Below are 72,089 nucleotides of genomic sequence, written 5' to 3'. Positions count from 1 at the left end.
AGATGTTGGACTGAGTCGTGGCCATAGCCGGCAAGCAGTCGGCTGTGACCCCCGATCCCAAGGAGCATGATGCTCAAGGATCTTTCCAGCCGGCCAAGGAGACAAAGAAGATACCTCTTGACCCCGAGAACCCAGAGAGGTTTGCCGTCATCGGGGCAAGCCTGAACAGCAAATAGGAAGGCGAGCTCGCCGATTTCCTCCGTGAGAATCGGGACGTCTTTGCATGGTCCCCCAAGGACATGCCGGGAGTTCCGAGGAAATTTGCCGAGCACAAACTGCACGTTCGAGAAGACGCAAAGCCAGTCAAACAACCCCTTCGCCAACTGTCGGAGGAGAAACGCAGGATTGTGGGAGAGGAGATAGCCCGGCTCCTGGCAGCCGGCTTCATTATGGAAGTTTTCTTTCCAGAGTGGCTCGCCAACCCGGTCCTCGTGCTAAAGAAGAACAACAAGTGGCGCATGTGTATAGACTACACAAGCCTCAACAAGCCTTGCCCCAAAGATCCCTTTGCCCTGCCAAGGATTGATCAAGTGATAGACTCCACGGCCGGATGCGAGCTGTTGAGTTTCTTGGATGCTTACTCAGAATATCACCAGATAAAGCTAGATCCGGACGACCGCCTGAAGACCGCCTTCATCACGCCATTTGGATCCTTCTGCTACCTGACTATGACATTTGGCTTAAGAAATGCCGGTGCCACTTTTTAGCGTTGCATGCAGAAGTGCCTCTTCAAGCAACTCGGCGGAAACGCTCACGTCTACATAGAAGACATTGTGGTGAAGACGGAGAAGCACGGCACCTTGCTGGAAGACCTCAAAGAAACATTTGAGAACCTACGCCGGTTCCAAATCAAGCTCAACCCCGAGAAATGCGTGTTCGGAGTGCCAGCCGGCCAGCTCCTAGGCTTCCTGGTCTCCGAACGCGGCATCAAATGCAACCCGGTGAAGATCAAGGCCATCGAGAGAATGGCGATCCCCACCAAGCTTCGAGACATCCAAAAGTTCACCGGATGCTTGGCCTCCTTGAACCGCTTCATTAGCCGGCTTGGAGAGAAAGCTCTCCCCCTCTACCGCCTCATGAAGAAGAGCACTCACTTCGAGTGGAACGACCAGGCCGATCAAGCTTTTCACGAGCTGAAGAAGATGCTGCTCACGCCGCCCATCCTAGCGGCACCGACTGAGAAAGAGCCCATGCTCCTTTACATTGCCGCAACCAGCCGAGTGGTCAGCACGGTCATCGTAGTCCAACGCCCAGAAGAAGGCCGAGCCCAGCCGGTCCTGAGGCCGGTGTATTACTTGAGCGAGGTGCTGTCCGCTTCAAACCAGAACTACCCGCACTACCAGAAGATGTGTTACGGCGTGCACTTCACCGCCAAGAAGCTGAAGCCCTACTTTCAAGAGCATCCCGTCACGGTCGTATGCACCGCCCCGCTGGCCGAGATCATAGGCAGCCAGGACGCATCCGGCCGGGTGGCGAAATGGGCCATCGAGCTGGCCCCTTACACAATCTTCTACTAGCCCCGCACCACCATCAAGTCCCAAGCACTGGCCGACTTCCTCGTCGACTGGGCCGAGACCCAGTACCTGCCGCCGGCTCCCGACTCCACCCATTAGCGCATGCACTTCGACGGGTCCAAGATGTGCACCGGCTTGGGAGCCAGCGTCGTCCTTACCTCTCCCAAAGGCGACAAGCTCAGATACATGCTACAGATTCACTTTGCCGCCTCCAACAACGTGGCCGAGTACGAGGCGCTCATACACGGGCTCCGGCTTGCCAAAGAACTCGGCATTCGCCGGATCCTATGTTATGGCGACTCGGACTTTGTGGTCCAACAATCATCCGGCGACTGGGACGCCAAGGACGCAAATATGGCGAGCTACCGCTTCCTGGTTCAACAACTCAGCGGATACTTTGAAGGATGCGAGTTCCTCCACGTACTGCGAGCCAACAACGAGCCAGCCGATGCCCTCGCTCGAATAGGCTCCACTCGACAAGCAATACCAACCGGCGTCGCTCTACAACGCCTTCTCAAGCCGTCCATCAAGCCGTCTCTAGAGTCCGATTCCATCTTCGTGCCGCCTGACCCCGACGCGGCCGGGTCCGGCTCGAAGAACCAAGCAGGCAACTCCGGGGCTTCAGTAGTCGGCCCGGGGACTTCGACAACCGGCGCGGGGACTGCCACACACGGCTCGGGGACTGCCGTAGCCGGCCCAGGGACTACACCAGCACAACAGCCAGCGGCCGACTCCAGCATTTCACCACCCAACCCGCCCACCCTGGTGGCAGTAGCCACATTGGCAGTAGGAGAAGTCGCGGCTCCGTCATGGGCTCAGTCCATCCTCAACTTCCTAGTAAACCAAGATCTGCCGGCTGACGAAGCAGAGGCAAGACAAGTCCAGCGTCGAGCCGGAGCATACACAATCGTCAACAGAGAACTCGTCAAGTGTAGTGTCACTGGAGTCCTCCAACGGTGCGTCGAGCAAAAGAAGGGCATTGCAATCCTCAGAGACATTCACCAAGGAGAATGCGGCCACCATGCGGCTTCAAGATCACTCGTCGCCAAAGCTTTCCACCATGGTTTCTTCTGGCCGACTGCTTTGGATGACGCCAAAGAATTAGTTAAATATTGCAAGGGGTGCCAACTCTTCAGCTCCAAGCAACACATGCCGGCTTCGGCACTCAAGACCATTCCCCTCACCTGGCCCTTCGCCGTTTGGGGACTGGACATGGTGGGCCCATTCAAGACGGCGCGCGGCGGCATGACGCATCTGCTTGTCGCCGTGGACAAATTCACCAAATGGCTTGAAGCAAAGCCGATCAAGAAGCTGAATGGGCCAACTGCTGTGACATTCATCACAGACATAACAACTCGGTACGGCGTGCCACACAGCATCATCACCGACAATGGCATGAATTTTGCCAAAGGAGCCTTGGAATGTTTCTGCGCAGCCCAAGGTATCCGGCTGGACCTAGCGTCTGTCGCCCACCCGCAGTCAAACGGCCAGGTCGAGCGAGCCAACGGCCTCATCTTCTCTGGCATCAAGCCCCGACTGGTCGTACCACTGGAGCGTTCAGCCGGCTGTTGGCTCGACGAGCTGATGGCTGTCCTCTGGAGCCTGCGCACTACACCAAACAAGTCAACTGGCTTCACCCCTTTCTTCCTCGTGTATGGTGCTAAGGCGGTCATCCCAACTGACATCGAGTTCGACTTGCCTCGAGTAACCATGTACACGGAAGCACAGGCCAAGGAAGCACGAGAAGACGACGTCGACTTGCTGAAGAAAGCCGGCTATTAGCCCTCAGCCGGTCTGCCATCTACCAGCAGGGCCTACGCCGCTACCACAGCCGGAAGGTCCAGCCAAGATCCTTCCAAGAGGGCGATCTTGTGCTCCGACTGATCCAGCGAACAGCCGGCCAACACAAGCTCTCGGCCCCTTGGGAGGGCCCCTTTGTCATCAGCAGAGCCTTAGGCAACGACTCCTACTACCTGATCGACGCACAGAAGCTGAAGGCACGAAAGAGAGACGACTCCGGCAAGGAGTCGGAACAACCATGGAACGCCAACCTCCTTCGAAGATTTTACAGTTGAAATGCAGTATGTATCACGCTAACTTTTGTATTAAGTACGAGATAAAAGGCCCCCCGAGGAGGGCTCGGGGACTGCCATCCTTTATCTATGAATTAAAAGTATCATGCTTATGACCTTGTCATTTCATTTACTTGTTCCGTCTGGCACCGGGTTCGACTAGTCGGCCCAGGGACTAGCCGACTGGAGTTATATTAGAAGTCCTACCCGCGGTCAGACAAGTAGTGTGCCGACACCCAGGCTTGGCTCTTGCCAAAGTCGCAGTTTGAAGAACCGGCTGTCCGGCTGGCAAGAGTCCAAAGCAGGAAAGGATGCTGGCTGAAGGAGCGGCCGGCTGGCGAACCTCGGCTTGATCACTGCCTCCCGCAGAGGGCGCGCTTCCACGCGCCTCGTTGCTGGAGGCACGGTCGGCCTGAGGTCGGCCGGTTGTTCCACCAGCCGGCTCGACGTCTTCACCGTCCTCCTCTTCGTCATCCTCGCCCTCGTCGCTGGAGGCGATCTCCTACGCCGAGTCCTCGCCCACCGCCGGGTTTAGCCCAAACCACTCCTCCGGCTGGGCAACACCGTCATCGTCGATTTCAGGTGCGAAAACGCTGATGTCGGTGCACTCGGTGATCGTCGAAGCACGCTAGGCGATAGCCGGCCTCACCTCCTCCAGCTCTGCGTCGGCCTCCATCCGCCAAGTGCGCAGCTGGTCCAGGCTCAGCCCTGGGTACCAAGCCCGAACGAACTCCAACGCCCGCCCGGCTTCGAGGCGGGCCGCCGACGCCTTCCAAGCCTCAAAGCGACCGACTGCAACCTCCAGCCAGTCGGCAGTCCGGCTTGGGGTGCGGGGGATCGTCTCTCCGGGCCAGAGGGCGGCCAACACCTGTGCCCCGGCATGTTGGAGCCGGCGAAGCATCCGATGAGCCGGCTGCAACCGCGCCTGGACAGCCAAGAGCTGCTCCTCAAGTGTCCGGTTCGCGTCCGGCGCGACGTTGGCCCCCGCTTGACGGCGCGCCTCGCGATGGGCCTCGATGCTTTGGGCGGTGTAGGCGGAGTAGCCAGGAAAGTAGTCTGCACAAGAAAGTAGGCAGCAGCACAAGTTAGGCCAAAAACCAGGCGCCAAGGGGCAGGAGAGGAGCGAGGAAGGCGGCTTACCGTCGATCAAGTCTTCGATGCGGCCGAAGCCTTCATCCAATGCTCGCCTAGTCTCAGCCCAGCTCGCCGCCTCGGTCTCAAACTCTGCCTTCAGGGCGGCCTCGCTATCCTGCGCTTTCTGTAGGGCCGCCTTGTGGCTCTTCTCTTGGTTAGCCAGCTTCTGGGCCAGGCGGTCACGCTCCTGGACCAAGGCTGTGTACTCAGCATCCTTGGTATGAAGGGCGGCCCGTGCTTCGCGGAGCTCCTTCCTCATGTCGGCGTTGGCCCCTGAAGGCAAAGAAGAAGAAAAACCAATAAGGAAAAGGTCGTCTAGGAAGATCCGACCCGACTGCTCAGCAGTCGGCCTGAATCTCGGGGAATACACCCAGTGGGTGCGCTGACGCGCCCCCACGGGAAGACAGACAAAGATCAAACACGTACTTCGGCTGTCGGCCAGGTCGTCGGTCCTCCGACTCAGCTCCCGAGCCTGGGAGTTGAAGGCGGCAGCACGGGAGTTGTGATACTCCTGGAAGTTCAGACAGGAAGCAAAAATAAGACAGTCGTCAAGAAAGATCCGACCCGACTGCGCAATAGTCGGCCTGAATCTCGGGGACTACACCTAGTGGGTGCGCTGACGCGCCCCCACGGAAGAAATCAAGAGATCAAAGCGGCCAAGAATGAAGGACTTACCCGGATAGCGGCTCGCGTCGACAGGAACTCCTTGGTGAACTGCTGCAGCAGGGGGGCTTGAGCTTGAAGCCGGCTCCGGACCCCTTGAGCCGCCACATTCAGCTCGCCAGTCCCCCCGCTGGGAGTCCACTCGGACGTGGCAGTGCTAGCCGCCTCCAGATCCTCCACCGACTAGCCTGCGCCCGCGACTCGACGCGACTCCGGCGGAGCGGCGCCTCCCCCTGCGCGTCGACGCGTCACCGGCTCCACCTCGAGGCCGGCTCCGCCCTCCGGCTCACCCCCGGCCGTCTCCTCTGGCTCCGCCGACGATTGGCCGCCTTGGCCGGCCCCGGTTGGCGCTGCCGGCGGCGCTCTCCCCACGAAGAACACGGGGTCCTCCCTCCTCTCCGTCAGCGGCGGGTCTTGGACGATCTCCTCCGCCAAGGGCAGTGGGGTGTCAGGGGCCACGAGTCGGAGGGGAATGGCAAGCAGCGGAGGCTGGTCGCGCGAGCCCTCCACCTCCGTCCCCGTGGTCGCCGCCTCCGCCTGGGCCTTGGCCACCGCGTCGGCTTGCTCCCTCACTGCCTGGGCGGCCGCTTTTTCCGCCGCCTCACGCTCCTCGCGCGCCTCGCGGGCGTTCCGCTCCGTGGCCTCCCTGAGGTCGGTGCGGGGGTCCACGCGGCGGGAGCTCGAAGACCCTCCAGCCGGCCCCACTACGGAGCCGCCCGGACCCCGCTCAAGGGAAAGCGGCGCCCTGTCTAGCAAGCGGGAAAGGTTTAAGAAGAATTTTCGAACAAGAGAGAACGATGCAAAGCATGCGACAAAGCAATCAACGACTTACGCTGAGACCGCCTGAGGCTGCTTCACCGCCTTGCGGAAGCGGGCCGCTTTCGTAGCCACCTCATCTCGCTTGGTCGCCGCGGTGGAGGCTTTGGACTTCTTCGGCCGACTGCCAAAGAGGCCTGAAGCGGCCCGGCGCTTCTGTGCACCGCCGCCTGCAGCCGGCGCGATGGACGAGCCCGCGCCCTGATGGTCGGCTGCCGGCTGGCGACGCGGGGCGACTTCGGCTTCAGCATCATTCAGCCAGTCCTCGAAGCTGGCAGTAAGCCTTGAGCCCATGGGCTCGGCGGCGTCTTCCATGGCGGCCGCCCCCAAATCCGGGTCGTCGACGTCGTCCTCTGTGCGGTCGGGGGCGTACTGGCGTTCTATCCCCGCTGCCTCGGTCATCGACGGGAAAAGGGGGTTCTGCTAAGAAGAACCGGCCGATCAAAAGCCGGCCATCATAAAGCCGGCTACCAACAGAAAGAAGAAAGAGAGGAAGGCTTACCACGGGCGGAGGGTTGGCGCGGGAATACGGCGCCTTGCCATATCGCCAGTCTTCGGCGAGCTTGCAATTGGAGATGTAATTTACCATGTACGATACCTCCACATGAGGCATCTCCCTGGTGCTCAGCCGGCTTGGGTCGAAGCGGCCGCTCATCTGACACATCATGTGGGGCCGGCTTTGGAGAGGAGATATCCGGCGCTCCACGAAGGCGGCCACCAAGTCGGCCCCGCTCAGGCCTTCCGACTGAATCATCACCCGAAGACGGGAGACGGCAGCATTCCCAGCCTGAGACAGCGACCGGGACCGGAAACTCCATGAGGGCTGCCTCCCAGCTGGCGGGCCGGCTACGTAAGCCGGCAGGTTGATGTAGTCTCCTTTCTTGGCAACGTTCTTCATGTAGAAGTATGGCTTCTGCCAGATCTTCACCGACTGGATCAGGGGGATGGGCGGGAACGGGTTGTTCTCGCCCGCCCTCCTCATGGCAATGAAGGCCCCGTAGGGGCGGGCACGCCTGCAACGACGGTGCCGAGTTTGCTCTGGAAGAACTCCCCCCAGAGCTCCAGCGTGGGGAGCAGCCCCAAGAAACCTTCGCAGAGGGAGACGAAGGCCGACAGCAGCATCACCGCATTGGGCGTGAGGTGATGCGGCTGAAGGTTGTAGAACTCGAGGAAGGAGCGCAGAAATCCGCTCGCCGGAAGGCTGAAGCCGTGCAGGAAGTGCGAGCGGAAGACGACCCGCTCGCCTTCCTCTGGTGCCGGCGAGATCTCCATCTCTAGCGCCAGGCGGACCCGCACGAGGTTGGCGTCGGGCAGGCGCCGAGTCTGGAGGAGGAACTCAACATGGTCCTCGTGGACGTTGGAGCCGTCCCACGAGCTCGACGGCGCCATGGGAGCAAGACGATGTGGCGGCGCGGCGGCGCTGAGACGGGAGGCTGCGGCGGCAATGAGAGGAAGAAAGTAGGACGAGAAGGGGCGGAGCGAGGGAGAGCGTGCGAACCTCTGTCGCTCCCCCTCCTCCCCCAACTTATAGGCTCGCGTGGCGGAGCTGAGGAGGCGCGGCGTGGGGAAACGTGGGGATCGATCATGCCCACTCCCCCACGTCCCGCGTTTATTACGCCCTAACGGCAAAATAAAACCGCCGCGGGAAGGCGAGCGGTCCATGTGGGCCACGGAGGCCTGTGAGTGGCGGGCCCGGGCCTACGGCGACGTCCCGTCGCGCGCGTGCGTTGGCAGGATTTCCTCGCCACGTGGCCCGCGTTCCCGCCTACGTGAACCGGAGCTCTCTGAAGTCGGCACGCACAAGCAAAGTCGGCCCCGCAGGATAGGAAGCTGACCAAGCTTCTTGTCCCCTTATCAGCCTTGAAGCTCACTCAGCTTCGGGGACTACTGTCGGAGTAAATAGCCATGGGTAGCCTAGCCGGCATCCCCTGGCCGTTCGGCTCTCAAGAATCCAAGACATGGGGCCGCCTTCCCCTCGCTGCCTGTCATCCAGGCCGGCTTTCGGAAGGCAGCCCGACTTTAGCCCTCATAAAGAAGGCCATGGGAGGCCGACTCCAAGAAGCCGGCCGCGAGGAGGCCGACTCCAAGAAGCCGGCCGCGAGGAGGCTGACTCCAAGAAGCCGGCTCCCATAAAGCGGTCGAGACCGTACCCTCAAAGTTTGCATCCACCTAACGGAGATGTGACGGGGCGTGGCTACACTGGAGCCTGCCACCCCTGAATTTCGGAGCGCTCCTGGCACAGTGCGCCATACGGGAGGCTATGACCCGTCCGGCGCAGCACTGTTGCCACACTGACCCTGACGTCATCCACGACGGATTACCAGTACGGCCCAGGGGCGGTGGGCCCCTTCAGGCAGAGAGACACCTGAAGGCGGCCTGGCCTCCCCCAGTCGGCCCGAGACGGAGCTGGCTCTCTCCAGCCGGCTTGCCACCCCCTCGAAGGAGACGCCCCATTAAGGAGACAAGACGCGGTGAGGCTACAGTGGCCACCCGCCGGACGGCAGCACTGTAGCCACGCCTACCATGATGAAGCCCACGTCACCAAGATAGAGCAACAATGATCAGCCGCCAACCAGGTCCTGGACAATGGGGCCTGCCTGTCGACCAAGGGGCCGGCAGCCAGCGGGACCCACCAGTCGGAGGGCCCCAGCAGCCGGCGCAGAAGCTGGCGAGCGCAGTCACAGACGGCTGGGCTCCGCGCCTAGTCGGATTACCATTGTACCCCCGGGGGGTAGGCCTATATAAACTCCCCGGGACACCCATGCAAAGGGTTCGACCCCCAGCTAGTCTTAGACACCATACGAGGAGAAGAAGCATGTTAGCCGTACCCTTCTTCCTCCTCCCACCGAACAGCTCAAGGAGCATTGTGTAGCTACTTGTCCATCTAGTGATCATGCGGAGACCCTGCAGAGCAGCAGTAGGGGTGTTATCTCCATGGAGAGCCCCGAAGCTGGGTAAGATTCGCTGGCGTGCATGTCTTCGCCTCATCCCGTTTCCAGGCACCGGCGACGTCTTACTAGCTCCCACAATGATAAGCCGCCCGTTGGCATATGTCGCACCTACCACCCGACACCAGGCCATTGTGGCTGGTGATATGGAGGGTTGAGAGAGATGGAGAACAAAAGTTCCTGGTTCCACAGGAAGCTTCTGCGCAGCACACTTCAATAGGTGATCAGCTGTGCTATTTTCCGCACGGGGTATGTGCTCTGTTTGCAACCCATCAAAGTGCTCCTCCAATCTCCTTACTTCATCGACGTATGCTTCCATCAATGGACTTTGATAATCTTTGTTGACTTGTCTCACCACAAGCTGCGAATCTCCTCGAATGATCAGCTTCTTTATTCCTAATTCTGCTGTAATCCTTCGCCCGGCAAGGAGCCCTTCATACTATGTTGTATTGTTGGTGGCTTCTTCTCGGACAAAGTGCATCTGGACGACGTACTTCAAGTGCTCCCCGGAGGGGCCAACAAGAAGCACGCCAGCCCCTGCACCTTGTAGGGAAAAGCACCATCAAAATACATAATCCATTCTTGGGGGATTCCTTGCCGGGGAGAGCTGTCTCTGTCCTTTCCTCATCAGGGGTTGGCGTCCATTCTGCAATAAACTCTGCCAATACCCGGGTCTGAATCGTTGAAGTGCTCTCAAACTTCAAACCAAAGCTGGATAACTCCAAAGTCCATTCTACAATTCTGCCAGTTGCCTCAGGGGTTCGGAGAATCCTTTGCAACGGGAAATGAGTGACAACCATGATCTCATGGGCTTGGAAGTAATGGCGCAGTTTCCTTGAAGCCATGATGAGGCTAAAAATTAACTTTTGCATGCCAGAATACCTTGATCTAGCCCCTTGTAACAAGGAGTTGAGGAAGTAAATCGGGCACTACACCACTTTCTTCCTTACTATTCCTTGGGGTTGCTCTCATTGTCGTGCTCACTGTTGTCCTGATCCTTTTCTGACATTGCCGTGATCTGGCCATTTTCTGCCTCATCCACCTCCCGCTATGCTACCAAAGCTCCACTAACCACTTGGTTGGTTGCCGCTAAGTATAGCAACAATGGTTCTTGGGGTTATGGTGCAACCAAGGTAGGCACAAATGATAGGCAGGCCTTCAATTCTTGTAGAGATGCATCTACTCCATGGGTCCCGCCGTCTTCAAAACCTTGAAGAACGTCATGGCGTGTTCGGCAAACATGGGGATGAATATGCTCAGAGCTGCAAAGCATCCCGTCAAGCGCCTTACATACTTGACTATCCTTGGCGCTTGGATCTGCTCAATGGCTTTGATCTTGTCGGGGTTGGCTTCGATCCCTCGATGGGACACGAAGAACCCAAGTAGCTTGCCGGAGGTAACACCAATCACACACTTCTTCGGGTTAAGCTTCAGATTGATCTTGCGTAGATTGGCAAATGTTTCTTCCAAATCATGGATAAGGGTGGCCTTATCTTTGGTCTTGACCACAATATCATCCATATAGGCTTCTATATTTCTGTGCAACTGCGGCTCAAAACCAATCTGGACTATCCTTGCAAATGTGGACCTGACACTCTTTAATCCGAACGACATACGAACAAAATAGTATGTACCACATGGAGTGATGAATGATGTCTTCTCTTCATCTTCCTTAGACATGAAGATCTAATGATATCCTGAGTATGCATCTAGAAAGGAGAGCAAATCACTTCCCGAAGTTGAACCCATGATCTGTTCGATGCGCGGAAAGGGAAATGGGTCCTTCGGGTAAGCTTTATTGAGGTCTGTGAAGTCAATGCAGAGCCTCCACTTCCCATTAGATTTCTGGACCACTACTGGATTTGCCAACCATGTAGTACTCCTCTGACCAAACCAGCTGCTTCCAACTTCTTGATCTCTTCGGCAATGAGCTGCTGCCGCTCCAAGGCCTGCTTACGTACTTTCTGCTTGACAGGTCGGGCATGTGGGCAGACAGCAAGGTGGTGCTCGATTACCTAGCTGGGAACGCCGGGGATATCAGATGGTTGCCAAGAAAACACATTGATATTCGCCCACAGGAAGGCAACAAGCGTGCTTTCCTATTTGTCATCGAGGGTGGCACCGATAGTGAAAGTACCATCAACGCCAGCCATCCCTACCGGGACCTTCTTCACTTAGGGTGCAGCTACATTGTATCTCTTGTTGTTGGAACACTCCAGCACGTCGTCAACGGGTGTCGTGCACTCGGAGGGGGCATGCTTCCCGGGCTCATTGCCGGAGGTCCTACAGTCCCTCTTCTTTCCTTTGCTTTCCTTGGAGGGAATTGCTGCCGCCACAGCCTCTACTGCGACTGCATCCCGATACATCTTGTGCACATAGATAATTGCATCCTTCTCGTCTGATGGGATAGTGAGGACTCCAAATGGCCCAGGCATTTTCAGGGTGTCATAAGCATAGTAGGATGCTACCATGAATTTGGCCAGGGCTGGTCGTCCAAGAATCCCATTGTACGGCAGGGGGAGATCAACCACATCAAACACTATCTTCTCAGTCCGAAAGTTCAGCTCTCCCCCAAACATCACCGACAACGTGATCTTCCCCTTAGGATGACTCCTGCCGGGGTTAACTCCTTGAAATGTGCCGGTAGCGTCTAGATCCTCTTCTCCTACCTGAAGCTTGTTGATAACTACTGGGGAAATCATATTCAATCCGGCCCCGCCATCCACTAACATCTTTGTGACCTTGAGGTTGCGAATTGTTGGGGAGACCAGCAATGGCAAACACCCTACCGCTGTTGTGTGGCTAGGGTGGTCCTCCTCATCAAAGATGATGGGCATGCGGGACCACTTGAGCGGCTTCCGGGCCTCTGGCGCTGGTTCCACGACATTGACCTCCCGTGCCCATCGCTTGAGTTGGCGATGAGAGATGTGCAAGGATGCATGTCACAACCTAGCTAGTTCAAGCATTAGAGTGTGCATCATGTTTAAATTTCTCTTAAATTTGAAATGGGGAAAGCAGAAACCCCCAACACCCCCTTGGAAACAACTAGGGTTTACAAAAATTATTTTTAATGAACCTGAAATGCCCTTCTAAAAAGTTCACCCTCCTTGTCTTGGGTTAAAACCTCTGCCAAAATTGGTGCACAATTTTCTAGGTCAACAGAAGGTCATTGAATTAAATCATAAGTATTTGAATTTGGGCATTTAAATGCTATAAAATAATTTAAATGCTCAAATAATCCTGGAAATAAATGTTTGCTGTTGGAAATAATCTAAACAGAGCCCACAATTATTTTCAGGATTTTTGGAAACGTTTTAGTATTTTATTTAAAGCCCAACAGTTGCAGTTAATTAGAAAAACAGAAACAAATAAAAAGAGAGAGAGAGAGAGAGAGGGAAGCCCACCCGGGCCTTACCTGTGCTGGCCCAGCCACCTGGCTCGGCCCAGCCTACTGGCTCTGCCAGTCGTCGTCCTCCTCGCGCCAGAAGGACGCGGAGCGCGTGGCCGGCGCCCGCGGCCACACGCCGGCCACCTCCTGCTTCCGCCGACGCCTGGAGACGCCTAGGGGTGCCACGCGACCCCCACGTCCCCCTCTCATCCTCGCTCACTCTCCCCTCGTCTCCCTCACCCTCTCCCGCACCATGGCCGACGAGCTTGTCGCCGTCTCACCGCCGTAGTCGCGCTCTCCGTCACCCCCTCGCCTCTCTGACCTGTCCAGAAGCTCCGCCGCGACGCCCTCGCCCTCCCCACCGAGCCACGCATCGCCGGAGGCCCTGCATCGCCGCCATCGGATCGTCTTCAACCTCGGTACCCGCCGGACGCCGTTCATCGATTCGCCTCGCTCCGGTCGCCCCCGAGCCCACTGAGCTGCTCATCGACCTCCCTGTGAGCTCCGCCGCCTTTCCCCTCTTCTTTCCCACGCGTTTGCACCCTCTAGGCCATAGTTCCACCATGGCCGAAGCTCGTCTCCGCTCGAGCTCGTCGCCGGCGTCGCTCCGGCGACCATTTGGTCCTCCCGTGCTATGCAACGTGCTTGCCGCATCGCGTAGTGCCTCGCTAGCGCTTCAGTTTCCGTGTTTGCACGCCGCAGCCCACTCCCCGCACATGGCCGAACTCCGGCCGCCGCCTTGGAGCTCGCCGTCGTCGTCTCCGGCCACCGTAGGCCCGGCCTCCACCACCACTAGATGCGCGACTGCAAGAGCTCTCCAACGAGCCCAAGAACGGCCTCGCCCGTGCCCTGTGGGCGTTTTCCGAGCTGCGCCACCGTCTCGGGCCTCGCCGGCGTCGAGTCGCCGGCGAGTTTGACCCAGTTTGACTCCTGGGTGGGCCCAGGTAGACCCCCCTGAGTCTATGACAGGTGGGGCCGGTCTGCTAACTAATTTAGGATTAGTTTTAATTAATTTTAATTAAATCAGTCACTGACATGTGGGCCCAGGCCCCACTGACAGCTAATTAGTGTTAATCTAATCCTGTTAATTAGCTGAGAGGCTGACAGAAGGGGCCCACCAGTCAGGTTTGACCTGGGCTGGCGCCTTTGACCTGCTGAGGTCAGCATGACGCAATGCTGACGCAGTAATGCATTTTCTGGATTTATTTTTATTCAGGAATTTCCAGAAAATAGTTAAAACTTCTAAAAATCATAGAAAATCAACCATAGCTCCAAATGCAAAGATTTATATATGAAAAATGATCAGAAAAATTCAATCTATCCATCTGTAATGGTTTCATGCATGACAAAACAAGTTTACCTTGCTGTTTAAGCAGAATAAGGAAATGCACTATTAAGGCCATGTTTAATGAGCTAATATTTGAATCTTTGATTCAAATGAGTTCATTCCTTTCTGTTATAGCTTGCATTAGGCCAAGACACATTCATATTGCCATGTCATAGCATGCATCATATTGTTGCATATCGTCATGTGTTGATTGTGTTCCGATGTGTTCTTCGTGGTAGGTTCTGCCTCCGAGGATATTCACGAGTATCCAACTGAAGGGCAGTATCCCACTACCACTCCATCAGGCAAGCAACCATTGATCATTCCGATACAAACCCATGTTCTCGCTTCTGCTCTTGTTTACTGCATTAAGACAACGCGATTCAAACTGCTGTGTGCTACGGTAGTTGAACCCTTATCCTCTGCATGACCTGTCATTGCCACAGTAACTAGATGAAACCCACTAGCATGTGTAGGAGTTGATTGAGCCATGTATGTGATTCCTACCTTGCTATGCCTGCTATGCTTAGAGTTGTGTCAGGTCTGGTTCATCTGGGTGATGGGCCAGAGTGAAATGCTTATGCCGGTAATGTGAGGGATGTGTTGAACATGTTTTGGTAAAGGTATCGATGAGAGGCCATGTAGGAGTACATGGTGGGTTGTTTCATTGAGGCCGTCCCTAAGAACTGAGATCTGTATGTGTGATTTAAGATTCAGCTACTACCATGCATTGGGATCCTTAATTGACCCTCTCGGCTTCTTAACCACCCTAGTACTCTGTCCAGGAGTTGCAAATAGTTTCTGGTGTTTGTAGGTTATGTGTTGGCGGCCGTGCGTAGCGCTGACCCTAGGGGTGGGCTATGTTGCGGTAGATACACCGTGGCACGGTGTACCGAGTCACCCGTTTGGTGTCTCGGGATCCCTGTTCACATCGTTCGGGGCCGTATGTGGAAACCTCGGCCGGACTCCCTGCGGATGGAACCTGGATAGGCGATAAACCTGGACTAGAGACTTAAGTGTTTAGGTAGGCCGTGGCCGACACCCTCGCTGGGCTTCCGCTTGAAGGTTGCCGAGTACATGTCGTGTAAACGGCGGTAAGTGGTGAAAGCGTGTATGAAGAAGTACACCCCTGCAGGGTATAAAACTATTCGAATAGCCGCGTCCGCGGTAAAGGACTACTTGGTTGCCTATACAGTTCATAGACAAGTTAATGGGTACTAATAAAAGACTCAAGATAAGTGTGAGTACCGAGGATGGCCCTCTCGTAGGATGACGAGGGAGGATCCCCGGTGGAGTATTGTGTTGGTGAGTAGTGGACTCGTGTGCGAAAACTATTTTACTGGTGAAGTTCCGTAGGATAGCTTAGCCAAGAGTCAAAGCTGGCTTGCTGCATTAACCCCACCACCTTCTTGAGAATAAGCATGTATAGTAGGTTCTGATGTAAGACTTGCTGAGTACCTTTGTACTCATGTTTGCTTAATTACTGTTTTCAGACGACAACACCGCCCCCTCCGATGGGTTCTACGTAGACCTTGACGTCGACGAGTGACTAGCCACCCAGGTGGTGATCCTGGCCATGGAGGGCCCTATGTAGATAGACAGGCTTCGAGAAGCCTTCTTTCTTTCTAGAGTCTGTACTCAGACTAGTTGCTTCCGCATGTGCTTGTATGTTTGTATGACTTGAGTGTCGGGTCATGTGACCCCTATCTGTATGAACATGTTATGTATGGCTCCCTGGAGCCTTTAAATAAAGTACTTGAGTTGTAGAGTTTTGTTGTGATGCCATGTTGTATGTACTCATATCGGGCATATTGTGTGTATGATTGAAATGCTTGGTATGAGTGGGATCCGACAATCTAGTTGTTTATCCTTGGCAGCCTTTCTTATGGGGAAATGTAGTCTAGTGTTCCTCGAGCCATAGTAGTCCGCTACAGCCCGGTTCACCGGAGTCCTGCTAGCCTAGCACTACTGTTCAGGACACTTGACTGGCCGGCATGTGTTTCACTTCGTTCCTATGTCTGTCCCTTCGGGGAAATGTCACGCTGTGACTTCCGGAGTCCTGCCTAGCCTGCTACAGCCCGGGTTCCCCGGAGTCCTGTTAGCCCAGTGCTACAGCCCGGAATCAATCGCTGATGACCGACATGCTCGATGTGATTCATGTATGCCTGTCTCCATAGGTCTGTGCCGCTTTGGGTTCATGACTAGCCATGTCGGCCCGGGTTCTCTGTCATATGGATGCTAGCGACACTATCATATACGTGAGCCAAAAGGCGCAAACGGTCCCGGGCCATGGTAAGGCGACACCCGTGGGATACCGTGCGTGAGGCCGCAAAGTGATATGAGGTGTTACCGGCTAGATCGATGTGACTTGGAATCGGGGTCCTGACAGCGTTGGCATCAGAGCTGGACTGCCTGTAGGTTCGTTGAGCCAAACTGGTCGATGTCGAGTCTAGAAATGCTTTAGTTATATGTAGGGGAATTGATTGTGGGAGGGAACGTAAGGCTCTTTTACTCCTTTACCCTATGCCTCTGATCTGAGTCATTCTCTTCTCATTCAACGTGGGTTAAGGACTAGGCTCTCTCCTTCTATCAGGTTCACGTGTTACTAATCCGTAGTAGCTTATAGGATTGATGCTACAAGCCCCAGTTCAGTTTCTACTATTTTAGTATGTTGCTAATTGGATCAGAATCTTGATATGATGTTGTTGAGTGGTATTGCGAACTGTTGTGGATGTCTCAAATCTTTTTCTGAGCATTTACAGCTGTTATGCTGTCCAATTTTCCCTAGAAATTCTGATGTCTTTGCATTGTGGTTGTGCTTTCAGATGGCCAACCGTGTTCAAAACCAAGTGGTTCGCCTGACCCGGTGCCTCGACGTGCCCGGTCATACTGCTATGTTAGTCCGGGTAATGATCGAGACGGGCTACCGTTGGTATCCCGAATACACCGTCGAAGAGCAGTTCCGCGACTTTAATCAAAGCCAATATCTCTGCACCGTCAGGATATTTCCTTCTTATCCTGGATCTACCGAGCCCCTTCACTGTTCCTATGGACTCGGGGTTACTGTTGAGATGGCTGTGCAGGATGCTGCCTATTCCATGATGACCATCTTGCGAGTCCGGACTGGCCTGCTTCGGAACACCGACTTCCGTTACATGCCAGCTTCACTTCCGGGAGCGCAAGGGTATCTTCAGGCTATCTATGCTGACTCCACTCAGGAGGACTCATTAACTCGTACCACTGCCGAGATGCTCGAAGATAAGGACCGAGAGAATCGGGCCTTGAGGCTGGAGCTTTTCAATACCCGTGCTGATCATTGGGCCACATTGACTCGGTTTGCACCTGCGGTGCAAGCTGGATGTATGGATACAAGGGATCTGTATCCTGTGAGATCAGCTCTGCCAGACATGGTGGATTGGCGTGATGTGGGAGGCATCACCCCACCCCGTGGTCCCCGCAGGCCACCGTTTGTTGGTCCAAGACCTCATCCTAGCCCCTATGGTCCACAGGCTCCTCAGGACCGTCTGTTCCCGGATGGTCACGTTGAACTTCCAGGCTATGGAGGTGACTTCTATGAGGACTACTACGGAGCTGTCTGAGTTAGTAGTAGTACCACTAGTATTGTAGTAGTTGTATCTCCACTGTCCTGCGAGACTTGTGGAATATGACTTTGTGTGTAATCAAATCCGGAGGTGTAGACAAATACTGTATAGGAGCTTGGAATGCCTCCGATGAGATGTAACGTCTTTCATCATAGTTGTACTGTAGCCTGGGCTTGTACTAAACTATGTATGATGTGTATGACCGTTGGTATATATATGGCAGTTTTATATTACCATGACATACGGATGAACATCTCTGCATTCCGCGTTATCCATTACATTCTGCACTCCTTGCTAAGTTTGAGCCATCCTTATCTAAACCATTGTCTTGTTTTCTCCTAGGATGGTCAACACCCGCAGCAACCCTGCTGCCTCGGAGCAGGGGGAAGCCAGTGCAGCTAGAGGTGAAAATCTGCCTCACCCGCCTTCTCTGGCCGAAGTAATGCTGGAGGCGGAAAGAAACAAGCGTGAGACTAACCGCCTGCTAGAGCGGATTGAGCAGAACACTGCACGCCACCCACGAAATGACTTGGTGTCAATCAATGACTTTATCAAGCTGTACCCACCAAAGTTTAACCATTCCGTCGAACCCCTCGACGCGGATGACTGGCTTCGCAGCATCACTCACAAGCTACGTTCTGCCAACGTAGCCGAAGCCGACAAGGTTACCTATGCTGCCTATCACCTCGAAGGCCCTGCTAGCCTTTGGTGGGAAAACTTCGAAGCTATGCGCCCGGTCGGCCAAGTTACTACTTGGGCTGAGTTCAGTGAGGCTTTCCGCGAGCATCACATTCCGGAAGGTCTCATGGATCGCAAGAGGGAGGAGTTCTGCAACTTCACCCAAGGAAGACTGACTGTGGATGCTTATAGTCGTGAATTTGGAAATCTGGCACGCTATGCTCCCGAAGAGGTATCTACTGACGCTAAGAAGCAAGCAAGGTTCCGCAAGGGACTTAGCCCTGAGCTTCGCCGCGATCTTCGTCTGCACGAGTGCACCTCCTTTCAGAAGTTGGTCAATAAAGCCATCAGTGCTGAGACAGGCCAGACTGATTATGACGCTTCACGCAAGCACTCCCGTGACTTTGGCTCTTCATCCGGCTCTGGAGCTCAGAAGCGCCGGGTGTGGATCCCAAGCACGGCACTGCCACCCAGGTTCATCCCGAGGCCATCCTTTGAGGCGCCTCGTCCCAACCAGCAATTTGCACCGCCCAAGCCCTATGGTGGCCCCGCTGCTAATGCTGCTCCACGCCCCAATGTGGTGACATGCTTTAAGTGTGGAGAGCCGGGTCACTATAGCCGAGAGTGTCCCCAGAACAACAACCCCAATCAAACTGGAAAGTCCGTTGGCCGTGGTAAGCCCGCGGGAAAAACATTCTACGCCAAGCCGGCCACCACTGCACGTGGCCATGTCAACTATGTTTCAGCCGAGGAGGCTCATGAGGATCCCAACGTCGTCCTTGGTACGCTCCTTGTTAACTGCCATCCGGCATCTGTTCTTTTCGATACTGGAGCATCTCATTCATTCATATCCGAGAGCTATGCTCGATTGCATAACACGACATTCTGTGACATGCCCACTTCCATGGTAATTCAAACTCCGGGTTCCAAATGGCAAACTTCTAGAGTAAGTCATGGGAACGAAATTCTTGTCGATAGACTTGTCTTCCTTGCATCCTTGATAGCTCTCAAGTCCACGGACATAAACATCATCTTGGGTATGGACTGGATGTCAGCTCATTACGCTAAGATTGATTGTGCCACTAGAACCGTTCAGCTTACTCACCCATCGGGCAAGACAGTCAATGTCTTAACTCGAGTGGCCAAGCGCCAGCTTTACTCCCTAAATGCCAACCCCCTTCCAGACCTTGAGGATGTTCCGATAGTCCGAGACTTTCCGGATGTCTTTCCAGAAGAACTGCCAGGTGTTCCACCTGACAGGGATGTCGAGTTTGTGATAGACCTTGTTCCAGGAACCGTGCCAATTTCTAGAAGACCCTACAAGATGGCACCCTTAGAACTAGCCGAGCTTAAGAACCAACTCGATGAGTCCTTGAAAAAGGGTTTCATCCGTCCTAGTTCCTCTCCTTGGGCTTGCCCCGTCCTCTTCGTCAAGAAGAAGGATGGAACGGATCGAATGGTTGTGGACTACCGCCCTGTCAACCTGGTCACCATCAAGAACAAATACCCGCTTCCTAGGATTAACGATCTGTATGATCAGCTCGCTGGATCCTCAGTCTTTTCCAAGATGGATTTGAGGTTGGGCTACCATCAAATCAAAATCAGAAACGGGGACATTCCCAAAACGGCCTTTGTTACTCGTTATGGCCAATACGAGTACACCGTCATGTCCTTCGGTTTAACCAATGCCCCAGCTACCTTCTCTCGGTTAATGAACTCGGTTTTCATGGAGTACTTGGATAAATTCGTCGTGGTATACCTCGATGACATACTCATCTACTCCAAGAATGAAGAGGAACATGCCGAACATCTAAGGCTGGTATTGATGAAACTTCGAGAGCATCGCCTTTATGCCAAATTCTCCAAGTGTGAATTTTGGTTGCCAGAAGTGACCTATCTAGGCCATGTAATCTCTGGCAAGGGTATTGCTGTCAATCCCGAGCGAGTTCAAGCCGTCCTTGATTGGACTCCACCTGAGACGGTCAAGCAAGTTCGGAGTTTCCTTGGCTTAGCGAGCTATTGCCGCCGCTTCGTCGAGAATTTCTCCAAGGTTGCTAAACCTCTAACTGAACTCCTCAAGAAAGATAAAAAGTTCGAGTGGACTCCACAGTGCGAGTTCAGCTTTCAGGAACTGAAAAGACGCCTGACATCTGCTCCCGTACTGGTACCACCAGATTTCTCCAAGGACTTTATTATCTATTGCGACGCCTCGCGACAAGGACTAGGTTGCATACTCATGCAGGATCGTCAGGTAATTGCCTATGCTTCACGGCAATTACACCCACATGAGGAAAATTATCCCACACATGATCTAGAGCTTGCAGCTGTAGTCCATGCACTTAAAACCTGGCGACATTACCTCCTCGGTAATCGTTGCGAGATCTTCACCGATCACCAAAGTTTGAAATATATCTTCACCCAACCAGACTTGAATCTCAGGCAAAGACGTTGGGTTGAGTTGATCTCGGATTACGACTTAGGAATAACTTACACCCCGGGCAAAGCCAATGTCATGGCTGATGCACTAAGCCGTAAATCCTATTGTAACAACCTGATGTTACAACAGAGTCAACCACCTCTCCATGAGGAATTCCGTAAGCTTAACCTTCACATTGTTCCTCGAGGATTCCTATCCACCCTGGTGGCGAAACCTACCCTTATGGATCAAATCATAACCGCCCAGCGGTATGATAAGGGCATATCCCGGATTAAGGAAAACATCGCTAGCGGAGTTGCTAAATGTTTCTCCATGGATGAGCGAGGTGCTGTCTTCTTCGAGAACCGTTTGGTGGTTCCCAAGAAACAACATCTGCGCCAGTTGATCCTTAAGGAAGCTCATGAATCCCCTCTCACCATTCATCCCGGTAGTACTAAAATGTATCAAGACCTACGCCAGAGGTTTTGGTGGACTAGGATGAAGAGAGAAATCGCTCAATACATTGCTAATTGCGACGTTTGTCGTCGTGTTAAAGCAGAGCATCAACGGCCTGCTGGCACTCTTCAACCTTTGGCTATTCCCGAATGGAAATGGGATAAAATCAGTATGGATTTCATCACTGGGTTTCCCAGGACCAAGAGAGGGAATAATGCCATCTTCGTCGTGATCGACCGTCTTTCCAAAGTAGCCCACTTTCTACCTGTTCGTGAGAGTATCACCGCTAGCCAGCTAGCCGATTTATACATCTCCCGAATAGTGTCTCTTCATGGTGTTCCATTGGAAATTAACTCAGACCGTGGGAGTCTCTTCACCTCTCGATTTTGGGAAAGTTTCCAAAATGCTATGGGAACTCGTCTCTCTTTTAGTACTGCCTTCCATCCTCAATCAAGTGGTCAAGTAGAGCGAGTCAATCAAATTCTGGAAGATATGCTCCGAGCTTCTGTCATCTCGTTCGGAATGAGTTGGGAGAAATGCCTTCCATTCGCGGAGTTTGCTTATAACAATAGTTATCAAGCCAGCTTGGGCAAGGCTCCTTTCGAAGTTCTCTATGGACGAAAATGTCGAACGCCTCTTAACTGGTCAGAAACCGGGGAAAGACAACTCTTTGGCCCGGATATGATTCAGGAAGCAGAAGAGCAGGTTCGCGTTATTCGTGAGAAATTGAAAACAGCCCAATCTCGTCAAAAGAGTCAATATGATCGTAAACATAAGCCTATGACTTATGAAGTCGACGAGAAGGCTTACCTTCGGGTTACTCCGTTAAAGGGAACCCATCGTTTCGGTATCAAAGGCAAATTGGCCCCTCGTTACATTGGACCCTTTCGCATTCTTGCCAAACGAGGAGAAGTTGCCTACCAATTGGAACTACCTCCGCATCTTTCCAGAGTTCACAATGTCTTCCACGTTTCACAACTCAGGCGTTGCTTCGCGGATCCTATCCGTGGAGTGGACCACGAAACGCTTGATCTACAAGATAACCTCTCCTATCGGGAATATCCCGTTCGTATCCTTGATCAGGCCGAGCGTACCACTCGACGTCAGAATATCAAGTTTCTCAAGGTTCAATGGTCACACCATTCCGAGAAAGAAGCCACTTGGGAAAGGGAGGATCGTCTTCGACTTGAGTACCCCACCTTCTTCCCGGAGGATCCTAAATCTCGGGACGAGATTCTTTTGAGTGGGGGTGAGTTGTCACACCCTAGCTAGTTCAAGCATTAGAGTGTGCATCATGTTTAAATTTCTCTTAAATTTGAAATGGGGAAAGCAGAAACCCCCAACACCCCCTGGAAACAACTAGGGTTTACTAAAATTATTTTCAATGAACCTGAAATGCCCTTCTAAAAAGTTCACCCTCCTTGTCTTGGGTTAAAACCTCTGGCAAAATTGGTGCACAATTTTCTAGGTCAACAGAAGGTCATTGAATTAAATCATAAGTATTTGAATTTGGGCATTTAAATGCTATAAAATAATTTAAATGCTCAAATAATCCTGGAAATAAATGTTTGCTGTTGGAAATAATCTAAACAGAGCCCACAATTATTTTCAGGATTTTTGGAAACGTTTTAGTATTTTATTTAAAGCCCAACAGTTGCAGTTAATTAGAAAAACAGAAACAAATAAAAAGAGAGAGAGAGAGAGAGGGAAGCCCACCCGGGCCTTACCTGTGCTGGCCCAGCCACCTGGCTCGGCCCAGCCTACTGGCTCTGCCAGTCGTCGTCCTCCTCGCGCCAGAAGGACGCGGAGCGCGTGGCCGGCGCCCGCGGCCACACGCCGGCCACCTCCTGCTTCCGCCGACGCCTGGAGACGCCTAGGGGTGCCACGCGACCCCCACGTCCCCCTCTCATCCTCGCTCACTCTCCCCTCGTCTCCCTCACCCTCTCCCGCACCATGGCCGACGAGCTTGTCGCCGTCTCACCGCCGTAGTCGCGCTCTCCGTCACCCCCTCGCCTCTCTGACCTGTCCAGAAGCTCCGCCGCGACGCCCTCGCCCTCCCCACCGAGCCACGCATCGCCGGAGGCCCTGCATCGCCGCCATCGGATCGTCTTCAACCTCGGTACCCGCCGGACGCCGTTCATCGATTCGCCTCGCTCCGGTCGCCCCCGAGCCCACTGAGCTGCTCATCGACCTCCCTGTGAGCTCCGCCGCCTTTCCCCTCTTCTTTCCCACGCGTTTGCACCCTCTAGGCCATAGTTCCACCATGGCCGAAGCTCGTCTCCGCTCGAGCTCGTCGCCGGCGTCGCTCCGGCGACCATTTGGTCCTCCCGTGCTATGCAACGTGCTTGCCGCATCGCGTAGTGCCTCGCTAGCGCTTCAGTTTCCGTGTTTGCACGCCGCAGCCCACTCCCCGCACATGGCCGAACTCCGGCCGCCGCCTTGGAGCTCGCCGTCGTCGTCTCCGGCCACCGTAGGCCCGGCCTCCACCACCACTAGATGCGCGACTGCAAGAGCTCTCCAACGAGCCCAAGAACGGCCTCGCCCGTGCCCTGTGGGCGTTTTCCGAGCTGCGCCACCGTCTCGGGCCTCGCCGGCGTCGAGTCGCCGGCGAGTTTGACCCAGTTTGACTCCTGGGTGGGCCCAGGTAGACCCCCCTGAGTCTATGACAGGTGGGGCCGGTCTGCTAACTAATTTAGGATTAGTTTTAATTAATTTTAATTAAATCAGTCACTGACATGTGGGCCCAGGCCCCACTGACAGCTAATTAGTGTTAATCTAATCCTGTTAATTAGCTGAGAGGCTGACAGAAGGGGCCCACCAGTCAGGTTTGACCTGGGCTGGCGCCTTTGACCTGCTGAGGTCAGCATGACGCAATGCTGACGCAGTAATGCATTTTCTGGATTTATTTTTATTCAGGAATTTCCAGAAAATAGTTAAAACTTCTAAAAATCATAGAAAATCAACCATAGCTCCAAATGCAAAGATTTATATATGAAAAATGATCAGAAAAATTCAATCTATCCATCTGTAATGGTTTCATGCATGACAAAACAAGTTTACCTTGCTGTTTAAGCAGAATAAGGAAATGCACTATTAAGGCCATGTTTAATGAGCTAATATTTGAATCTTTGATTCAAATGAGTTCATTCCTTTCTGTTATAGCTTGCATTAGGCCAAGACACATTCATATTGCCATGTCATAGCATGCATCATATTGTTGCATATCGTCATGTGTTGATTGTGTTCCGATGTGTTCTTCGTGGTAGGTTCTGCCTCCGAGGATATTCACGAGTATCCAACTGAAGGGCAGTATCCCACTACCACTCCATCAGGCAAGCAACCATTGATCATTCCGATACAAACCCATGTTCTCGCTTCTGCTCTTGTTTACTGCATTAAGACAACGCGATTCAAACTGCTGTGTGCTACGGTAGTTGAACCCTTATCCTCTGCATGACCTGTCATTGCCACAGTAACTAGATGAAACCCACTAGCATGTGTAGGAGTTGATTGAGCCATGTATGTGATTCCTACCTTGCTATGCCTGCTATGCTTAGAGTTGTGTCAGGTCTGGTTCATCTGGGTGATGGGCCAGAGTGAAATGCTTATGCCGGTAATGTGAGGGATGTGTTGAACATGTTTTGGTAAAGGTATCGATGAGAGGCCATGTAGGAGTACATGGTGGGTTGTTTCATTGAGGCCGTCCCTAAGAACTGAGATCTGTATGTGTGATTTAAGATTCAGCTACTACCATGCATTGGGATCCTTAATTGACCCTCTCGGCTTCTTAACCACCCTAGTACTCTGTCCAGGAGTTGCAAATAGTTTCTGGTGTTTGTAGGTTATGTGTTGGCGGCCGTGCGTAGCGCTGACCCTAGGGGTGGGCTATGTTGCGGTAGATACACCGTGGCACGGTGTACCGAGTCACCCGTTTGGTGTCTCGGGATCCCTGTTCACATCGTTCGGGGCCGTATGTGGAAACCTCGGCCGGACTCCCTGCGGATGGAACCTGGATAGGCGATAAACCTGGACTAGAGACTTAAGTGTTTAGGTAGGCCGTGGCCGACACCCTCGCTGGGCTTCCGCTTGAAGGTTGCCGAGTACATGTCGTGTAAACGGCGGTAAGTGGTGAAAGCGTGTATGAAGAAGTACACCCCTGCAGGGTATAAAACTATTCGAATAGCCGCGTCCGCGGTAAAGGACTACTTGGTTGCCTATACAGTTCATAGACAAGTTAATGGGTACTAATAAAAGACTCAAGATAAGTGTGAGTACCGAGGATGGCCCTCTCGTAGGATGACGAGGGAGGATCCCCGGTGGAGTATTGTGTTGGTGAGTAGTGGACTCGTGTGCGAAAACTATTTTACTGGTGAAGTTCCGTAGGATAGCTTAGCCAAGAGTCAAAGCTGGCTTGCTGCATTAACCCCACCACCTTCTTGAGAATAAGCATGTATAGTAGGTTCTGATGTAAGACTTGCTGAGTACCTTTGTACTCATGTTTGCTTAATTACTGTTTTCAGACGACAACACCGCCCCCTCCGATGGGTTCTACGTAGACCTTGACGTCGACGAGTGACTAGCCACCCAGGTGGTGATCCTGGCCATGGAGGGCCCTATGTAGATAGACAGGCTTCGAGAAGCCTTCTTTCTTTCTAGAGTCTGTACTCAGACTAGTTGCTTCCGCATGTGCTTGTATGTTTGTATGACTTGAGTGTCGGGTCATGTGACCCCTATCTGTATGAACATGTTATGTATGGCTCCCTGGAGCCTTTAAATAAAGTACTTGAGTTGTAGAGTTTTGTTGTGATGCCATGTTGTATGTACTCATATCGGGCATATTGTGTGTATGATTGAAATGCTTGGTATGAGTGGGATCCGACAATCTAGTTGTTTATCCTTGGCAGCCTTTCTTATGGGGAAATGTAGTCTAGTGTTCCTCGAGCCATAGTAGTCCGCTACAGCCCGGTTCACCGGAGTCCTGCTAGCCTAGCACTACTGTTCAGGACACTTGACTGGCCGGCATGTGTTTCACTTCGTTCCTATGTCTGTCCCTTCGGGGAAATGTCACGCTTTGACTTCCGGAGTCCTGCCTAGCCTGCTACAGCCCGGGTTCCCCGGAGTCCTGTTAGCCCAGTGCTACAGCCCGGAATCAATCGCTGATGACCGACATGCTCGATGTGATTCATGTATGCCTGTCTCCATAGGTCTGTGCCGCTTTGGGTTCATGACTAGCCATGTCGGCCCGGGTTCTCTGTCATATGGATGCTAGCGACACTATCATATACATGAGCCAAAAGGCGCAAACGGTCCCGGGCAATGGTAAGGCGACACCCGTGGGATACCGTGCGTGAGGCCGCAAAGTGATATGAGGTGTTACCGGCTAGATCGATGTGACTTGGAATCGGGGTCCTGACAATGCACCTCCATCAATGCATAAGCCGTCTGTGGCCTTCTGAAATTCCTTCTCCCTGGTTTCCTCTTCATTCCCTGCATCACTCACGGTCAATACTTCTATGAACGGTACTAGGTGTGCCCGAACCTTCCACGGTCAATACTGCCTTGTCTCTTGGCTTCTTACTTCGCTTCTTGACCTTCCTTTGACTGGTTGATTCATCCTCATCCTCTGAATCAACATTGATGCAATCTTCCTCTCCAGGCAACTTCCTTCCTTCTTCTATCCGAGCACACTTATCCACCAGCGTGTATATCTCCTTCACGGTCTTGGGCAACGCACATTCATCTTAGAACGAATGCGACAGTTGCGCACATTAGACTGGAAGGCTTCTATAACAGCTGCCGGATGGATATTTGGAATATTTCTATGAACTTTACTGAATCTCTGTAAATACTTACAGAGGGTTTCTCCTTCCTTTTGTTGGAGAAGCTGCAGGTCACTGGGCCTGCCGGGCTCTTGGTGGCCACCGGTGAAGGCACCGATGAACTCGTGGCACATATCTGCCCATGATGAAATGGAGTTCTCCGGCAGGTGCATCAGCCAAGACCTCACGTTGGACTTGAGGTCCAAAAGGAAGTAGTTGGCGAACACCTTCTCGTCTCTTCCCCCGACAGCCTGAACATCGATGGTGTAGATGCTCAGGAACTCTGCTGATTTCAGCCTCCCATCGTACTTCTCAAGTATCATTGGCTTGAACGTGCGAACGGACGGCCAATGGATTTGCCACAGCTCCCGTGTAAAGGAAGCACAGCTGACCTTGAAAGGTAGGCACCCGCCAACACTGAGTGCGGGCTCGTCAACGTTGAGGCCGCCGCACCCGCCGGTCTGGCGGAGGTGATCGTGGCACTGATCCAAGGCGGCGCGCGCGTCTCCCCGCCGCCTATCCTCTGGGGTTCGACGTTGGCCTGGACGTGCTCAAGGGTCCGAAGAGGCCATCGAGACATCGTTGGGGTCTCGATTATGCCACGCCCATGTCGGCTACCGTGGTGGGGATTGCACCATAGGGACATCCCCCTTTGTTCGGCCAGCAGTGCAGACGGTTGTTGTCGCTTGAGGAGGTCATGGCGGGCCGGCTTGCCTCGAGGCCCCAGCTTCAGGGAAGCCGAGCAGGCTCTGGATGGTGGCGCGCCATTCTTCCATCTGCTCGGCCGCCCACAGGAACCTCAGTAGGAGCTAAGCTCATGCCATAGCCTCCGTGGCAGTGCTTGGCATATCGGTTGATGATGATGATCGCACCGCCGCCTGGCTCCTAACGGCGCCAGCGGCGTCGTCGGTGGTGATGTCGCGTCCATGCAGCCGTGGAACAACCACCTGGGCTGCAGGGTCGCGCGGTGGTGGTGCCCGGGGGTCAGCCGCTCCGTCGAGTACAACAGCTTGGTCGGCTTGTCTAGGTGGAGACACACTGGTCGTGGTCGCGCCAGCTGTGGGGGCGGCCGGAGGGCGTTGGTTCACCCCGGACCGAGTGCCGTTGGTGCGACTATGCCCATCAGTGGGAGGAGAGGGTGCAGAAGGAGTGACCCCCTCGCCCGCACCCTGTGGAGCTTGACCACCATGGCGTTGCTGATGTTGTTCTCTTCCGACGTGTCCAGCCCCCGTGTCGGCTGCGGGGGGAGCCGTGATGGCGCCACCTGCCCCAGTCACGCCCCCAACAGCGTTCATGTCCTCGCTCGCCTCTGTAGCCTCCGAGGCACCCGAGGCTGCGGGCGGCGGAGCCTTCGTAGTGGACGGATGTGCCGGATTTCTTCTTCTTAGGTGCCATGGGCGATGGCGTCATCGAAGGTGAAGTTGGCGATGAAGATGACGCGTTGTGCATGCTTTCAGGTTCGTGCAAGCGAGCTCCCTGCCTGGCGTGCAAAAGATGTCGCGGGATATCCGCGACCACCTAAGGGACCGGGTGGCCCCTTGATGGTTCAGCGGGGGGATGTCGCGTTGCACAAATAGCAGACCAGCGCACGGCAGCACGACAAAGAGCACACAATCGATTTACTCAGGTTCGGGCCGCCGCGAGGCGTAAGACCCTACGCCTGCTTTGGTGGATAGATGGTGGAATGAGAATGGTGGTGCATAGTACACTTGCTCGGCAAGGGTTTCCTGAGGCGACTACGTGCATGTGGTGGCTTGGGCTTGTCAACTTTCAAACCTTCTAACCCCTCCTACGAGTGCCATGGGCCTCCTTTTATACATTAAGGGGTCACCAAAGTGGAAAAGTGGTCATTATCCACTGATATGATAGCAAACAGTGCTATCATACCTAACTCTGCAGGCTGACAGGGTGCATTAAATGCGTCGCTTAGTGTCACATCACTGAGCGTTCAGCAAGGCCTGTCGGGCTATATATCTTGCCAGCTCCGCTCTTGCCCTCTTGACACGTCGCAGGACGGGTGTCATTTATAGGTTTCTCTGTAGGAAATGGCTGCCATGTGGTAAATGGCTGCCACCTAGTCATATTGCGGCTTGACACTGCACCGATTGGCGACGTGAGTCATGTTGGAGTGGTTGGTGGGGTGATTCTACCCTCACGAGCCCCCGGCAGGCTCTGCCGGGGAGTCTTGGTCGCCTGCTCCTTGTGGCTGGGCTCGCCCCTTGTCGGGCTTGCCCGCCCAACAAAGGAGGCCTTTCTCTTGCCGAGGCCTTGCTTCTCTTGCTCGGTCTTGGTCTCTCTGAGTTGTATGTTGTTTCTTCAAATCTCTTGGTCCTTCATCCTCTAGCTTGTCCTGGTGCTTCAATCTTGATCTTGTGCCTGTGCACAGTTGGTCAACAGACCTAGGGTTTGTTGCGCCAACACCTAGGCTGGTCATAGTGGCAAGTAACTTAGACTAGTAACTCTATGGTTACCCTAAGAGCAAGTACTACCTCCGTCCTGGTTTACTCTTCCTATTTTGTAGTATCAAAATTTGACCATAGATTTAACTGACAAAATGTTAATGCATGTCACTAAAAAATATATCGTTGGATTCGTATTTGAACATAATTTCAAGTGGTATATTTTTTGGTGACATGCATTGGCATTTTCTTAGGTAAATCCATGGTCAAAATTTTACACTAAATACGAGTTAGTACAAAAGTGGGCTATAACAACCCTCCACTATGTAGGCCAAAACATGTGCCAAATTCACTTGTGATGCATTTGGCATCAATGCCCTCCATTGCTCACCTGGTGCCCAATCTGAATCACCTACTTTGCTCTAGTGCCAAATTTACTCACGCAATGAAAAAACACTTGCATGGGAGAGGGAGAGGACTAAGGCAAAAAAACACTTGTTTGGGAGAGTGAGAGGCTGGTGTAGTTAATTTGATTGATTTGTTTATACATGTGGGTCTGTGTGCACAGCGGTGCCAACTCTCTCACATCGCTAGAGCGGTGCCAAAATATTTTGATTTTTCATCGATGCGTATTATGTGGCATACTTTTGAGAAATATGGCATCAGCCACATAGTGGAAGGCAACAAATGCCGAAGCTCTTCACGTGCTCCAAGGTAAATGACAGGAAAGAGAAACAGAGCGAGAGAGAGTGTGTGAAAAAATATCACTAGCCTTAGAGCCAACCCTATCGTATGAGTGGATGATATTGGTACCTATTAATGACACGACAATCTTATACAACCAGCTGCTCTAATATATTCTCTTCTTTTGGAGATAAAAAAGACCCGAAAGTGAAAAATGTGCTGCACTATAACAATCTCATCGAATTCCTTGATCTCCATCTTACAGAAATTGATTTGATCAACTACCGATGTAGCACATCAGAGATTAAATTGGCCAGGTTCTTTGTTCTGGAGGCAAGTGTGCTCAAGGTAATGAGGTTTAGCGTTCTCTAGCGCAACAATAAATGGCGTGTTGATCACCGCAAGCGTCGAAGCCTAACTGACAAAGTCTCCGCAGAAGCTAATTTTTTTTGAAACATCAAGTCGCCAGAGACTCAATAATTTATTTGCCCATTAGTGACTTGTCACGGCGGTTGATTTTAGTTTGTACGATAATGCTGCATCCACCTAAGGTAACGAAAGTTCTTCCGTAAACTTCGTAATAATTCCCTCTTCATAGGTGCAACATTACTCCTAACATTTGTAATATCAGTTTGAAACTTGTAATATTGTCGTGCCCTATTCTTGCATTTTCAAAATCCTGCGAATGAAAGAGGTCCTCTGTGACACCCTGGTTTTTGCCATCCTGATTTTCCTTTGCCTTTTTCCTTTTTATTTGGATTTTGAGTTAATTCATTTGGACTTAGCACTTGGGAATTATTTTGATTGTCACCCAAGTGACTCCTCCCACCTCTCACAACCTCTCTTGACCTCTCATTCATCATCATAATGATTTGGAAAAGATTTCTTCTAAGGAAAATATTCATTTTCACCCTGAAAATGGAATACCTTCACTTTCACTCCAAAGGAACCCCTCTTTTTCTTGCCCACAAAAATCTCAGAAAATTCTCACACATCCTTTGGACAGTGCCTCATCACCCAATGGAAAATTTTCATGTGGTTATGTGGCCCATTTTTGCTTGGGGAAATCATTTGCATTCTGACCAGAAAATGCAGTTTGTACTGCAAGTGCATTATACCTTGATCTTATGGAGCTGAATTTTCTTGAGCATCATTACCTTAGTACGTAACACTAAACCCCAAATTTGGCCACAAGTTTCTGTACAGAAACTTTCACTAAGTGTTGTGATCAACTCACTCATCCTGGTAGTTTGTTCACTCCTTTCCAAGCCTAAACAGTGCACGGTCGACATCCTAGACATGGTTTGGCATCACCTGGGCATCACGTTCGCACAGTGCCCGTGGTGTCTGCGTGAAGCATAGGCTCTTGCACACAGTCAGCACGCTCTACGTCGCGCCCGAGCCTTTGTTTGGCTCGTGCTCGTCTCAGCGTTAAGCCCAGCCTGCCGCACCGCGCCACCAGCCTCACCTCATCATCCCAGCACCCTCGCTCCCGCTCGCCGGCACCGGAGCCGCCACAATGATCACGCGCACCTCGCGCCAGAGGAGCACAATGCCCCTGTGCTCGAGTCAGTCCCCTCCCGTGCATCTTGTGCTTGTCTCCGAGCTCGAACAGTGGTCGCGTGAGCCCTGGAGCCTTCTCCCACTCTCACTGACGCCCCTCGTCGCCGTGCGCCGCTCCTAGAGACTTCGACAAGCTCTCGACCCTCGCCTCGGCCATGCCTATAAATAACCCCCCCCCCCCCCCCCCGAGCTCATTTCTCCTCACCTCTCCACACGCTCAACCTCCACGACACCGTAGGAAGCCGTAGCCCGGACGGGTAGGCCTCTGGCCGCCGTCCCCAACCCGAGCTCACCAGCGATCCCCTTTCTTTGCCCCTCCCACTCCCGTGGCTAAAGAGCTCGACTGAGTGCATGGGCGTATTTTGGTGGTCCACTGTTGCTCGTTGACGCCTCTGGAGCCGCTAGAATGACCCCTCGACGTCAACATCTTCTTCTCCGACGAGCTTCGCCCTCTGCAGCAGCTGGAGACGGCCTGGACGACCTCGTCCATCCACCTCTCGCCAAGCTATGGGTGCGCCATAGTCTTCAACGTCGATCTATTCCTTCCACGGCGGCCGCCCACCTCTCCTCTTCGGAGAAACGCCGGTGATGCGCCGCCCCACCTCTGTTTCCCTCTCTCTCCCTAGACCTGACGCGTGTGGCCCGCTGTCAGCCTCACCACTCCTGCCCGAAGTAGTACGAGTGGAGGCGTATTCTCTGAAATACGCCTTCGCCGTCACCCCCTGGATTTTCTATTTATTCAAATTTTTAAATCATTTTAACACAAACTTTGATGAGCTCTCACTCCTAATCTATAAGTCCAAATGAGTTGATTCTTTTTGCATTAGTTTTATATTGAAATATTCTAGGAACACACGAAATTTGAGATTTTTCCTTGCTGTCTAGAATTTCTGGTGAATTTCAGAGTGATTATTGATATTTTCTTTTGCTATTTTTATTTATTTTCAGAAGGAGAAGCTTGCCTTTAGGAGAACCAGGAGGAGTGTGACCCTCCTCTGTACTAAGGCAAGCCACACAAATATTTGCATGGTGTCATTTCAATAACTATGATTTTCCAACTTGAATATGGTTTATTTCATGCATTAAATCATTTAAACAATATTGCTATATTGTTTCAATTGTTATGTTTGGAATGTTTAGCTTGTTGTAGCACTTGAGTGCATGGACTAGTGTGATGAAATAGTATGATTTTGATAGCATGACTATGGTTTGGTAATGATCGGTATTATTTTCATAAAATGGTTTATTATTTTCACCATGCTAATGTCATAACTAAAAATGATTGAGTTAAAACAAGATTCTCTAAAGTGATTAGTTGTGCATGCAGAATGATTCTATGATGTTGATCCATTTCATTTCAGTGATATGTCGATATAGCTACATGTCAGATAGTTGCATGTTTATGGCATACTATGACTTGAGTTCTTTTATTTCAAGTTAAACATGATGATAATTCAACTTGAACATAATGTTGATCGGGTCATGGTGCCACCGAATCGAGCTTCCTAGTGCAACCACACTTTCCTTTATGGGAATGCCCTTATTCCGTCCGTTGTCATGCCTATGGTTGGTGCCTCCAACAAGGGAAGGTTATGGGCGTGTGGTACCCTGGCCCGGTAAGAAGACATAACCTTCTGTGCCCGTTGTTGTTATGGTACCTTGTCCCCATTTGGGACCGTTTATGTTTTGCCACGACGGTGGCCGTGGATGTCACGGGTTGACATCGGGGCCACCCATGACTTAGCCCAGAGGGGAGTTGGTTAGAGTGGCCAGGACAGTGTCATGGCCATGGGTTGGTTATGTCGGAATGCCATTGGTCCACCTGAATGGGAGTTCGAGGCTATGGGTTCCGTGGTGTGTGGTACAGTGTGCTAACCTCTATAGACTGTATGTTAAATCTATCGATAGCCGTGTCCTCGGTTACAGACCCAGTTCGTAGTAGGTGACACCATGGATCAACATAATTAATTTAATCTTACACACTAAAGTTATATGGTTGGCACTAGTTATGAGATGATATTGTTGAAACCACAAGATGGTTGCTGTTAGAACCAGACAGTTGGTTTCCTTTGTGATCCGAGAGTGATCACTGTGTTGATGAGATTGGTTACGAGGTTACTCGTATGGTAAGCAAGTCCGAGGGACTCGGTGCACAAGCATGTTCACTTCATGAGTAGTATGTTGAAGCATTGCATTTAACCTGCTTAATGGTCATGTTATTGTTTGTCATTATGCTTTTATTTGTTGTGAGCTTGCAAGTACATTCAATGTACTGACCTAGCGTGTCATGCCAGCTTTTAGGAAAGTCTTACCGGATCAGGGTGCTTCCCGTGTCTAGACCGTGTCCATGTCAGTGTCCCTGTGCTATGGAGTTCCACTTCGTCATTGTTCCGCTGACGCGTAGTTGTCGTGATCGAGGCCCCTTCACGTTCATTAAATAATGTACATACTGTTCAGCCGCACCGTGTGTGCCACTTGGCCTCGCTATCTGATGTAATATCAAACCTATGTTTCCGCTAGCATCAATAAAGCGGTTGTTTTCTGTACCAAGTTGTTGTGTGTTGCTAGAAGACTAGATCTCTGGGTTGGCAATGCAAGGTAAACCGGTTGCTTTGAGCTGGGGTGCCACAATGCTTGGTATCAGAGTCGCATTGACTATAGGACACGCTAGATGTCGATGCGTTAGTTGAACTGTAGCTAGTTTAGTTTTGAGGGTCGGTAGTGCTTGCATCAGATTGCTGCATTGTATGTATTTGATTTACTGTTCTTACTAACCGATTAACGACTGTGAGTGTAGATGGCTCCAGTACCATATGCATGTCAATTGGAGCTGGCACCGTGCACTTCGTCGCACCTTCCTCGAGGTGTATGGCGTCGCCTCTACCCTCACAGTGATGACCCAGTATATCGGGTGTACCGGGAGTGCCTAGCAGACTCAGTATACGAGTATCACGTGGTGGTTACTTTGCACTGCAGTTCGACATCTGGTTCATACACCCGTTCTTCTAGGAGTGGTTTCTCTTCTACCCCTGCTCATGCTGTTTAATTTGCTGCATTTGAGATTCTCATTGAGTTATGCTATAACAAGATACAAATGCAGACCCACCCAGGCTTCTACTACTACCCATCCCTGCACGATGATGGGCGTGTCCGTTTTCCTATTATTGATCCGGCGGCCGAGAGTCCCGCTAGCCACCTTTCCCGCTATATCACTGCTAGCTATCTTCTGGTTCACGAGCTGGCCCAAGAGCTGACTTGTGCTCGCACTGCTTTGGTGGTTGTCGGTGTCAATGCCGGTAGACTTTGGGTAGGGGGTCCCGAACTGTGCGTCTAAGGAGGATGGTAACAGGGGCAGGGGACACGATGTTTACCCAGGTTTGGGCCCTCTTGATGGAGGTAATACCCTACGTCCTGCTTGGTTGTTCTTGATAATATGAGTATTACAAGAGTTGATCTACCACAAGATCATAGAGGCTAAACCCTAGAAGCTAGCCTATGGTATGATTGTATGTTGTCCTACGGACTAAACCCTCCGGTTTATATAGACACCGGAGGGGGCTAGGGTTACACAGAGTCGGTTACAAGGGAGGAGATCTACATATCCGTATTGCCAACCTTGCCTTCCACGCCAAGGAGAGTCCCATCCGGACATGAGACAAAGCCTTCAATCTTGTATCTTCATAGTCCAACAGTCCAGCCAAAGGATATAGTCCGGCTGTCCGGAGACCCCCTAATCCAGGACTTCCTCAGTAGCCCCTGAACCAGGCTTCAATGACGATGAGTCCGGCGTGCAGTTTTGTCTTCGGCATTGCAAGGCGGGTTCCTCCTCTGAATACTCCATAGAAGATTCTGAACACAAGGATAGTGTCCGGTTCTGCAAAGCAATTTCCACATACCACCGTAGAGAGATTAATATTTCCACAAATCTAATCCACAACTGACATCATGGATCAGCAAGGGGCTGAACTAGGGTCCAGTAAATGATGTGCCGATATTGCAGTGTCACATCTGAGATCTCCTTGAGAGAGATGTCAGCCTGGTTATGGTAATGCAAGTCATGCTAGTTCGTCGAGTCCAACCTTGCAAACGTCGACCCCTTCATATGTGGGAATTCAACCCGGAAGAACCACGAACTATTCAACACTTCCTTGGCATGACACTCGAAGAGATGTACAAATTGTTCTTCAGACCCCAAATAGAGTGTCCGGACACCATCGAGGATGCGGGTCTGAGCTGTAACCGCCCTGATACCGAAGTAAGTAATCCCATGGCCGAACACGTTGTCCTTTTATTTATCATGACATCATTCTGAAAAGTCGCTCTTTGACCAGGACTGGATAACAAAGGCGAAGATGATCAGGTGTTCGGCCCCCCTTCCCGAAGGCTTGGCCAATCCAGTAGTAGACAGAATGCTCGAGCTGGCGCCTTATCAGGTGCCCTTAGGGGAAGATAAAGGGGGAATAAAGAGGCTGAAAGCGGGCCTCACTCACTACTCGTCCAAACCGGGGAATTAGCGCCTCCGCGAAGGAGGATAACCAGGGAGAAGAATATGACACTCCCTCTGCCCGAGGAAGGAAGAGGACCACCTCTGAAGACCCGGAAACAAAGGTTTCCAAACGGGGGAAGAAATCTTCGCTAGAGGGTCCTGCCTCGGAGGGTACTCTTGCTGCACAATGTCCGCAAGGGGATCAGCCCTCTATCGAGCTGTACGTAATCAAAAAGTACTTAATAGTGAAAATATCCTACCTTACTTCTGAAGACAATAACCGAAGCATATATCTTGTAGTTCGGATCGTAGCCCTTATCGACAGAGTTTGTCTTTGGGGGATCTTCTTCCGGAGATGATGGAGAGCGAAACACCTCCCCCTGCCACCCTGCTTCATGAGGTGGGCGACCCTGAAGTGTCGTCGTGGAGGGTTTCTCCTGATCCTCCAAGGCTAGAGGATAATCCTTTGGCCACCCGGAGTCCTCATTATTTGGCTCCTAAAGAGAGCGACAGAAAGAGTCTGGAACTGTATAGTGTGCTGTCGGACACACTGAAGGATCTTCTAGAGCAAGCGGCCATCTCAGAAGCGCATCGCACGCTAATGGGTACGGTAATTGAAAGGATTTCATCCACCAAAAGCGGGTTGCATGAAACTTTTATGAGTCTGCTGAAAGGCTTTGAGGTATGTGAAATAGTGTATGTTTCTGACAGTACCGCACACGTTAGGTGTGCCCTATGCAGATAGTAGCCCCTGAGACTCTGGTTGCCGTTGAAAACGGCGGCAAACAGAGGATCATAGTCCTAGGTAATAACCAGACCGCCTTTATGTGTAGGTGGCTGAAGGTCCACTGGCTAGCCGGACTGATGAGTTTGCCGAGCTAAAGTGGCAACTTGATGCGGCAGATGCCTACATCGTGCTTGTCAACAAGTGGCTTGACGAGGCACAGGGTAAGTGATTTCTCGGGTGATCAACACATAGTAAGAGGAGCATGATGTCGGTATCTTTAATATGTTGTGACTGCAGATGGAGCTGCCACCGTGGAGACCCTTCGGGTGGAGCTTGCGTGAGCCAAGGAACAAGCAAGGAATAGCGATTCAGCCGCTCTAAAGGTGGTCGAGGAGCTGAGGGCCGAACAGGCTGCGCATTGCCAGAGCAAGGAAAGAATAGCCAAGATGGCCATTGAGTTGAAAGATGTCGCTGACCGTTACCAGCTTCTTGAAAAAGAAAGCCGAGTGAAGGCGACGGACCTGGAGAAGGCCATGGTAGCAGCCAAGCAAGCTCGCTCCAAAATCAGAGCGACGAAGGAGGAGCTGCAGATATCGTGGCTGGGAAGCCCTTTTTGTTGCGGACTAAGTTCGGAGATCCGTAGTATGCTCCTCTTGATCAACTATGGAGTTCTGTAGACGCATACGTGGATTTGGCAGCAAGTGGTGCTGATGCGGCCGAGTACTTCAAGGATCAAAAAGATCGTGAAGTGGAAAAGCTGTTCTAGTCACAGTTCCATGCTCCAGTGCGTCCTCTGCTGTTGAATGAGCGAATGGCCGAGTGGGCCGAGCTCCATAGGTTGTCCGGACTTGCCATGAGGTCTGTTGTGGAATATCTGTGGTTGGGAGGGCCAATGCTGAATAGTTACTTTAGTTTAGGGCAACAATTCCTTGGTGCTGTGCTGCACATCGACGCTATGAAGAGATAGGCGTGCAAAGAGGGTGCGCGGATGGCACTTGCCCATGTCAAGACATACTGGGCAGAGATGGAGGTCACCACTATTGTAACACAGTGTTCAGCCGTGGGCCGAGTGGCTGCCGAGAACTACTTTGAAGAAGTCCTTGAAGGCACTCGTTCGATAGAGGCTCAGTGCTCGAAGAATGTTATGTTCTAGTGACATGTACTCCCATTGTAAAAACAATGTTTTATTGAATTATAAAGGTCGTGTTTATACTTTTTCCTGAAAGTATTATGATGCCTCCTGTGCGGCCATTTATGTATATATGTATATAACTTGAAAGTTTGCAGTCGTCGGCTTCCGCCCCCACGCATATAATGCGGGGGTGTTCGCAAAAAAACGCGTATTCACACTTGATCCAGCGTCTTGGTCTATGAAGGAGGTGGTAGCGCAGCGAACGAGGTAATCGGACTATATTGCTTTAACATTTTCACTTAGCCATAGGAATTTGACGGTGGGGCTACTATATAGCCCCTGGTACTTCTGCGCTCGTCCGAATATGAGGCGCGTACGTACATGACCTGGAAACGGCCCTTCATTAATGCGGTGGAATCCCGAAGATTCCGCTAAGTCATCGAGTGGTTGACCAGTCTCGCGCTTTATCATGACAGTCAGTTTTCGGCTTTCTCTACTGAGGTTCTCATCCGGATGAACTAGGGCACAATCGCAGTAGTTCTCCCAGTGCTACCTTAGCCGATATAGTGGAACGTAAGGTACCAAAACCTGGGAGCCGGGCAAACCCAACATTTGACCAAAGACATGATTCGGAGCTGATGCATATAAGGCCAAACTCGGGACGCCGAACACTCCCTAAGGTATTCGGTCTTCATAACATATGCCGGGCTGAACAATGCCCTTAATAATAAACCCCGAGTGTCCAGGTACGTGCGATATCCTGACGTGGCCACATGCCAATAACGTCAGCATCCTTCTTGGTTGTATTGAGTATCCGGAGGATGTGAACAACAAGAGACAATAAAAAAGGTTTACGCAGGGTCTTAATCTGAAAAGAAACCTTTGAGCGGGTCCTTGCTGCACGTCCGTGCCTGTGTCTCTGTTGTGCCGTGTCCTGGACGGGTGTAGCACGATTGTCATCTGTAAAAGAGAAGAACTTAGGTGAAAGTTGCCGTGCCAGAAAATTGGTTATTATCAATAAACAATTAAAATTCAAGATAAGTCAAGTTGAGCCGGACTAGCCCTGATTACACGCGGGAAGCCCCTGGTACCGTCTATGAGGGTTTGACCATCAAACCAATCTCATGTATATGTAGTGGTGCACCGGACTCGTCTAACCGTGTCTGTGGTCTTGACGACCTTCCATTTTTTCTGGTTGGTGAGGCCGTCTAGTCCTCGGCAATTAAAGCTGCCGCACATTCTTCCGCGCATAGAGAACACTCACTATTTCCACTAACTGTGATGGTGCCATGTGGACCGGGCATCTTAAGCTTGAGAGAAGCATAATGCGGTATTGCATTAAAACGAGCGAAAGTCGTTCTTCAGAGTAGTGCTTGATAGCCACTTTGGAATGGAGCGATGTAGAAAGTTAACTTTTCGCTTCGGAAGTTGTCGGGAGAACCGAATACAACCTCTAGTAATAGAGAGCTTGTATAGCGGGCCTCTGGGCTTGGTATTACTCCCTTGAAGGTAGTATTACTGTGGCTTATTTTGTCGGGTCTATCCCCATTTTGCGGACTGTGTCCTCATATATCAGATTGAGACTACTGTCGTCGTCCATGAGGACTCGTGTGAGATGGTATCCATTTATTATTGGGTCTAACACCAAGGCAGCCAATCCTTCGTGTCGGATGCTTGTCGCGTGATCCCCGCGATCCAAAGTGATCGGGCAGGCCAACCAAGGGTTGGACCAAGGGGTGACGGGCTCTATGGTGCGTATGTCTCAGAGTGCATGTTTGCTTCTCCTCTTCGTCACATGGATTGTCGATGATTTGGTTCTCCTTAGTGAGAAACATGTTCCTAAGCTTTCGGGCTGACTCTCCGGGCTATTGAATTATATGACTTAAATCGTCTGCATCCGGAGGTCGGACATAGGTCCCTTGAAAATTAGCCTGAAAAGCATCCTCGAGCTCCTCCCAACTCCCTATTGAGTTTTCAGGGAGGCTTTTCAGCCAGTGACAAGCTGTTCCTTTAAGCTTGAGGGGCAAGTATTTGATGGCATGGAGATCATCTCCACGAGCCATATGGATATGGAGGATAAAATTCTCAATCCAGACCCCAGGGTCTATGGTCCCGTCGTACGCCTCTATGTTCACTGGTTTGAATCCTTCTGGGAATTCGTGGTCCAGCACCTCATCAGTGAAACATAGGGGGTGTGCGGCACCCCTGTATTTGGATGTACCATGGCGTTCGGACGGTTGTAGTATTCGGTTTTGATTTTGTGCCGGAACGCGCTTCCTAGATCCATAGTTGGATCTGGTTGTTCCGTTTTTTGGCGCAAGTCCTCACGTAGATCGTGTGTTGACTTATGTGCGACCTTGTTAGCCGCTCTATCGCGGTCACAAGGTGGTTGATCCGGCCGGTTGGTCATTTCATTTTTCGGCTGTGTGGGCTCTAAGGCCTTATCGTCGAATTGAGGTAATAGCTTGCGCTTTGGATAGCTCTTTGTGTGGTAACTTCCACCATACTATTCTTCGTTGTCGTGCACTTTGTTCCACCTGCTGTTGAGCGTATTTTGTGCGGCCTTAAGCCTTTGCTTCCACTTTTTCAGAATCCTCGCTGTGGCAATAAGCCTTCTGCAGAGCTTCTCTTGCTCCAAGTGCGTTTCTGGGATGATGTGTGCATCTTCGTCCGGACTGTTTTCCTCCCCAGAGGGGGTTTGATGAGGTTTATCCTCGGCATTGTCGTGTTCGGACGTCAGATCCGTACTATGTTCGCCGTTTGCAGCTTCATCATGCTGTGCCACCGGGGCAATGTGGTCGTCGTTTCCTTTGGAGTCGACTGGAGTGTTATTTTCTCTTGCGCTGTTATCGTTGTTTTTGCTATGGCGGGACTTAGAGCGGCGCCGCTAACGTCGGCACTTGGGTTGCTTCTTGGAGGGGCCATCCTTCGCTATCTCTTCACCATTGCCTTCTTTTGGTGTATCCACCATGTATATGTCATGTGATGAAGTGGCTGTCCGGTGCCCCATGGGCACTAGTTCCTATTCGTCTCCTGCATCTTCGTCCATGCCGTTGATGTCTTTAGAGTCGAAATCGAGCATGTCGGTTAAATCGTCGACAGAGGCTACTAAGTGGGTGGTGGGTGGGCAGCGAATTTCTTCGTCGTCCGCATCCCATTCTAGCCGGACATAGTTCGGCCAGGGTTCTCCTGACAAGGAGAGAGACCTTAATGAATTTAGCACTCCATGATCGGCGCCCAATCGGATTCGATAGGCATGGATGCAGGCGGCTCGGAGTCCGTGGCTGGAGACGAACCCAGTGGTTCGGCGACACGCCTCTCGTAAGGGGTGAAGTCAGTATCCGGCTCCATCGCCACTGAGAGTGTGGCCTCCTTGGAGGGGTCTATCCCTCCGCCCTCAGATGACGCGATTTTCTCCGGATTGAAGGCTGGAGTAGTTGCAAATGCGATCTCCCGAACACTATCCGACGGCAGAGTTACGTCATACTCGTCGTGATTGTGCGGCGCACCTGACATGGGCTCGAATCCGTCGAAGATCAAGTCTCCACGGATGTCGGCAGTGTAGTTTAAGTTTCTGAACCTGACCTGATGGCCAGGGGGTAGCTCTCGATCTGCTCCAGATGGCCAAGCGAGTTGGCCCGCAGTGCGAACCCGCCGAATATGAAGATCTGTCCGGGGAGGAAAACCTCGTCTTGGACCGCATCGTTACCTATGATCGAAGGAGCCATCAAGCCTTACGGTGACAACACAGTGGAACTCTCAATGAAAGCACCAATGTCGGTGGCAAAACCGACGGATCTCGAGTAGGGGGTCCCGAACTATGCGTCTAAGGCGGATGGTAACATGAGGCAGGGGACACGATGTTTACCCAGGTTCGGGCCCTCTTGATGGAGGTAATACCCTACGTCCTGCTTGATTGTTCATGATGATATGAGTATTACAAGATTTGATCTACCACGAGATCATAGAGGCTAAACCCTAGAAGGTAGCCTATGGTATGATTGTATGTTGTCCTACGGACTAAACCCTCCGGTTTATATAGACACCGGAGGGGGCTAGGGTTACATAGAGTCGGTTACAAGGGATGAGATCTAAATATCCGTATTGCCAAGCTTGCCTTCCATGCCAAGGAGAGTCCCATCCGAACACGAGACGAAGTCTTCAATCTTGTATCTTCATAGTCCAACAGTCCGGCCAAAGGATATAGCCTGGCTGTCCGGAGACCCTGTAATCCAGGACTCCCTTAGTGGCCACTAGGTCCACTACCGCTCCACCTTCCATAGGATTTGCCCCCTTTATTCCACCAGTTTCTAGCTCACCAGCTACCCCGGTTACTCATTCGAGTAGCTCGGGCACCTCGACCATGACTCCCCACAGTGCCCTTGCTGAGTGGGCTTCACTTCTCACTACTCCCGCATCCCCTATGCTCCAGCCTCATCCCGCACCCACCCTTGAGGGAGAGCCCTCGAGGCAGCGTCGTCATGTTACCTTTTACCCGGAGGTTTCCGTTAACGTTGTTAGTTCAGGATCTGAGTCCGGCTTAGGAGAGGACCCAGCAGGACCAGCAGATCACTAGATTGTCAGAGTATCTGAGGTTGTCATGGTGCTTAGATGTACACATGTATTCGTACTTGTCATGATGTTTCTTTTCATGCATGAGCATGGTCGTACCCGTCATGATGTTTCCTTTCATGTATGAGTCTATGTATAATTATGCTGGAACTTTTCATCATTATTCTTCACCTTAGTTTCTTGTTGCCTTCTTTCGGGCTTTGTCACTTGCTTTTATTCCCCATTTATGGATGTTTCTCATCTCGGTTGCTTCATATAGGGAAAAAACAAACAATAGGATGACGCGGGGAGGCGGTAGCAGTCATGCTGGTGAGGACGTCCCTGTTCGTCACTCAGCAAGACAGGCATGGCATTCCCGTGAACCATATCCACAACCACCACCTCCACCGTCACATCCACCAACCACTGAACACATCATTGATGACACACAAGGTTAGGGCATCTATCGTAGTCCTTTCGATAAGTAAGAGTGTCGAACCTAACGAGGAGCAAAAGGAAATGATAAGCGGTTTTCAGCAAGGTATTCTCTGCAAGTACAGAAATAAGTGGTAACAGATAGTTTTGTGATAAGATAGATTGTAACGAGCAACAAGTAACAAAAGTAAATAAAGTGCAGCAAGGTGGACCAATCCTTTTGTAGCAAAGGACAAGCCGGAACAAACTCTTATAATAGGAAAAGCGCTCCCGAGGACACATGGTAATATCATCAAGCTAGTTTTCATCACGTTCATATGATTCGTGTTCGATACTTTGATAATTTGATATGTGGGTGGACCGGTGATTGGGTGCTGTTCTTACTTGAACAAGCATCCCACTTATGATTACCCTCTATTGCAAGCATCCGCAACTACAACAAAAGTATTAAGGTAAACCTAACCATAGCGTGAAACATATGGATCCAAATCAGCCCCTTACGAAGCAATGCATGAACTAGGGTTTAAGCTTCTGTCACTCTAGCAACCCATCATCTACTTATTACTTCCCAATGCCTTCCTCTAGGCCCAAATAATGGTGAAGTGTTATGTAGTCGACGTTCACATAACACCACTAGAGGCTAGACAAGATACATATTATCAAAATAACAAACAAATACCAAATTCACATGACTACTCATAGCAAGACTTCTCCCTTGTCCTCAGGAAGGAACGTAATTACTCACAAAGCATATTCATGTTCATAATTAGAGGGGTAATAATATGCATATAGGATCTAAACATATGATCTTCCACCAAATAAACCAACTAGCATCAACTACAAGGAGTAATCAACACACTAGCAACCTACTAGCACCAATCCCGGACTTTGAGACAAGAATTGGATACAAGAGATGAACTAGGGTTTGGAGATGAGATGGTGCTGGTGAATATGTTGATGGAGATTGCCCTCTCCCAATGAGAGGAGCGTTGGTGATGACGATGGTGATGATTTCCCCCTCCAGGAGGGAAGTTTCCCCGACAAAACAGCTCTGCCGGAGCTCTAGATTGGATCCGCCAAGGTTCCACCTCGTGGCGGCTGAGTCTCGTCCCGAAAATTTCCTCCTTATTTTTTCTCATCGAAAGACCTCTTACAGGAGAAGATGGGCATCGGAGAGCCACCAGGGGGCCCACGAGGTAGGGGGCACCCTAGGGAGGGGCCACCCTCGTGAGAAGGGTGTGGGCCCCCCTGGCCTTCATCTTTGGTGTGGATTTCTTTTTATTTCTTTTAAGACGTTCCATTGAGTTTCAGGACTTTTGGAGTTGCGCAGAATAGGTCTCTAATATTTGCTCCTTTTCCAGACCAGAATTCCAGCTACAGGCATTCTCCCTCTTTATGTAAACATTGTAAAATAAGAGAGAATAGCCAGAAGTATTGTGATATAAAGTGAAATAACAGTCCATAATGCGATAAATATCGATATAAAAGCATGATGCAAAATGGACGTATCAACTCCCCCAAGCTTAGACCTCGCTTGTCCTCAAGCAAAAAGCCGATAACAATAAATATGTCCTCATGTTTAGAGGTAGAGGCGTCGATAAAAATAAAATACGGACATGAAGGCATCATGATTATTCTCATAACAGCAACATATATAGATTTTGTCATATGATTACTTATGTTCAAGTGATGATCTATTCACAATGCGAAAGTATAAATCATAAACCTTATTGGGCTCCGACAAACTATAATCTCAGTCATCAAAGCAATTGCAATTTATCATAACATCGGAAAGAGTCTATGTCAGAGCTAAAAAGCAAGTCCACATACTCAACTATCATTTAGTCCTCCATAATTGCTAACACTCCCTCGATACTTGTGGTTACGGAGTTTTAATCGGACACAGAGAAAGATACGGGCTTATAGTTTTGCCCCACAACCTTTTACCTCAAGGGTAATGTCAACAATAATGGTTCATGCTCCCCTACATCCAATTAGATATATATATATATATCATGTTCTTTCCAACATGTTGAGCTTGCCAAAGGATAAAATGAAAAAGAAAAGGTGAAGATCTCCATGACTCTTGCATAAGGTAGAAGATAATAATAAAGGATAGGCCCTTCGCAGAGGGAAGCAGAGGTTTCCATGCGCTTTTATGGTTGGATATTTAAAATCTCAATGCGAAAGAACGTCACTTTATATTGCCCCTTGTGATATGAACCTTTATTATGCAGTACGTCGCTTTTATTACTTTCACATCACAAGATCGTATAAAGCTTATTTCTCCCACACCAATCAATCATACGTATTTAGAGCAATTTTTATTGCTTTGAACCGATTACAACTTACTTGAAGGTTCTTACTCAATCCATAGGTAGATATGGTGGACTCTCATGGCAAAACTGGTTTAAGGGTATTTGGAAGCACAAGTAGTATTTCTACATGGTGCTGAGAATTTGGATAGCATGAGGGGGAAAGGCAAGCTCAACAAGTTAGAGGATCCATGACAACATACTTTATCTCAGATATAAGAAATACATAACTCATTACGTTGTCTTCCTTGTCCAACATCAACTCTTTAGCATGTCATATTTTAATGAATGCTCCCAATCATAAAAGATGTCAATGATAATATATCTATATGTGAAAACCTCTCTTTCCTTATTACTTCCTATTAATTGCAACAATGACCAAAGCTATGTTTGACAACTCCCAACAACTTTTAATCATCATACTCTTTCTATGTGAAGTCATTACTCTCAATAAGATCAATATGAACTTTTTATTTCTTTTTATTCTTTTTTCTCTTTTCTTTTATTCACCCAAGATCATGGCAAAATAATCAAGCCCATGATTCAACACTAATCTTTATTATATATAGCTCACGGACTCGATTACATAGAGAGATCATAAAGCAAAACTCAAAACTAGATCATGCCATAATCTTTATTCTACTAGATCAAGATACTACTAATAGGATCGAACTAAGAAAAATGGTAAAGATAGGAGTTGTTATTGTGATACGATACCGGGGCACCTCCCCCAAGCTTGGCATTTGCCAAGGGGAGTGCCCATACCCAGATACTCAATTCTTCTTTGTTGGAGGAGACGGCGGAGTTGTTGTTGATGATGCGGACTTGTCATCCATCTTCCAAGGCATAGGTTCACCATCATAGAAAGATGATCGAGTCTTCGGAATCCTCAAATCTGCAGCCAAACTCATTATTTTGAATCTATATTCATACTCACAGTTTTGGTTTTGAAGGTCATAGACTTGGGCTTGGAGGTTCTCGATCTTCTCATATAGCTTGAAGATGGCTTCCTCGGTGTTCTTGGCATTCGGCTTGTAATTGTTAGTGAACTCCGCGAGCATCATGTGGCTGGCGTTGATTCCACACTCCACCATCCCCTGGTACTTGAAAACTTGTTGTTCCAATGCTTCGAGCCTCGTCTCTATGCTTCCGGTCCCCTTTGGTCCCTCTTCATCGCGGATGTGCAACAACCCATCACGGAACTCAATGGTTTGAGGGTGTCGCAGCACCTCCGCGAGGTAAGGGTTGATGACCTTCTCGAAGAACTTGTCCTTGGAGGCGCTTGGGGCCATCATGATAACCTGGATCTGTCAGAAAAACAGCTCGAAACAAAAACAGAGGAGCTTTGCGTGATACGGGAGTTAAAAACTTCGGGAGAATATATAATGACTTTTTATTGACCAAAATACGTAACGTGCAAGAAAAAGGAGTCCGGAAGGCACACGAGGTGCTCACGAGGTAGGGGGCACGCCAAGGGGGGTAGGGCGGGCCCACCACCCTCGTGGGGCCCTCGTGTCCTTCTCGGACTGCTACTTATTTTTCTATTTTTCTAAATATTCCAAAACGGAGAAATATTGCCTTAAAAATTGTTTTGGAGTCAGTTTACTTACCGTACCACATACCTATTCGTTTTCGGAGTCTGAAACGTTCTGGAAAGTGTCCCTTATGTATTCCTCCGGGGTTACGGTTTCAATAATATTGGTTTCAACATTTATGGGATTACCTGAGATATAATGTTTAATTCTTTGACCGTTTACCACCTTCGGATTTGTGCCCTCGAAGTTGTTGATTTTTATGGCACCGGAACGATAGACCTCTTCGATAACATAGGGCCTTCCCATTTAGAGAGAAGTTTTCCTGCAAAAAATCTTAAACGAGAGTTGTATAGCAATACATAATCACCTACATTAAACTCACGCTTCTGTATCCTTTTTTCATGCCATCTTTTAACTTTTTCTTTAAACAACTTGGAATTTTCATAAGCTTGGGTTCTCCATTCATCAAGTGAGCTGATATCAAATAACCTCTTCTCACCGGCAAGTTTAAAATCATAGTTGAGCTCTTTAATAGCCCAATATGCCTTATGTTCTAGTTCGAGAGGTAAGTGACATGCTTTTCCATAAACCATTTTATACAGAGACATGCCCATAGGATTTTTGTATGCAGTTTTATAAGCCCATAATGCATCATCAAGTTTCTTAGACCAATTCTTTCTAGACCTATTAACAGTCTTTTGCAAAATTAATTTGAGCTCTCTATTGCTCAGCTCTACTTGACCACTAGACTGAGGGTGATAAGGAGATGCAATTCTATGATAAACATCATATTTAGCAAGCATTTTACGGAAAGCACCATGAATAAAGTGTGAACCACCATTAGTCATTAAATATCTAGGGACTCCAAACCTCGGGAAAATAACTTCCTTAAGCATTTTAATAGAAGTGTTATGATCAGCACTACTAGTTGGAATAGCTTCTACCCACTTAGTAACGTAATCAAAAGCAACTAGAATATGTGTGTATCCATTAGAGGCAGGAAAAGGTCCCATATAATCAAAACCCCAAACATCAAATGGTTCAATAACAAGTGAATAATTCATAGGCATTTCTTGACATCTACTAATATTATGAATTCTTTGACATTCATCACAATACAAGACAAACTTACGGGAATCCTTGAAGAGAGTAGGCCAATAGAAACCAGATTGCAATACCTTATGTGCAGTTCTATCTCCAGCGTGGTGTCCTCCATAAGACTCGGAATGACACTTGCGTAGGATCTGTTCCTGTTCATGCTCAGGTACACAACGTCTAATAACACCATCTACTCCTTAATAAAGATGTTGGTAATCCCAAAATTAATGTCTTAAATCACAGAAGAACTTTTTCTTTTGCTGGTCTATGAAGCTAGGTGGTATAAATTTGGCAACAATATAATTAGCATAATCAACATACCATGGAGTACTACGTGAAGCACTTATAACATTTAATTGTTCATCAGGAAAGCTATCATTAATAGGTAGTGGGTCATCAAGAATATTTTCTAACCTAGACAGGTTGTCTGCAACGGGGTTCTCAGCTCCCTTTCTATCAACAATATGCAAATCAAATTCTTGAAGCAAGAGAACCCATCTAATAAGTCTAGGTTTAGCATCTTTCTTTTCCATAAGATATTTAATAGCAGCTTGATTAGTTTTAATAGTTACTTTAGAATTAACAATATAAGATCTGAACTTATCACAAGCAAATACAACTGCTAAGAGTTCTTTTTCAGTAGTAGCATAATTTCTTTGAGAATTGTCTAGAGTCTTACTAGCATAATGAATAACATTTAATTTCTTATCAACTCTTTGCCCTAGAACAGCACCTACAGCATAATCACTAGCATCACACATAATTTCAAAGGGTAGGTTCCAATCAGGTGGGTGAACAATAGGTGCAGAGATTAATGCTTTCTTAAGTATTTCAAATGCTTCTACACAATCATCATCAAAGAAAAATGGTATATCTTTTTGCAATAAATTAGTCAGAGGCCGAGAAATTTTTGAGAAGTCCTTAATGAACCTCCTATAAAATCCAGCATGACCAAGGAAACTTCTTATACCTTTGATGTCCTTGGGACACGACATCTTTTCAATAGCATCATCCTTGGATTTATCAACTTCAATACCTCTTTCAGAAACTTTGTGCCCCAAGACAATACCTTCATTAACCATAAAGTGGCACTTTTCCCAATTCAAGACAAGATTAGTTTCTTCACATCTCTGCAAAACTCGATCAAGATTGCTCAAGCAATCATCAAAAGAGGAACCATAGACGGAAAAGTCGTCCATGAAAACCTCACAAATCTTTTCACAAAAGTTAGAGAATATAGCCATCATGCATCTTTGAAAGGTAGCAGGTGCATTACATAAACCAAAAGGCATACGTCTATAAGCAAAAGTACCAAAAGGGCATGTAAAAGTAGTCTTTGATTGATCTCTAGCCGACACAGGTATTTGAGAGAAACCAGAATAACCATCTAGAAAGCAATAGTGTGTATGTTTGCATAATCTTTCTAGCATTGGATCAATAAAAAGGTAAGGGGTAATGATCTTTCTTAGTAGCTTTATTTAATTTGCGGAAATCAATTACCATCCTATAACCTGTGATAATTCTTTGTGGAATCAATTCATCTTTATCATTAGGAACAACAGTAATACCTCCCTTCTTAGGGACACAATGGACTGGACTTACCCACTCACTATCAGCAATGGGATAGATTATACCTGCCTCCAGAAGCTTTAGTATTTCTTTTCTGACCACTTCTTTCATTTTAGGATTCAGGCGTCGTTGAGGATCACGAACTGGTTTGGCATCTGCTTCCAAATTTATTTTATGTTGACATAGAGTGGGACTAATGCCCTTAAGATCATCAAGAGTATATCCAATAGCAGCGCGGTGCTTCTTCAGAGTTTTCAATAATCTTTCTTCTTCATGCTCTGAAAGGTTAGCACTAATAATAACAGGATATATCTTCTTTTCATTAAGATAAGCATATTTAAGATTATCAGGCAAAGGTTTGAGCTCAAACACGGGATCACCCTTGGGTGTAGGTGGATCCCCTAAAATTTCAATAGGCAAATTGTGATGCAGAATAGGTTCCTGTTTAAAGAATACTTCATCTATTTCCCTTCTTTCTTTGATGAACATATAATTTTCATGGTCTAGCAAATAGTGTTCTAAAGGACCACTAGGAGGTACGGCAATAGAAGCAAGACCAATAATTTCATCCTTACTAGGTAATTCTTCCTCATGATGTTGTTTACTAAATTTAGAGAAATTAAAATCATGAACCATATCATCCAAACCAAAAGTAACAATATTCTTAGTGTAGTCTATGGTAGCATTGACAGTATTTAAGAAGGGTCTACCAAATATAATTGGACAAAATCTATCTTGTGGAGAAGTAAGAACAAGAAAATCAGCTGGATATTTAGTTTACCCACACAAGACTTCAACATCTCTAACAATTCCAATTGGTGCAATAGTATATCTATTAGCAAGTTTAATAGTAACATCAATATCTTCTAACTCAACAGGTGCAATTTCATTCTTAATTTCTTCATATAAAGCATGCGGTATAACACTAGCACTAGCACCCATATCACATAAGCCATGATAACAATGATCTCCTATTTTAACAGAAATAACAGGCATGCCTACCACAGGTCTATGTTTATCCTTATCACAAGGTTTAGCAATTCTAGCAGTTTCACCTTCGAACTGAATAACATGCCCATCAATATTATCAGACAAGAGATCTTTAACAATAGCAATATTAGGTTCTACTTTAACTTGCTCAGGAAGTGTATAAGTTCTAATATTTCTTTTATGAGCAACAGTTGAAGCTTTAGCATGATCCTTTATTCTAACAGGGAAAGGTGGTTTCTCAATGTAAGAAGTAGGAACAATAGGATCATTATAAGTGACAGTCTTTTCTTCAACTTTAATAGGTGCAGCTACTTCTAATTCTATGGGAGGATGATATTTAAACCACTTCTCCTTAGGGAGATCAACATAAGTAGCAAAAGATTCACAGAAAGAGGCTACTATCTTAGAGTCAAGTCCATATTTAGTGCTAAACTTACGGAAAATATCAGTGTCCATAAAAGATTTAACACAATCAAACTTAGGTGTCATACCTGACTCCTTACCTTTGTCGAGGTTCCAATCTTCAGAGTTGCGTTTAATTCTATCCAATAAATTCCATCTGAATTCAATAGTCTTCATCATAAAAGAGCCAGCACAAGAAGTATCGAGCATGGTGCGATTGTTTTCAGAAAGCCGAGCATAAATTTTTTGCATAATTATTTCTCTTGAGAGCTCATGATTGGGGCATGAATATAACATTGATTTAAGCCTCCCCCATGCTTGAGCGATGCTTTCTCCTTCGCGAGGCTAGAAATTGCGATCACGATGAACAAGATGCATAGGGTAATACTTTTGATGAAATTCTAGCTTCAATCTTTTATAGTCCCATGATCTCATATCATCACATAGCCTATACCATATCAACGCGTCTCCCTTCAAAGATAAAGGGAAGACCTTCTTATTAGCAACATCATCGGGTATACCTGCAAGCTTAAATAATCCACAAACTTCATCCACATATATTAAGTGCTCATCAGGATGCTTTGTACCATCTCCTGTAAAAGGATTAGCTAGCAGTCTTTCTATCATACCCAAAGGATACTCATAAGGAATTTCATTTTCAATAGGTTCAGTAGGTTGAGGAGCAAATCTTTGCTCTACCGGTCGGGTGAAGATACCCCGAACAAGCTGCTCAGAGAATTACTTTCCATAGTAACAAGTGACAGTAAATTTCAGCACACTATATAAAATTTTCCTTACCAAATTCCACTTACCAAAGGCACTACACTCCCCGGCAATGGCGCCAGAAAAGAGTCTTGATGACCCACAAGTATAGGGGATCTGTTGTAGTCCTTTCGATAAGTAAGAGTGTCGAACCCAACGAGGAGCAGAAGGAAATGATAAGCGGTTTTCAGCAAGGTATTCTCTGCAAGTACTGAAATAAGTGGTAACAGATAGTTTTGTGATAAGATAGATTGTAACGAGCAACAAGTAACAAAAGTAAATAAAGTGCAGCAAGGTAGCCCAATCCGTTTGTAGCAAAGGACAAGAAGGAACAAACTCTTATAATAGGAAAAGCGCTCCTGAGGACACATGGGAATATCATCAAGTTAGTTTTCATCACGTTCATATGATTCACGTTCGATACTTTGATAATTTGATATGTGGGTGGACCGGTGTTTGGGTGCTGTTCTTACTTGAACAAGCATCCCACTTATGATTAACCACTATTGCAAGCATCCGCAACTACAACAAAAGTATTAAGGTAAACCTAACCATAACATGAAACATATGGATCCAAATCAGCCCCTTACGAAGCAACACATAAACTAGGGTTTAAGCTTCTATCACTCTAGCAACCCATCATCTACTTATTACTTCCCAATGCCTTCCTCTAGGCCCAAATAATGGTGAAGTGTTATGTAGTCGACGTTCACATAACACCACTAGAGGCTAGACAACATACATCTTATCAAAATATCAAACGAATACCAAATTCACATGACTACTAATACCAAGACTTCTCCCTTGTCCTCAGGAACGAACATAATTACTCACAAAGTATATTCATGTTCATCATCAGAGGGGTAATAATATGCATATAGGATCTGAACATATGATCTTCCACTAAATAAACCAACTAGCATCAAATACAAGGAGTAATCAACACTACTAGCAACCTACTAGCACCAATCCCGGACTTTGAGACAAGAATTGGATACAAGAGATGAACTAGGGTTTGGAGATGAGATGGTGCTGGTGAAGATGTTGATGGAGATTGCCCTCTCCCGATGAGAGGAGCATTGGTGATGACGATGGTGATGATTTCCCACTCCGGGAGGGAAGTTTGCCCGGCAGAACAGCTCTGCCGGAGCTCTAGATTGGATCCGCCAAGGTTCCGCCTCGTGGAAGCTGAGTCTCGTCCTGAAAAGTTCCTCCTTATTTTTTTCTCATCAAAAGACCTCATATAGGATAAGATGGGCATCGGAGAGCCACCAGGGGGCCCACGAGGTAGGGGGCGCGCCCTAGGGGGGCGCGACCCCCACCCCGTGAGAAGGGTGTGGGCCCCCTGGCCTTCATCTTTGGCGTGGATTTTTCTTTATTTCTTTTAAGACGTTCCATGGAGTTTCAGGACTTTTGGAGTTGCGCAGAATAGGTCTCTAATATTTGCTCCTTTTCCATACAAGAATTCCAGCTGCCGGCATTCTCCCTCTTTATGTAAACCTTGTAAAATAAGAGAGAATAGCCATAAGTATTGTGATATAAAGTGAAATAACAGTCCATAATACGATAAATATCAATATAAAAGAATGATGCAAAATGGACGTATCAATCATGCGCATGTTTAAGGAAAGAAGAAACAACGATTTGCTTGAACTATTAAAAGGTGTGCAGGCTATGGTTGGGTAGAATGGAAATCAGAATGGCCATCACTCCAAGCTCTTAGATTTGCAAAGGACTAAGCCACCTAGTTTTAATCAAGTTGTTAACCCTCTGGAAGCCGACGATTGGTTAAGGACCATTGAAATGAAATTGAACCTTGCTCGTACTGAAGAAGGTGATAAGGTTCCATTTGCGACTCAATATCTAGAAGGAGTCCTAGCTATCCGGTGGGACAACTCTAAAGCTATGTGGCCAGTAGATAAAGAAATCACATGGGATAAGTTTAAGGATCAGTTCCGCAAATCTCACATCCCTACACGTATCATGGGAGTCAAAATGCGTGTGTTCCTGCCCCTCACGCAAGGTAACTTATCCGTCACGGAGTATTTGAACAAGTTCAATCATTTGGCCTGCTATTCCCTGTATGATGTGGCCACCGAAGAGAGAAAGATCGAAAAATTCCTTGGAGGACTAAACCAACACCTTAGATGCATTCTCAGTATGCTTGATTTTCTGGATTTCGAGACTCTGGTAAATAAAGCCCTGATTGCAGAAAGGGAGCACAAGCTTATTCAGGACAGTAGGCCAGTTCATGATGACCGTAAGCGAAAGTTTGAGCCTAAGAAGGAAGGACCCATAGCCCAGAAGGCTCGTACCTCGCAACATACATAGGTTGAGTATAAACCCAATTGACAGCAGAATGTTAACAAGACCACTACCCAAGTCAAGAATATTGTGACCAGCCCGGTACATGAAGATTGTCAGCGTAGCAATGCGTGCTTTTCTTGTGGGCAAACCGGACACTACGTGTAACATCCCAAATTTTCAATTTCGAATGTTATACAATAGATCATCATTGCATATCATATTTATTTGCATTTTGGATGATCCTAGAAATTTCACGCAACTCAAGGACCCTCGGAGAGAGTTGGGGATTTCGTTATTTTCATATTTGAGTTTTCTCAAATTTTGAAAAATAGGATCATTTGATTTTATTTATTTTATCTTCAATATTTCTATTATAAAATTCTGAGAGAGGGAATAAAATGAATTTCCCAAAATAAAGAAATATTGAGGATTTAATAAAAGAATCAAACAAGATTTTATTTTGGTTTTATTTGCTATTTTATTTGAATTTAGGAAAAATTGCAAGTTTTCAAAAATTGCATTTAGGGCTAAGAAAATGTTCATCCTGTTCTAAATATTTTTTTTAGACGGTGAAAATTTGTTTTGGCATTTTTAGATTTTTATTTATTTTTCTAGAATTTTTTTTAGTTTCAGCAAAATTGTTTAAAAAAAAGAGACCCATGCCCGACTGGGCCAAGGGCCCAGCCGAGCAGGCCAGCCCAGCCACCGTCGCCTCCCGCCCGGATCGGGACAGGAGTCCCGATCGCCGCTGCCGCCGAGTCTGGGGAGGACACGCCTCCCGAGGTTGCCCCCTTCCCCAAGTTCGCCCCCCTTTATAACCCACCCGCCCCCCCTGGAGCCCCACACCGCCGCCGCCTCCCCACGCCACCCGCGCCGCTGCAGCCGCCGCCCCGCGACGCCGCTGCCGCACGCCGCAGCCGCCGCCCCATGCCGCTTGCCACCCCTGCCGCTGCCCTGCACCACCCGCCGCCGCCCGGAGCCCCGCCAGAGCTTCGCCGGAGCCCCGAGCCGAGGTAGCCGCCGCCACCGGTTTTCTGAGAAAAGTCGTTTCGTTTTTTTAGAAAACCCTAGTTTTTTAAATAGATCGGTTTTTCTCCGATTTATTTATTTAGCGAGTGTTCGCTCGTTCGTTCGTTTTAATGAACGCGTTCATCGTTTAGTTCCTGTTAACGAACGTTCGTTCGTTAACCTGTTTGCAGTTTTTGTTTTTCTCGGATTAAATCCGCGATTTTTCTGATCGCGATTTCTGATCCGATGTTCGTTTTAGTTTAACTTTTCGCTCGTTTATCAGAATCAGGCGATTCAAGCGCCTGGAGTTTCGTCTTGAAACCCTCTTTCCGTTTAACCAACTCAAACAAGTTTTTGCCTCAGCAAAAATTTCCCTAGATCCAGAATAGTAAACGGAGCCTGTTTCTTTTGCCGTTTGTCTTTCGTTGCTTCGTTCGATTTGGTTCTTTTTGCCAACAGGAGTTCTTAAGTTGAACTATCTGGTTAGATCTCTTATTCGAGTTTTACCAAGGCATTAGTCGAGTACTTATTGTATGCTTGTTTGTTTGTGATAGAATACCCAGATTGCACCGCTTGCTACTTTGAATTGCTAGGTTTCACGGATCATCAGCAAGGCAAGTAACACTTTGATCATACCTCCTACTGCCCAGTTTTTATTGCATTAGATCAACCCTCACACATTGCATGATTAGGATCCAATTAAATTGTGGGTTTGGGAAGTAGTTGAGGTAGTACCTATTACCTGTTTATTATCAAACCTTTGGGAGTTACCTCTACATTTGCTTTTATGCCATGCTATGCTAGTAGACGTGGATTGGGTGAGTGAAATCCATGACAGATGTGAGATTGATAATTTAATGGTTTATCTAAGGTGGCAACTTAAATACACATCTGGGTGGATTGAGGCACCTGGTTATTCCAGCGATTGCCTGTTTTCTTTTGGACCGCCACCCAGGCTAAAAGGGATCATGAGATTGTTCATGCTAGAAACTTCCGTGTGCAGCCACAAGCTACTATGGGCTCTAGCATAGTTGACTAAGTCGTGCGAACTCTTACAGTGGTAGACTAGCAGATGCAGGGGATGTAGGTTGGTACGGTCTACCCGTTCGTAAGGTGCTAGCGCTTCTGAAAGACTATGTCTCGGTCATCCGTTTCTCAAACACCATGTAGTGCGAGAAATCCAATGGAGGAGATCGAGTCTTGTGGGTAAAAGTGCGCAAACCTCGGTAGAGTGTATAAACTAATCATGGGTAGCCATGTCCCCGGTTATGGACATCATGAGTATCTCGTACTTGGATTATCATGTGAATCTCATCATCTTACTCTAATTAATTTTTTTGGGTTTTAATGATGATGCTTAATTGGGATTGAGAATGCTGTCAACCATTCTCAATGTTTAACAACTACCATGATAGTTAAATAAAATTTATTCCTTTGCACTAGGGAAAAATTGGCTTTACGCAAAACTGTAACCATAGAGCTTTCCACCAACCAAATATGCATATGGAATAGCCTTATTCTTTCTTTGCTCTCTATGTGTTACTTTGCCAGCATATTCCATGTGCTGACCCATTTTCGGGCTGCAACGTTCATGTTGCAGACTTTTCAGACGACGAGTAAGGTGCTTTTAGGTCGTGGTTCTATACTCAGTGATGTCGTTGGAGTTGATGGACTCACTTATCTTCCAAGCCTTCCGCTGTTATCGTTATTAGATGGCCTTCAGCCATGTTTATTGTAATAAGTTCTCTTTTGAGACCCTCGATGTAATAAGTGTGTGATTGCTACTCTATTATAAATCCTTCAAGTACTTGTGTGGTGTCAGCATTATTGATTCAGGGATGACACCTGAGCACAGAGATTGGACCGTTTGAGGTCTAGTCGCTACAAGATGGTATCAGAGCACACGCTGACTGTCGGACACGACCATTAAGCTAAAGCCCTAGATTTCTACTCTCTTCTCTTTCTGACCCCTCATCTTTTCTACTCTTTTAGGATGGCGGATGCAAGGAACAAGTTCACGCAACCGGATCAAGATACACCCTTTGGACGTCACTTGAAGGAAGTCACTAGATATCTGAACATAGGAGTACCAAGCTTCATAGGAACCTACAACGCCACATTACCTGAAGAAGAGCACTGGATGACTCAAGTTCAAGTTCCAGGAAGGACGTTCATGCCAGTCACTGAACCCATAGAGTTTTCCTTTGATGCACCAACATGGAGTCTAGAAAAGAGCATGGCAGCTCACATTGTCATGGGACGCATTGGAGAAGTTTACCGCAATGATCTCAAGGATACTATCTACCAGATTTGTGGGTGCCGAGATGAGCATTGGGAGATGATCGGCACCAAGAAGGATAGATCAATTGCAGTTTTTATCCAAGAGTTAAACCAACACATTCAACGTCAGGAGAACCAGATGTGCGCCGACATGATAGATCTGAAGAAGGCAAGGACAAGAATCAAGGAACTGGAGGAAGAACTCCAGGCTACACGTGAAGATTCTGAAGAGGAATTCGAAGTATTAGCGGAGAAGAATGACGATCTGATCAAGAAGATTGGAGTATTTATGGGAGGCCCTACACCAGTAGAAGAAGACGAAGAACCCAAGGAGATTCGCCCGGAAGACTACATCATCATCGACGACACTGACTCGGATCCAGATAATAGTGATCCATGTTCAAGAATTCATCTGATTAACCAGTTAACTTGTCGATTAATCCCTACTCATAGGGTCACCGAGTAGCCGATAAACCAAAAAATCGTCTGATTAATTGATTAAATGTCCGATTAACTTGCCGATTTGCAGATTAATACCCTACTCGCTAGCCAACCGAGCAGCTACCAGTTAACGATTTCCTCAACAATGATAGTGATGATGACTATGTTGATGAAGCTGGAGCAGATATCATGGAGTGTGCAACCGAAGAATATTTCTAGTAGACCACCCCAACAGTAGTAGTAGTCCACCATGTAAATATTGTAGTCCGAGCACTTTTGCGATAGCTAGATCTATTGCATGCCCTTGTTTGATTGAATGAAGTGAATTGTTTGCTTGTGCCTCATGTGCATATGGGTAGTGTTTTGTAGCGCCCCGAGACTGATGTGCCAGGTGTCTTCCAGTTTTTCGCTGTTGTTCCCTTGTTATTGCTTGCGTGTCATGCATATCTTATCATGTCATCATGTGCATTGCATTTGCATACGTGTTCGTCTCATGGATCCGAGCATTTTCCCCGTTGTCCGTTTTGCAATCCAGCGCTCCTATGTCACCCGGCGGTCCTTTCTACCTCTTTTCGTGTGCGGGTGTTAAACGTTTTCGGTTTGGACCGAGACTTGTCATGCGGCCTGGGTTTACTACCGGTAGACCGCCTGTCAAGTTTCGTGCCATTTGGACTTCGTTTGATACTCCAACGGTTAACCGAGGGACCGAAAAGGCCTCGTGTGTGTTGCAGCCCAACACCCCTCCAAAGTGGCCCAAAAATCCACCTTAACCTCTTCCATCATCTAGAGCGTTCGATCGCGATCGCGTGGCCCCAAACCACACCTCATTTGGACTCTCCTAGCTCCCTCTACCTATAAATATGTGTTCCCCTCCAAAAATTCACGGATGAAACCCTAGCCTTCCTCTACCTCGCGTCCGGACAAAACTCCCGCGCCGCCGGACATGTCCGCGCCTCCGCGCCAGACCAATCCCGCGCTGCCACCTCACCGTCGCGGCCTCCTCTCTCTCCTCCCTCCACCGCCGGCCCGCGCGTCCCGGATCGGGCCCGCGGGGCCCAACCGCCGCCACCGGCTCCCGCGGGAGATCCCGGGCCCCGTGCCGCCCCGAGGCGCGCGCACCACCGACCTTCGCCGGGCCGGTCGCCGCCCTCCACCACGCTGGCCGCCGCGACGCCCGCCGCCTGCTCCGGCACCAGCCGGCTCCCGCTTCCCGAGGCCACCGTCCGCCGCCGTGCACCGTTTGCTACAATGTGTCGCTGCCCCGCGCCACCTCGGCCCCGCGCCTCCACTCCGGCTTCCTCCCCTTCCCCCGGCAAGTCCAGCCTCTCCGGTGAACAGTTTTTCCGGCGAGACCTGGCTGCTACAGTGAACTCCGTCGATCCTTGTAATCCGCGCCGATCTGGATCCAGATCTGAAAATATCTCGGTTGACTTTTCTCCTCAAAACCCTATTTTTTTGCATACTTTGACATGCCATAACTCTGCATCTGTAGCTCCGATTCGTGCATGTAGCATATCAAAATGTTCGTCTCGACGAGTACATCATTTAATCTCATTGCATCATTTTCATTTGAGATCATCTTGATGCCCGAAATGCTGTTGGAAGAGGGCTATGGGATGAATATGTCAGATCTATTTCAGCAAATGGCCTTTTGTCATTTTTCCCATGATTAATGTATGCATGCTATGACCCTGAGCTCTACATGTGTTTTGTTATATGTCATGCCATCTTTACAGGGGTGTATGCCATGCATTTTTATGATCTTTGTGGTGACTAGCACAAGCTTGCAAAGTAGCTTACTCGTTGATGCTGATTTCAAGGACTTCGAATTTTACTAAGTCCTTGTCCTGATTTTATTTTTATGCCATATGTTCATGTTGTTTCCTAGTGATCCGTGCCTCTTTTGAGGATGATCAGTAAGGATGTTTTGTTAATATTGTGGTGCTCTATCCATCCATGTCTTTGTTTGCAATTATGGAGCACCCTAGCTTGAGTCAATCGAGCTCTACTTTTGCTATAAATTGTTCCTGGCAGATTGTTAACATGTTTAGCAATTTTGCCGAGGTTGTTTCTATTGATCCGTGCCTGCTATGATGTTGTTCTTGCCATGTCTAGCTTCTATGACATGTCTTCTTCATGGGTGTATTCTTAGTTTGTCATGCCATGCTTTGTAGTGAGTTCATTGAGCTCGTAAACATGCCTACTTGTTAATCTGTTTGCATGCTCTAGTTTTTTTCACTAAGTCTGAATATGTTTATGTTTCCTCTATGTTCACATGCTTGCAATTGTATTTTCTGATTCCTGTTGGCTCAAGGTCACTAAGGGACTTTTGTTATATGCTTAGAGTAGCTTCATGCCATGCCTTTCTTTGCCATGATATGTTCCTGTAGTATGTAGTTTTCATGCTCTAAAGATTGCTTCCTGATGATAAATTCCTGACATGTTAATTTCACTAAGTCTGAAACCTGTTATCATTTGCACTATTACCATGCTTGTTTGAACCTGTTAATTGATGAATTAGCCGTAGCTCAGTGTTAATCTTTTGACAAGCATCATGAGTGGATCCCTTCCATGTATTTTGTTGCCGTGTTTAAGTGATGTATCATATTTATCTTGATGCATTTAGAAGGCTACTTGTTGTTTATCGCAGACCGGTGCCATATTTGTTTTGCTTGCCATTTCCAAACCGTGCATCGTTTCCTGTGATCTTTATATCGATTTCGACCAAAATCAACTCCTCTTTCCAGTGGCACTCTTGGATTTCCAAGTTGAGGCCAGGTTCAATCACTCATTTCCAAATCATGCATATGCATCACATACCGCATCCCGCATATCATGCCATGTTCACGTGTTGGCTGTTTACTATGTTGTGTGCTTCTTTTCGATGTTGCTTCTTCGGGTTGGTTCCGATAGTGTCGCGTTTGTAAGGACCCGTTCGACTTCGTCCGTTTGTCTTCTTCATGGACTCGCTCTTCTTCCTTGCGGGATCTCAGGCAAGATGACCATACCCTCAAAATCACTTCTATCTTTGCTTGCTAGTTGCTCACTCTTTTGCTATGCAGATGTTGCGGTACCTACCACTTGCTTATCATGCCTCCCACGTTGTTAAGCCAAGCCTCTAACCCACCTTGAGCTAGCAAACCGTTGTTTGGCTATGTTACCGCTTTGCTCAGCCCCTCTTATAGCGTTGTTAGTTGTAGGTGAAGATTGGAGTGTGTTCCTTGTTGGAACATGGATTCTTGTTGGGATATCACAATATCTCTTATTTAATTAATGCATATATATACTTGGTAAAGGGTGGAAGGCTCGGCCTTATGTCTGGTGTTTTGTTCCACTCTTGCCGCCCTAGTTTTCGTCATATCGGTGTAATGTTCCCGGATTTTGCATTCCTTACACGGTTGGGTTATAATGGGAACCCCTTGACAGTTCGCCTTGAATAAAACTCCTCCAGCAATGCCCAACCTTGGTTTTACCATTCGCCACCTAGCCTCTTTTTCCCTTGGGAGTCGCGCTCCTGAGGGTCATCATTATTTTAACCCGCCCCCCCGGGCCAGTGCTCCTCTGAGTGTTGGTCCAAACTAGAGCCCTGTGCGGCGCCCCCTCGGGGAAACTCGAGGTTTGGTTTTAGTTGTATGGAGCGCTCATCTGAGTGTGCCCTGAGAACGAGATATGTGCAGCTCCTATCGGGATTTGTCGGCACATTCGGGTGGTGTTGCTGGACTTGTTTTACCATTGTCGAGGATGTCTTGTAACCGGGATGCCGAGTCTGATCAGATTGTCTTGGGAGAAGGAATATCCTTTGTTGACCGTGAGAGCTTGTGATGGGCTAAGTGGGACACCTCTGCAGGGATTTGAACTTTCGAAAGTTGTGCCCACGGTTATGGGAAGATGTGAATTTGTTAATGTCCGGTTGTTGAAAACCTGAAGTTGTTCTTAATTAAAACGCACCAACCGTGTGTGTTACCGTGATGGTCTCTTCTTGGTGGAGTCCGGGAAGTGAACACGGTGTTGGAGTTATGCTTGACGTAGGTTGTTCTAAAATCACTTCTTGATCATAGATTCTCGACCGTGCTTTTGCCTTCTCTTCTCGCTCTCTTTTGCGTATGTTAGCCACCATATATGCTAGCCGCTTGCTGTAGCTCCACCTCATACCATTTACCCTTCCTATAAGCTTAAATAGTCTTGATCGCGAGGGTGCGAGATTGCCGAGTCCTCGTGACTCACAGATACTTCCAAAACCAGTTTGCAGGTGCCGATGTTACCGAGCAGGTGACGCAACCATGCTCAAGGAGGAGCTCGTTGAAGAACGTGTTCGTTATGTTGTTCCGTTTCCAGTTGATCAGTAGTGGAGCCCAGTCGGGACGATCTGGGATTTGTGTAGCATTTGGGGTAGTCATCTTTCATTTTGGTTCCGTAGTCGGACCTTGATTGTATCTGGATGATGTAATGCTTTATTCATGTAATTGTGTGAAGTGGCGATTGTAAGCCAACTATGTATCTCTTTCCCTTATGTATTACATGGGTTGTGTGAAGATTACCTCACTTGCGACATTGCTTTCAATGCGGTTATGCCTCTAAGTCGTGCTTCGACACGTGGGAGATAAAGCCGCATCGAGGGCGTTACATGTTTTCTCTCTAGACCCCTCTCCATTCTTAAATCTCATCTTTTCTAAACCCTCAGATGCCTCCGAGACGTGACCCCGGATTTACCTTTCCACCGGAGCTCACCCAGTTGATCCAGCAGCAGAACACATTGATGCAGTTGCTAGTCCAGAATCACAATCAGGGGAACAACAACAACAACTCACCACCACCACCACCACCTGTTGATCACTTAGCCCATTTTCTTAGGCTGAATCCGCCGGTGTTTTCCAGTAGCACTGAGCCGATAGTAGTAGATGATTGGCTCCGCAAGACAGCAAGGGAGTTGACCACAGCAGGATGCACACATGCGGAAAAGGTGAAGTTTGCCGCACATCAGCTTGAAGGACCCGCAGCATCATGGTGGGAGAATTTCACAACCACTTTCCCTGTCGACACTGTCACATGGGACTAGTTCCAGTAGGCTTTCTGTACTGCCCATGTTTCAGTAGGAGCTATGCCCATGAAGAAGCGTGAGTTTCGCAACTTGCGCCAAGGAGGATGGATAGTTGGCCAGTATCTGGAGGACTTTAGTAAGCTAGCACGTTATGCCCCAGATGACGTTGCTACGGATGCAGCTAAGAAGGAAAAGTTTCTGTAAGGACTGAATGATGAGTTGAGCATGCAGTGGATGGTAGAAACCTTCAACAACTACTAGGAGTTGGTAGATCATGCTCTCATGATTGAAAGGAAGCAGCAGCAAATTGAGAACCGCAAGAGGAAGTATGGACAAGGGAAGTACAATTCTGGAGCTCAGCAGAAGCCACGTTTTACCCCTAGATCGGGAGGACATTTTCAGCATATCCATGGAGGAGGTAGCTCGCACAATCATAATGGCACCAAGAATGGTAATGGGAATGGAGGAAGCAACGACCAGAACCGTACAAACCCATCAACCCCAGTCAAGAGAGACCTGAGCCAAGTCACTTGCTTTAAGTGCCAGAAGACCGGACATTATGCTAATGAATGTCCTAAAGCCCAGAATGGAAATGGCAATGGAAGCTCAGGGAAGAAGCCGAACCCTTTCAATAGGGGACAGGTGAACCACGTAAATGTGGAGGAGGTTGAAGCCCAGCCCAATGCAGTAATAGGTAAGTTTTTGGTTAAGTCATTTACTTCACTCGTTCTTTTTGATACTGGCGCATCACATTCATACATATCAAGGGGATTTGTGGATAACTATCAACTGCCAACACAAGCCCTTAGGTCACCCATGTTAGTAAACTCGCCGGGAGCAGAGTATATGGCTAGTCTATGGAGTGATCGGTTACCATTAAGGATTGGTAACTACGTATTTCCCTCAGACCTAATAGTATTGGAATCTCAAGGATTGGATGTGATAATAGGCATGGATTGGTTATCGAAGTATGAAGGGAACATTCAATGTGCCAGTAAGTCAATTTTTCTTACCACCCTAGAAGGGAGAAGGATCAAGTATGTATCCCGGCATGTGCCGAAAAGGACTCAAGTAAATTGCCTAACAGGGGTTGTGCAGGAGGAAGTACCAGTAGTGAAGGAGTTCCCTGATGTATTTCCAGAAGAGATGCCAGGCATGCCACCAGATAGAGATATTGAGTTTTTTATTGAGCTTTTGCCAGGCACAGGGCCAATATCTAAGAGACCATATAGAATGCCCGCAAAGGATTTGGAAGAGATTAAGGAGAAGATTAAGGAGTTACTGGATAAAGGTTATATTCGCCCAAGTTCTTCACCTTGGGGATCGCCAGTACTTCTGGTGGAGAAGAAGGATGGATCGTTAAGGTTGGTTGTTGATTATCGAGGACTGAATGAAGTAACCATCAAGAACAGGTACCCACTACCGATGATCAATGATATGTTTGATCGCTTGCAAGGAGCTAAGGTATTTTCCAAGATCGATCTGTGATCAGGATACCATCAGTTGAAGATTCGAGAACAGGATATACCTAAGACGGCTTTTACCACTAGGTATGGGCTGTACGAGTATACCGTTACGTCATTTGGTCTGACTAACGCACCTGCATATTTTATGAACATGATGAACAAAGTGTTTATGGAGTTTTTGGATAAGTTCGTCGTAGTGTCCATTGATGATATCCTAGTTTACTCGAAGGATGAAGAGGAGCATAAGGAGCATTTGCGTTTGGTACTTGGTAAGCTCAGAGAACATCAGTTATATGCCAAGTTTAGCAAATGTGAGTTTTGGTTGAAGGAAGTTGGATTTCTCGGACACGTTATATCTAGAGAAGGTATAGTAGTAGATCCCACCAAGGGTGACACTGTGACAAATTGGGAAGCACCAACAACAATTGGAGAGATCCGGAGTTTTCTTGGACTTGCAGGATACTACCTGAGATTCATTAAAAATTTCTCGAAGATTGCAAAGCCTATGACGGAGTTGTTGAAGAAGGATACCAAGTTCATATGGACTGAGGAATGTGAGGCCAGTTTCTAGGAGTTTAAGAAACGTTTGGTTACATCACCTGTGTTGATTTTGCCAAATCAGACCAAGGATTATGAGATGTATTGCGACGCTTCACGTTGAGGACTTGGAGCAGTGCTTATGCAAGAAGGAAGAGTTGTTTCATATGCCTCACGACAGCTCAAGCCCCATGAGTTGAATTATGCTAGGCATGGTTTGGAGTTAGCAGCCGTAGTGCATGCATTGAAAACCTGGAGACACTTTCTCATTGGAAATCATTGTGAGGTGTACACAGATCACAACAGTTTGAAGTACATTTTCACGCAGGTGGAGTTGAATATCAGACAAAGGAGATGGTTGGAGCTCATCAAGGATTATGATATGAGATTGCATTATCACCCTGGAAAGGCTAACGTAGAAGCTGGCACATTGAGCCGTAAATGTCATGTCAACACACTAATGATGGGAGATTTACCAAGGGAGTTAGCCAAAAATCTTTGTGAGCTATGTTTGGAGATAGTTCCGAGAGGCTATGTAGCAGCATTGGAAATTCAGTCTACCCTGATGGATAGGATCAGAGAAGCTCAGAAGATTGATAAGGAGATTGCTTCTATTAATGGGAAAATAAGCAAAGGAGAAGCTAAAGGATTTCGTGAGGATGAGCACGATACCTTATGTTTTGAAGACCGTGTTTATGTGCCTAATGATTCGGCAATCGGGAAATTGATTCTGCAAGAGGCCCATGATTCACCATTTTCGATTCACCCAGGAAATACCAAGATGTATTTGGATTTGAAGGATACGTTCTGGTGGACCGGAATGAATAAGGATATTGCGGAATATGTAGCAGTTTGTGATGTATGTCAGAGAGTAAAGGCAGAGCATCAGAAGCCAGCAGGATTGCTACAGCCATTGCCGATACCCGAATGGAAGTGGGATAAGCTAGGCATAGATCTTATTACAGGATTTCCCAGAAATCGTTCAGGCTATGACTCGATTTGGGTTGTAGTCGATCGTTTGACAAAGGTAGTTCATTTCATTCTAGTGAAGACTACCTATACTAGTGCCAAATTGGCAAAGATATACATGACCAGAATCGTATGTCTGCATAGAGTTCCAAGGAGCATTGTATCAGATAGAGGAACCCAGTTTACCTCAAAGTTCTGGAATCAGTTGCATGAAACTTTGGGTACCAGGCTAGAGTTCAGTACAACTTTCCATCCGCAGACAGATGGACAAACCGAGAGAGTAAATCAGATTTTGGAGGATATGCTGAGAGCTTGTGTGCTAGATTACGGATCTAGTTGGGACGAGAATTTGCCATACGTAGAGTTCTTTTATAACAACAATTATCAATCCAGTTTGGAGATGGCCCCTTTCGAAGCCTTGTACGGAAGGAGGTGCAGGACCCCGTTGTTGTGGGATGAAGTTGGAGACCGTCAGTTGTTTGGACCAGATCTGATTAAGGAGTGTGAACAGGAAGTAAAATTGATTCGCGATAGGATCAAGGTAGCCTAGTCCAGGAAGAAGAGCTACGCAGATTCAAAATGCAAGGAGACAGTTTACGAAGTCGGAGACCGAGTTTATCTTCAAGTATCTCCACTTCGTGGAGTTATGCGTTTTGGAGTTAAGGGAAAGTTAGCGCCAAGTTTTGTGGGACCATACAAAGTTTTGGAGCGTATGGGAGAAGTAGCCTACAAGTTGGAATTTCCCGAAGGATTGTCAGGAGTTCATGACGTGTTCCACGTTTCCCAGTTGAAGAAGTGCCACGTAGAGATGGCTGATATACCACCAAGAGATACCGTGCCGCTGGAAGCGATTCAGTTGGACAATGATTTGACCTATGAAGAGAAACCAGTCAAGATTCTTGAGTATGCCAGCCGAGTCACCCGTAGCAAGGTTATCAAGTTTTGCAAAGTTCAGTGGAGCCACCACATGGAGGATGAAGCCACCTGGGAACGAGAGGAAGATCTGCTGAAGGACCACCCTCACCTATTTTCTAGCCAACCCAAATCTCAAGGGCGAGATTCATCTTAAGGGGGGTAGGTTTGTAACATCCCAAATTTTCAATTTGGAATGTTATACAATAGATCTTCATTGCATATCACATATATTTGCATTTTGGTTGATCCTAGAAATTTCACGCAACTCAAGGACCCTCGGAGAGAGTTGGGGATTTCTTTATTTTCATATTTGAGTTTTCTCAAATTTCAAAAAATAGGATCATTTGATTTTATTTATTTTATCTTCAATTATTTCTATTATAAAATTCTGAGAGAGGGAATAAAATGACTTTCCCAAAATAAAGAAATATTGAGCATTTAATAAAAGAATCAAATAAGATTTTATATTGGTTTTATTTGCTATTTTATTTGAATTTAGGAAAAATTGCACGTTTTCAAAAATTGCATTTAGGGCCAAGAAAATGTTCATCATGTTCTAAATATTTTATTTAGACGGTGAAAATTTGTATTGGCATTTTTAGTTTTTTATTTATTTTTCTAGAATTTTTTTTAGTTTCAGTAAAATTGTTTTGAAAAAAGAGACCCGCGCCCAACTGGGCCAAGGGCCCAGCCGAGCAGGCCGGCCCAGCCGCCGCCTCCCGCCCGGATCGGGACAGGAGTCCCGATCGCCGCCGCCGCCTCGTCCGGGGAGGACACGCCTCCCGAGGCCGCCCACTTCCCCAAGTTCACCGCCCCCCTTTATAACCCGCCGGACCCCCCTGGAGCCCCACACCGCCGCCGCCTCCCTACGCCGCCCGCGCTGCCGCAGCCGCCGCCCCACGCCGCTTGCTGCCGCTGCCGCCGCATGCCGCCCCGTGCCGCTTGCTGCCCCTACCGCCGCTCGGAGCCGCCGCCCCGCACCGCCCGACGGCGCCCGGAGCCCCGCAGGAGCTTCGCCAGAGCCCCGAGCCGAGGTAGCTGCCGCTGCCGGTTTTCTGAGAAAAGCCATTTCGGTTTTTTAGAAAACCCTAGTTTTCGTTTTTTAAATAGATCGGGTTTTCTCCGTTTTATTTATTTAGCGAGCGTTCGCTCATTCGTTCGTTTTAACGGACGCGTTGATGGTTTAGTTCCTGTTAATGAACATTTGTTCGTTAACCTGTTCGTCGTTTTTCTTTTTCTCGGATTAAATTCGCGATTATTCTGATCGCGATTTCTGATCCGATGTTCGTTTTAGTTTAATTTTTCGCTCGTTTATCGGAATCAGGCGATTCAAGCGCGTGGAGTTTCGTCTCGAATCTCTCTTTCCGTTTAACAAACTCAAACAAGTTTTTGCCTCAGTAAAAATTGCCCTAGATCCAGAATAGTAAACAAAGCCTATTTCTTTTGCCGTTTGTCTTTCGTTGCTTCGTTCGATTTGGTTCTTTTTGCCAACCGGAGTTCTTAAGTTGAACTATCTGGTTAGATCTCTTATTCAAGTTTTACCTGTGCATTGGTTGAGTACTTATTGTATGATTGTTTGTTTGCGATAGAATACCCGGATTGCACCGCTTGCTACTTCGAATCGCTAGGTTTCAAGGATCATCAGCAAGGCAAGTAACACTTTGATCATACCTCCTACTACCCATTTTTTATTGCATTAGATCAACCCTCACACATTGCATGATTAGGATCCAATTAAATTGTGGGTTTGGGAAGTAGTTGAGGTAGTACCTATTACCTGTTTATTATCAAACCTTTGGGAGTTACTTCTACGTTTGCTTTTATGCCATGCTATGCTAGTAGACGTGGATTGGGTGAGTGAAATCCATGACAGATGTGAGATTGATAATTTATTGGTTTATCTATGGTGGCAACTTAAATACACATCTGGGTGGATTGAGGCACCTGGGTATTCCAGCGATTGCCTGTTTTCTTTTGGACCGCCACCCAGGCTCAAAGGGATCATGAGATTATTCATGCTAGAAACTTCCGTGTGCAGCCACAAGCTACTATGGGCTCTAGCATAGTTGACTAAGTCATGCGAACTCTTACAGTGGTAGACTAGCAGATGTAGGGGATGTAGGTTGGTACGGTCTACCCGTTCGTAAGGTGCTAGCGCGTCTGAAAGACTATGTCTCGGTCATCCATTCCTCAAACACCATGTAGTGCTAGAAATCCAACGGAGGAGATTGAGTCTTGTGGGGAAAAGTGCGCAAACCTCTGCAGAGTGTATAAACTAATCATGGTTAGCCGTGTCCCCGGTTATGGACATCTTGAGTATCTAGTACTTGGATTATCATGTGAATCTCATCATGTTACTCTAAGTAATATTGTTGGGTTTTAATGATGATGCTTAATTGGGATTGAGAATGCTGTCAACCATTCTCAATGTTTAACAACTACCATGATAGTTAAATAAAATTTATTCCTTTGAAGTAGGGAAAAATTGGCTTTACGCAAAACTGTAACCATAGAGCTTTCCACCAGCCAAATATGCATATAGAATAGCCTTATTCTTTCATTGCTCTCTATGTGTTACTTTGCCAGCATATTCCATGTGCTGACCCATTTTCGGGCTGCAACGTTCATGTTGCAGATTTTTCAAACGACGAGTAAGGTGCTTTTAGGTCGTGGTTCTATACTCAGTGATGCCGTTGGAGTTGATGGACTCACTTATCTTCCAAGCCTTCCGCTGTTATCGTTATTAGATGGCCTTCAGCCATATTTATTGTAATAAGTTCTCTTTTGAGACCACTCTGTTATAAATCCTTCAAGTACTATGTGGTGTCAGCATTACTGATCCAGGGATGACACCTGAGCATAGAGATTGGACCATTTGAGGTCTGGTCGCTACACTACGCCAGACAATGTCCCAAGAAAGGCAAGTCAAATGCTCCATTCAAGCCGCAAGTTAATCACATGGGGCCATACCCTGGCCAGAACACCATCCAAGGGAAAGTTCATCACCTCTCCGCAGAAGAAGCTCAAGAGAACCCAGAAGTCATCATTGGTATGTCTTCCATTAATAGCGTACCTGCAATAATTTTGTTTGACTCTGGGGCTTCCCACTCTTTTATTTCAAGGAGTTTTGCTGCCCAAAAACAAGTTTTCTTGCTCAATTTTGGAAAAGAGTATGATGGTACAATCCCCAGGATTGTTGCTCAAAAGCAATTTTGCCTGTCGCAATATGGATATTGACATCACGGGAGTCATGTTACCAGCCTCTTTGATAGTCATCGAGTTTTCCAAGTTGGATATTATTTTTGGAATGAACTGGTTAACCAAACATCAAGTACGCATCAACTATGCGACCACAGAAGTCACATTGACAAACTAGGAAGACCAAACTACAAAATTCTTTCCTCAAAGAAGCATGCCCAAGAAAGAAATGGTCTTCGCAGCTATAGCTCAGGAATTGGATCTAATTCCTGTGGTCAGGGAGTTTCCAGATGTATTTCCTGAGGAACTAATAGGAATGCCTCCAGACCGCGAGCTTGATTTTGCAATTGACCTTGTGCCCGGGACCGCACCATTATACAAGAAGTATTACCGGATGCCTTCATCTGAATTAGTGGAGTTAAAGAAATATATTGATGAGATGCTTCAGAAAGGATACATTCGTCCAAGCTCTCAAGCGTGGTGTCCTCCATAAGACTCGGAATGCCACTTGCGTAGGATCTGTTCCTGTTCATGCTCAGGTACACAACGTCTAATAACACCATCTCCTCCTTTATAAAGATGTGGGTCGTCCCAAAATTAATGTCTTAAATCATAGAAGAACTTTTTCTTTTGCTGGTCTGTGAAGCTAGGTGGTATAAATTTGGCAACAATATAATTAGCATAATCAGCATACCATGGAGTACTATGTGAAGCACTTATAACATTTAATTGTTCATTAGGAAAGCTATCATTAATAGGTAGTGGGTCATCAAGAATATTTTCTAACCTAGACAGGTTGTCTGCAACGGGGTTCTCAGCTCCCTTTCTATCAACAATATGCAAATCAAATTCTTGAAGCAAGAGAACCCATCTAATAAGTCTAGGTTTAGCATCTTTCTTTTCCATAAGATATTTAATAGCAGCTTGATCAGTTTTAATAGTTACTTTAGAATTAACAATATAAGATCTGAACTTATCACAAGCAAATACAACTGCTAAGAGTTCTTTTTCAGTAGTAGCATAATTTCTTTGAGAATTGTCTAGAGTCTTACTAGCATAATGAATAACATTTAATTTCTTATCAACTCTTTTCCCTAGAACAGCACCTACAGCATAATCACTAGCATCACACATAATTTCAAAGGGTAGGTTCCAATCAGGTGGCTGAACAACAGGTGCAAAGACTAATGCTTTCTTAAGTATTTCAAATGCTTCTACACAATCATCATCAAAGACAAATGGTATATCTTTTTGCAATAAATTAGTCAGAGGCCGAGAAATTTTTGAGAAGTCCTTAATTAACCTCCTATAAAATCCAGCGTGACCAAGGAAACTTCTTATACCTTTGATGTCCTTGGTACATGGCATCTTTTCAATAGCATCAACATTGGCTTTATAAACTTCAATACCTCTTTCAGAAACTTTGTGCCCCAAGACAATACCTTCACTAACCATAAAGTGGCACTTTTCCCAATTCAAGACAAGATTACTTTCTTCACATCTCTGCAAAACTCGATCAAGATTGCTCAAGCAATCATCAAAAGAGGAACCATAGACGGAAAAGTCGTCCATGAAAACCTCACAAATCTTTTCACAAAAGTCAGAGAATATAGCCATCATGCATCTTCGAAAGGTAGCAGGTGCATTACATAAACCAAAAGGCATACGTCTATAAGCAAAAGTACCAAAAGGGCATGTAAAAGTAGTCTTTGATTGATCTCTAGCCGACACAGGTATTTGAGAGAAACCAAAATAACCATCTAGAAAGCAATAGTGTGTATGTTTGCATAATCTTTCTAGCATTGGATGAATAAAAAGGTAAGGGGTAATGATCTTTCTTAGTAGCTTTATTTAATTTGCGGAAATCAATTACCATCCTATAACCTGTGATAATTCTTTGTGGAATCAATTCATCTTTATCATTAGGAACAACAGTAATACCTCCCATCTTAGGGACACAATGGACTGGACTTACCCACTCACTATCAGCAATGGGATAGATTATACCTGCCTCCAGAAGCTTTAGTATTTCTTTTCTGACCACTTCTTTCATTTTAGGATTCAGGCGTCGTTGAGGATCACGAACTGGTTTGGCATCTGCTTCCAAATTTATTTTATGTTGACATAGAGTGGGACTAATGCCCTTAAGATCATCAAGAGTATATCCAATAGCAGCGCGGTGCTTCTTCAGAGTTTTCAATAATCTTTCTTCTTCATGCTCTGAAAGGTTAGCACTAATAATAACAGGATATATCTTCTTTTCATTAAGATAAGCATATTTAAGATTATCAGGCAAAGGTTTGAGCTCAAACACGGGATCACCCTTGGGTGGAGGTGGATCCCCTAAAATTTCAATAGGCAAATTGTGATGCAGAATAGGTTCCTGTTTAAAGAATACTTCATCTATTTCCCTTCTTTCTTTGATGAACATATAATTTTCATGATCTAG

The sequence above is a fragment of the Triticum aestivum genome, chromosome 2A (genome assembly GCF_018294505.1).
Source record: "Triticum aestivum cultivar Chinese Spring chromosome 2A, IWGSC CS RefSeq v2.1, whole genome shotgun sequence".
Classification (NCBI taxonomy): Eukaryota; Viridiplantae; Streptophyta; class Magnoliopsida; order Poales; family Poaceae; genus Triticum; species Triticum aestivum.
Note: the sequence above shows the minus strand (reverse complement) of the source record.